This window comes from Seriola dumerili, unplaced genomic scaffold, assembly GCF_002260705.1.
Source record: "Seriola dumerili isolate Sdu_G_001 unplaced genomic scaffold, Sdu_1.0 BDQW01000538.1, whole genome shotgun sequence".
In the NCBI taxonomy this organism is placed as follows: Eukaryota; Metazoa; Chordata; class Actinopteri; order Carangiformes; family Carangidae; genus Seriola; species Seriola dumerili.
Window position 1 is genome coordinate 658412 of NW_019174793.1, and position 71915 is coordinate 730326.

The window sequence follows — 71915 nt, forward strand, 5'->3', positions numbered from 1 at the left end:
TCCCTTGTGAGTTGCCTAAATTTGTGCAACTGCAATTCTCCATTAAATCGTATTTTCCCACCCAGACACACCTGGGAGTTCAGCTGTTGACCCTCTGGTAACAAACCCCGGTCAGGAAGCCATAGGTCACTGTATTTAAACAACATACAGTACAGAGTTGCAAATCACTATAACCTCATGCTGTATATAGTGTACTGTATGTATGTAGTAGATGCTGATAAGAATAGGAGCATTATGCAAGGGAGTTCAGAAAAAAGGTGGCCTGAAATTCTGAACGTCTGTCTCATATATAACGCACAGGGTTTCTCTTCTTCTTTGAATAGATGTGCGCACACACACACACACACACACACACACACACACACACACACACACACACACAAACATACACTACTCTCTTGACCCCATGGCTGTCTGGTTAAAGTGACTTTTTATCTAATAGCCTGAAAAACACATTGACTGACTGAGCATGGCATATTAAATTCCTGCTTCTCCTCAGGGCTATTTACTCTGATAGCTTCTATTTTGGGCTATTTATTCAAGACAACACACAAAAAGTTTGAAAGATCATTGGGAAACAGTGACTAACACTCAATACCTAAAAACATGTGAGTATTTGTTATTTTATCTTTGAGTTTATTTCATCATTTTGTCAAATACAGTAAAAAGAAAAGTGCTACCAGAAAGAAACATTTCATTTGTATCACTGAGTTTGTGGCGTTTCATTCAGTCTCTTAAGAGTGGCTTTGTCTACAGTCATACAGCCACTCTTTGAGCTAAATGCTAACATCAGCATGCTAACAGTGACAACATTAACATGCTGTTACTAAGTGGGTATAATGCCTACCATGTTAACCATCTGAGGTTAGCGTGTTAGCATGCTAATATTTCATATTGAGCTCTAACACAAAATATAGCTGTGGCTGATGGAAATGTCATTAGTTTTTGCAGATATTATGTAGATTATGAAAACTACAGGGCAAATTAAAAAATGTTGTGTTCTTAATCCGTCCAACTGTTGTTGAAACATTTTATTCAAAACAACAAATGTCACACTCATGGTTGTCATGGGGAACTGCAAAAACGTAATGATACATCAAAGAGCCACAAGTGAATGGGGAGAGTGGTCTTGGACACACTCTGCTGTATATATTTCACTGGAGAAGTGAAAAACTTGAACTCCCAGTCCTCGTCTGACATCCATCCATCCATAGAGCCATGGCTAGTTCAAGTTCCTGGGATTCAGCCAGTTGAATATCTGAACATAATTTCATGGCAATCCACCCAATAGTTGGGAGAATTCAGTCTGGACCAAAGAGTTGGACCAACACTGCCATCCCTAGAGCCTTTGCCGTTACAATGCTAAAAAAAAACACCCTTATTTCTTGTTTTTTTCACTCCCACCTCTCCTCACAGAGCACATTTGATGATGTCATATTGTAATTACAGGACAGTTCATGGCCATAACTTGTGTCCTGCCGCCCAACCTGACGTGTCTGGCTTCCCGGGTGCTGACGCTGGACAGAGCCCTCACACTGTGTGGAGCTGACACTGACACATGGTCTCCTGTGAGGAAGACTCCTCAGCATGAGAAAGGGACAGTCCCCACTGCAGGTGAATCAGACATCACAGTGCTTTTCCTTCCAGTAGCACTTAATCTATTCAGCCCTTCAGCTTCTCATCCACCGGCTGGTTGATATGACTTAACCTTGACTTTCGTGTGCGCTGCAGGAGCGTGTAGCTCGCATCATGTATCATACATATGCCATTCATTTGCTTCATTAATCATTTCCACATAATAACATGGCCAGGAAATTCTTCATCTGGCCTAGATACTCATGCAAACCAAGATGGATAAAGAGTCCCCTATGATCTATCCCCACCATCACCATCACCATCTCCGTGCAGGTACACAACCATGAGCGTGTTTGTTCAACATCTCCATAAATAGAAGCCATGCATTATTTCAACCGGCAACACGGCTTAAACGTGTAATCCGTGTGTACTGCCCTTTTGCATGTGCTCCATCAATGTAAAATGATCACTGATAAACAGACATTGTGTTTGTAAAGAACGTGCAAACAAAAGGAGGGAATGGATATAGCAGGAAAGCCTATACGGAGCTGAAAAGGATGTTGAATTCTTGCTTCAAGGATGTAAATGATTGTGTGGCATCCCTCAGGGACGCTGTTATCAGTCTCTGCTGTTGTGGGGGGGAGTTGAATATGAATTTGCACAGACTGCATTCACTTCATTTATCAAGTGTTGGATGGGGGGTTTGGGATTGTTGCATCTTTATTTTCCATATCTGCCCTTACTCTCATTTTAACAGGGCCTCTTAAAGTGGTTTTTTGGGGCTTTTTTGTGCCTTTAATTGACAGGACAGTGAAGATTGACAGAAAACGCAGAAGCAGAGAGCCGGGGGTTGACATGCGGCAAAGCGCCTGGTCAGGTGAGAGTCGAACCAGGGACTCGCTGCTCAGGGTATTTGTAACCACGCAACTTTTTTTCACAAAAACTAGAGGTTTTAAGGCCCATAGTTTTAACAGATGTACCAAACTGAAATCCAATAATTACATTTAAAAGTATAATCCACAGGCTCTCTGTCTGGGCTGTTTGCTTTCATCACCGGCGCCAAGAAGGATCCACCCATTATAAGGACCTTTCGAAATGGAACAACCTGGTCGTGCCGCTGTGATGCAATAATTTTCAAATGAAACCTTTGGAGGATGCGGCCCCTGGGACACAGCTCATGGCGATGTGCTGACACTCCCCCCAAAGAACCTCACTGGCTGGGCTACAACACAGGTACCCACATGGCAGACTCTCTCAAATTACTTTAAATGTGCTTCTATTACAAACACGTACATTGGATAATCAGGTCTATTGTTAATATAGAAATATTGATAAGTGCAGCTGCTTTGAAGGAGATATTTATATTGCACTTGGGCCACCCATGCTACCAAATGGGAGGAGTTTTAAGTACAATGGTTCACGATGCAGAATGTGTAAGTTTGTCTTTATCAGGAAAATCACTGAAGAGGAAAAGTTTCTCCTGAGAAAAAAAAAAAAAAGGATGAACAAGAAAAGGGAGCAACACAACCAAGACTTGCTGTCTTGCTTATTTGTTGTGTCTAATTCTCCTCTTGTCTGACTCGAGGCAAGCTGTTTAATTGTGTAAGCATGAAAGTTGTTGTTTAAATCAATTTTGAGCTTAGATAAGAAGACAGAGTTGTTTCCCCCCCCTTTCTCCTCGCTCAAACTCTCAAATATCAGGATTTCAATCACACATGAATCGACGCCATGTGAGTTGTGTTCAGGCGCTGTGCACCGCAGCATGGAGGGAATCTGCTGAAATGAGGGAGAGGTGAAGGGAGGGGGATGTATGTCAGTGACCTCCCTCTGGCCATGGCCCCCTCGCCGCCTCATTCATCTCTCTGCCTCCTGACTGAGGATTTATCCACCTGATTACCCGGCAGGTATCCCACCGGTCCATCCCTATCCTCGCACTGCTCCGCTCGGCATAAACAGCTTTCGGGTTCAGCCCTTGACCTGGAGCTTAATGCAACATTAGCTGCTTATAATATCAGGCATCATGGAGTTTTGAGCTGGTCATGGCCTAGTGTTGTGCTGTGTACTGTATTTGCCCCTGAGCAAGGAACTTACTCCTTCCCTGTTTAAACTGAGATATGTGAGGGTTACAGTTTTGCTGTCTTCTTCAATGCTCTGGTATCGGTGTGAACACTACTAACAACAAATCCATTTTAATCACAGACATAAGCAGCAGCTTTCAACAAAATCAATTTTAATAAAACAGGCTAAATGCAACATGTTAAACCTGCAGCGGCTGATTCGTTTGGGAGCAGCAGAAACAGAGCAAACACCGGTTTATATATCAAACTTATTCACGTACCAAACAGCTACCGATGGGCATTAGCATTGATTTGAAGTCGTATTCGGGTCCACCTGATGAATGTAAGTCTGTTGAGCTCTACACTATTTGGCTAATGCTGAATGAAGGAGCACCAGCTCGTCCCTACTGTTGTCTAGCAGCCGTAGATAGAGTCGTATGCAGTGGGTTTCTAGAGCTGAAAACAGTGAACAGTGAGAGGAGACAATGAAAACAATGAATAAAAAAGATGCAGTTGGGGGGGGGGGGGCAGAGTAGGCTGATAAATGTCCCTGGGTTCATCACTATGAGTGACCAATTTCACATACAAGTCATATGGTCCACAACTGGAAATGTTAGCTGCTTTGACTATAGCTGGGTTTGGTCCTGCCTTGGCTTTTACTTTGATGAAAGCTGGGAATTGTTTCTGTTTCTTACATGTAACTTATTAAAGACAATAAGTGTAGATTTATTATGTGATTATATACACAGCAAGTCTTCATCGCTCCATCTCATACTTCTCTCAAACGACTGGACCAAACAAAATCTTTTTTCTACATTGTCAAAGAAGCATGAAATGTCCATCAAGTCCCTGCAGGAACAACTCTTGTGGAACAATCCAAGTGGAACAGCTGCACTGTGGGTCCAAAGGTACGATATTATTTCCACATTTTCCTCTCTCACCGACACTTCTCTGGCAAATATGTTCACTCTGGCAATAAGATGCTTGTCACTGTGGAAAATAAATGCAGTAATGAGGTAAATTCTGGACTTTCGGGTGTGAAGTGGGGTCAGAAATCAGGTCATGTAAGGTCAGGAAGCTGTGGACTTGTCGAAACTGTAGTTTTGACTTTGGATTTTTCTCCTCTCTTAGATACAGCTAAGAGAAGGGATCGACAACATCCCAATTACAGAGAATATTTCCTGTCTTGTCAATTTGTGATTTGAGCTACACAGGTGGATTCTTACATAAAGTTTGCGGCGCAGAGAAGCAAGGAGGCGAGCACCGCGCTCTTGCTGACAAGTCGTCCTGCAGACGAAGAGGAGACGAGGCCCCTGGAGGAGGCAGAGCTGAGAGTTAATCATCTTTCTGTATGCAAAGGCCACGGTTCAAAAGGCACTGCGATGATAGGAAGTGGCAAAACCCCATTAACTCCATGACAGAGTCTGCCACAAGTAATATGCTCTCTTCCGCTTTCTCCCCACCCCTCTCTGGGTCTTTCTTTTCTCCCTGGTTCCTATTCTCTGTCGCTCACTCTGGTCCTCTCCCTTTCCTGTCTTTCATCCTTTCTCTGTTTGTCTTTTACTCGGGATGAGTTCCAGTGTCTAATTTTTTCGCACCCTGTCATCTTTTCTCAGGCTGTCTCTTTTTCCCTTCTTATTCACTCCCTTTTTTTTATTTTTCCTTTAGCCTCCCTGTCTTGTCTTTTTTTTGTCCATCACATCACCTATCTCTCCTGGAGTTCCTCTCTCTCTCTCTCTCTCTCTTCTTTCTCATCCTTTTTCATTTATACATCCACTGTCCTGTTCCCGTCTCTCTCCCACCTCTGTTCATGCACACGTAACTGTGAATGACTGTGAATAGCCATGAAGTTATAGTTCAGTTAATGAATTTATGTCATTTACAATAACTCAAATTACACGATTTGTTTGATAACTGGCCATTCTCTAAGCCCCATGCCCCCTTGTCCTTTTTGTCAAACTTTCCAAATGCAGTTTGCAATAGCGTTCGCAGATTTTCCCCATGAAAATTTGCAGTAATTTTCACAAAAGTAAATCACAGTAGTCCTCTCATCCCCAGCTGATGACCATGACTTTTGTCTGGCTAAAATGATGACTTTCACTACAGTATTTTATATTATCTGCAGCTAGCTGGCGTAAGCTAATGCTAACATCAATACTCCATCGCTGTTTTTGAAATCTCTCCCTTGTTCACTCATCTGTCCTCCCCGATCCATACAAGAGCAGCATTGTTCATGTGTTGCAGGGTACAGTCACTTAGCTCTGGTATTATTTATTCGTCTTTATGTTTTTTAGAGTGTCGCAGTGTGATGGCATGTGATCTGTCTACGATGGGAAAAAGGCGAAGCGACCCTGGAGCACTTTGTGTTCACACTGGACAGGTTACATGAACCGCGAACTGACTGTAGGAAATGAAACCTTGACCTTGCGTTCGTATTTTCAAACATATGCTTCAGTTTTACAAGAGAAAGGGTTTTGAAGATGAGGCACTGTATAACCAGTTGTACTGGACTGCACTGTGTTGTTAGCTGTTATGTTCTGCTTGTATAAAGAATGCAGGCAGTGGATAAAATGGCATGTGTTTTAATGAAAGCCGTGTCAGGGCAACCACAGGTTTTTCAAAGCCTGTTTGATGCGATTGCTCTTGATGTCAGATGATACAGTTTCCGCCTGATGGTGCTCGCTCCCTATTACTCCCAGTTTGTGTTCCAGTAGGTTGAATTTTCTCACCAACATAAATACCAAGTTTCACCCCTCTCTTGAGACTTGATGTCAGCGCTAAAGAATTTATTCAAATAAAAAATATTCAACCATTTAATACGCAGAACAGATGATTGATTTAAACTTTGTTGGACAACTTGTGTAGCATAATTTATGGGTCTATGTTTCCCAGAAGAGATTGAGAGTCCAGGCTCAAAGGCAGGGCATGATATGTCAGAAGCACCCAGCAAGACACATACTAATGGCCTAGACTTTCTGCCATTTAGTTCTTGTCATACGCAGCAAGCTTCAAAATGCCACCAACTGTGTGCATATAAATCATCATCAGAGAGAGAGAGAGAAAGAGAGAGAAGAAATATAGTGTGCATTTTTAGCTTGAAATTGTTGTTATAGATAAACAGGGATATACAGCCATACATCAGACTGTCAAAACTTGGTTTTCTGTGATTTGATTGTAATTGTGGTATGAAGAGAGTAATTCATTTTGTAGCCTTTGGCCTCAGGTGTGAACAGACTGCAGGGTCAATATAACACTCACTGAATTAAGTAAAAAAAAAAAAAAGGAGAAAGAAAAAGACAAGTGACAGGAAGAGCAGAAAATTAAGAGAGCCACACTATAAACTGTAACTCAGTTGACTAGCGCTGTTACACACATCATAACATCACATTGCAACACATCCTGAGTGAGAGGGAGGGATGAGGTGTTGTCTCTCAACCTCTCTGTCTCTGAGAGGACAACTCTAACCTTAATCAAGTGTCGCCAACCCACGACTTGACAGTTGTTAGCAGCCGACTCCAAATTTGACAGAAGGAAAAGGAAGATTTAGGGGCCGGGGTGTGAGAGAGCAGACAAGCAAGTGTCTGCCGCAGCGGTGTTGACAAATGAGCTCTGTAACGGGGCAATAGCCTTTCGCTGTCACGAGGGAAAATCACGCGCTGAAAGATGACATCGAAAAACACGGCTGCTCGCTGACTGTCAAATCGCCCTAACTGCCATCTGTCTCCATAAGCAACCAAATTGGGGAAGTGATTGTTCAGGTGCGAGGGAAATTACTTCAGTTACTTCAAAGAGAGAATGTTTTTTCTCATATTTCCATAGAATATCATTTTCTTTTTATGGGACAAGTATAACCAGCTGCTGATAATGATCTGTACTGGTGATATCAGGCTTCTCCCAACCCCAGCATGGATGTGTATCTTTAACTCTCCATGGTGCTGAAAGGAGGGGAGGGATATTTGGTTAAGAGACAGATATATATTTAAGCTAACAAAGGTGCAGCGCTGACAGCCGCACCTGTACTACACAGCACTGAACCCACCAGGAAGAAAAGTGGTGAACTGTTGCCACCCACTGACCGAACGTGGAACTACCACGGGCAGCAGACTGACAGGAATGCAGTGGTAAATGTACCGGTTTCCTGAGCAATGGAGTGTGTGTGTGATAGTTGAAGGCTAAAACTAGAGCATTTATCAGCTGCTATGACCTCTCCTCTGTGAAGTCTCTGCATAAGATTTTGGAACCTGGCTACAGGGATTTTTTCCCATCGAGCAGCAAGAGCATCGGTGAGCCTGGACTACAGTCACATGCTCCAGGTCATCACAAAGGTGTTGTTTGGGGTGTAGGTGCAGATGCACGTCCACTCCAAACTGGGAAATATAAAGAAGAACATTTCTGTACAGATTTAGGCTTTGAACATGAGTGCAGTGTCATTTTGAAACAGGGCAGAATCTTGGACAAAGTGTCGCCAAAAGTACATGAGTAGGATTTCAAAAGTGAGAATTTTTGTGACTTTTATGTTGTTGTAGTACTGGTGTTTTTAGTGAGGTTTCCATGTGTTGTGTGATTATAAAGCAGGTCTAGGTTGTATATTAATACCGTATCAAAGTGCTCAGTCCACAGAGAAATGCACACAGCCTGTATTCAGAAACTGCCTTCAAACGAGCCGTCACGATGTCTGTAATTTCGTGATGTCACAACGAAACAGCTCTAATAGTGGGCTACAATCTGTTACCTGTCGTTGGCCTGGTCATGTGTCACTCAGAAAACAGTCAGCCAATCAGAAGAGAGGCTCAGAGACCGATACAAAGCACCCTGTTGTTACTAGAGCTCCAGAGAGAAGCCTGAGAGAGCAGATGTGAAACTACATCAGATGGCTTTTGGTTCTTAAAAACCACAAATATATCTTCTTATGGATCACCACTTCAAATAAAACATGTTATTAAAGTACGTGATAATACAGTAGCATAAGATGTAACAATATAACACTAACAGGGTCAGTTTTTGTGCATACAGTGTGCTTTTACTTTTCATAGTTTTACTTGTAACAGTCCTTTTATTCCTACTTTTCCACGCTGGATCTCAACACTTTTCTTTACTCCTACCTCTGCACATAATCATTGTTTTACTCAATGAATAAGAGCCTTTTCCCTCTTTTTTTAGTGATAAGTAGATGTAAAATTGACAACTACCCACGTTTTCATTTGACAGACACTAAAAGAAACTGGTGTTCTCAAAGATTTATAATTACACTACAGCAGAATGACTCATAAGATGTTGAAATGTGGCAGCACTGAGCTGTGGGCATGTGCATAGCCTACTCATACACTCAGCCACGTCCTGTCATCTTGACTCCCATCATAGTAGGCTTAGCTTCATCATGGAAAACCCTTTAATCCAAATCAGACCAACAATAAACGATATGTAATAATTAACAGGCTTTAATACAAATAAGATGGAGAAAGGTGACTATTCATTTGCTGATAACGATGTCTACATCGTTCTAAAGGTTGGTTCAATAATGTGACAGGCCTTCATTATCAGTGTGCTCTTGGAAGTCCCTCCCTGCAGGTTAGGTAAATGACATTCGCCTGCTGCACAGTTGGTGATGTGCAGGCTGACCAAACCACGGCTCATGCGGAAAAGCAAGTTTGAACAACCTCTGCATTTCACTTCCTAGTGTAGGGTTTCATTGCCGTTCACACACACACACACACACACACACACACACAACACACACACACACACACACACACACACCACACACACACACTTCCACCCTTGAAAGCTTAATGAAGGGGCCTTGAATTGAGTCTTTTTTCTCTTCAATCGGAAGTAGGCTACACCTTGCCTCAGCTGAGAGCTCATACCTGTGCTCACTTGCCCGTTAACAGGACTCAGGGGGAGGGAAGGGGAGGGGAGGGGGGTTTGAGCTCGAGGAGACACACCTTACTTACCTTTTGTGGCTCTGCGGCGCCCCCCCCCCCCCCCCCGCCCCACACCACCCTCTCTCGCTCGGTCTCTCTTTCTCTCTCTCTCTCCCCGTATCTCTCTCTCTCTGAAAGCGAAGGAATAATCGATCTGAACACAGAAATGTCGGCGAATGAGAGAGCCACGCGAGCGCTGAGGGAGATCCAACAAATCCCTGGAAATGACGCCTGCGCAGACTGCGGCGCACCCGGTAAGATGATTTTTTTTTTTTTTAAGTTTTAATTATATAGCGTAATAAATGTGTAAATCAGACTTTGTAACGTATCTCGACTTGCTGAGATGTGACGTATGGGAGGCGCCGAGCATTTACCCGTGCCAACAGGCCTACGTTAGAGGGGTAAAAGTGGACTAACCATTCGTTAAAACACACGCTCGTGCCCTGCTTTTTTAATCATTGCAGCACAAAAGTAGCCTGCGTCGTGCTTTTAACGTAAAACAGTCACCCATGTTGTGGTGTTTTCTAGCCTTGAGTGTGTGGAAGAAGGTGAGCCAGGAGCTCAGAGGGCGGAGCTTTCCTGGAGCACCTGAAGGTATCAGCACAGCTAAAGTCTTTAGTCTTAGTTCTGAGATGTGGAGGCTGCTGGAGAAGGAAACTTTCAGAGGTCTGCAAGCCTCGACACGCAGAGTGCTGGGGCTGCACACACCCTCATCCCTCACCCTCTGAGCCTTACAGCGGAGGTCTGCACAGGAGGTCCTTCACAGGCCTGCCGCTGCTTCTAAACATTTTTGGGTGTAGGCTACATTTTAGGAGCTCCACTGTCCTACAAAGGTGAATCAGTAACCAGGAAAGAAGTGAATTTGAGACACAAAGGGTTTAAAGCTTCCAGGCTGGATAGAGAGGTTGGAATGCCTCAGTTTTGTCTGATTATTTTACTGATTACTGAAGAAATCTTCACCACAGAACTTATTTAATATGTACTTTTTCATCTTTCCTTTAAATTTGAAGTAGTTTTTGCCTAAGAAACTAAATTAATCAGCAATTGACAGTCCATATATAGACGACTTGTTTCTCTGTAATATTTACATTCAATTCAATCTGAGGAATAAACAGTTATGTGATGTTAAAGTAGCCCAACCACACTGAATCATGGGAATTTCATGAAAGCCCAAAACTGAGATCACAATCACTGCTACTCTGCTAATGTAGGCTAGTTACCTTTTGGCTGTTTTAGTTTAGCTGGGTATCCTTCTTTATCATGTCATGATTTAGCTGTTGCTGCTATCTATCTATCTATCTATCTATCTATCTATCTATCTATCTATCTATCTATCTATCTATCTATCTATCTATCTATCAAGAGCGCAGAGTGACAGTAACTTCCCAAAGATTAGTACTAAACGACTGCAGTTGCCTTGTTTTTAGCTTGGTTTTGTAGTTAATACAGACTTTACCTAGAGTTTAGATGTTACTGAAGGAAAGTAAAAACAAAACAAAACAAAATTTGCAGCTCCTGTGATTGGGATATTGCACTTGGCCGTATTGTGATTTCAGTAATATTTCAAATAATTCGCAATCAAATCAGGAAATCCCTGAAGCCAGGCCCTGGGGTAACATGAAGCTGTAGTTTCGCAATGTAACAAAGATAAAAATCACTGCCGGGCTCTTGCGCTTCAGCTTTTGAATTGTGATTCATCCAAGGAAGGTTTACACCTGTGACACTGTGCACAAATCTTATAGTACCTGTGTCCACTGAGGGCCGGTGTTTGTTTCCTTGTGGCCAGTTTTACTTCAGCTCGCATTGTGAAACACTGACATAGCAAAACACATCGTATTCTGATCTGTTGTGTGCCATTAGAAAATTAAAGAATGACCTGCTCTCCCTGCTCGGACGTCTGTGATCTGTGGTGATAAGAGCAAGGCAGGCTCTCTCTCTTTCTATGTCTCACACACACACACACACACACACACACACGACTCTGTTTACTGGCAAACAGCAGTGTGTGTGTTAGAAAGATAAGACAGGTGAGGTCAAGGCAAAGGAAACATTTCTCTTACATTAAGGGCTCAAAGAGGGGAAATAAAAGGCAGATAAATGAACCTTGAAGGTTTCAGGCTGCATAATTAATTGTGTGACAGTGATCGGGCCGATGTTCTGAAATCTGAAGCAGGTTCGTGAGCACAAGGTTCCCGTCAGATTCAGACTTGACTGGGGAAAGTGAAAAGCAGTTACTTTTTTAGGTCCCCCAAGCAAAGCGCTTTTTTTTTTAGCTCTGCATATGTATCATCCATTTTTCTTTTCAAAAAGGTTGTGTATTCCCAGAGGAATTGTTCCTAGTCCTGGAGTGATTCTTTGTCTATTTCCGGAAAATGAATTACCCACAATTCTGATGATCAAATAATCAGTATTAAAGCAAAAACATCCTCTTGATCCAGTTTCTCAAATGTGAGGATTTGCTGCCTTTTTTTCTCCCGCTCACTTCGCTGATTAAATCTGTTTGAATTTTTGCTCGGACAAAACTGGCAAATTGAAGACGTCACCTCAGGGTTTCTGCAATGAAATTGGTTTGCAAAGACGGTGCGCTTTGTAAGCCTAATATGATATTTCATAAAGAATAAAGAAACTTCTTCTGACTCATCATTTCATGTCATGGAATGGTCTGATGGTCTCAGGACTTCTGATGCTCATTTTCCACCATTTCTTTGACTAGATTCTTAATCAGTGAATCAAAACTTAATTAATAGACGAATCAGTCTTTCTCCCAGGTATTTACAGCTTGTTTTATTAAGAACTCCCAGCCCATCTATCTTTCGATCCTCAGCTCCTCTCCCTCTTTACTCACAACGCCATATCTCGTCCTATCCATCACGTCTTCTCTCCGTCCTCCTCTCTGCAGATCCTGGGTGGGGCTCCTGCTCCCTGGGGGTGTTCATCTGTCTGGCCTGCTCGGGGATCCACCGCAACATCCCCGACATCAGCAAGGTCAAGTCCCTGAGTCTGTCCCGCTGGGAGGACCACGAGATGCAGGTGAGAACAGGTTATTCTCACTGTATGAAGTTGAGGTTATAATTTGAAAAGTTGATTGATTGATAAACAGTTTTTTTTCTCCTGATGACCATTAAATCTGTTTGAATTTAGACTCGGACAAAACTAGAAAATTGGGTTTCTGCAATGAAATTTGCAAAGAGCTTTTTAAGCCTAATATTATATTTCATAAAGAACGTAGAAACTTCTTCTGACTCATCATATCATGTCATGAAATGATTTTATAATCTCAGTACTTCTGATCTGAATCTCCCACTATTTTATAAAGTAAATGATTAGTCAGTGAATGAAAAGTCTTCAGTCACCTCCTGAATGCTAAAACCTCTGTGTGGAGACTTGTGCTGATCACAGTTACAGAACATGTTTTTCGTTCTGCTTTTCTTTTTCTTTCTTTTTTTTTTTTCTCGTCTCCACTCGCGGTTGACTGATCACACGTCAGCGAGAGCCACCAGATGATTTCTCTGATTAGAGCTGCGGTTTTGCTTATCAGCGAAGAAAACCAGTGCACACTGAGTTCCCAGAACTCAAGCCTCGTAGTCCTGCATCGGCTCCTGCGACCCTCTCCTTCCCTCTTCCGTTTGTTTGGCTGAAATAACGTTGAGCGATCGTCTCCTGAATGGCGACCCCTTAGATTTCGACGCCTCATTCCTCTGACCGTAAATACACTGCGACAGGTTTAATGCAGCCACTTGATGTTGATGTGAATTTAAAAAAAAAAAAAGTGCTGTCACTTTGAAAAGAGGGAGTTTGCATAACTCTCCATAGCTACACATGATTTTTTTTTCTCTGTCTCATGACAGCATGAATAATGACCGGAATGATCCCGACACTAAAAAATAACACTTACTTGTCCAATATTAATAGATTCTAGCAGCAGGTGTTTTCATATCTGTTCTCATCCATCACACTGTGTAGTTTCAGGCAGACGGATTATTCCTCTCAGCAGAGAGAAACACAGATTAGTGTTTTATATTTTTGTGAAATTTCAAGTGTTTGCCTTTAGTCTTTGTTGACAGTTGGAAAGGCAGATTAACAGCCTGGAGTAAAGACTTGCACACATGGAGCACATGGACCGACAGTCTTTCCCTCTGTTATAGCTGATTGATCCAGGTCCTTTCTCTTACTTTACAACACAGTGTCGCTTGAGGAAACATGCTGTAGTATGCACAGCGTGTATATTTATAATGCTGATGCATGAACAGACCGAAGAAACTTTAAATACCCGAATAACTTGTTTCTATAGCTTTTAGTTTATGTACAGTGTCGAGGTTAATACACAAAGTTGAAATGTTTATTATATGACGTTACTCATAAAGTATTTGGTACATGACATTTGGTACAGTCTGTTGTTGATGACCAACCTTAGTTACAGCACTGATTATAGAAGAGTACACTATGAACAAATTTACCTATTTGGAATTTGTAAAAAATGAAACGGCATCATGAGAGATAAATCTTTTCCAGTTTTTTTTTATTTTAAAGCTTTCATGGGGAAATAAATTATTATTTCAAATGTTAGGACATCACTTTTTTTATTAAGTACATTTCCCAGTGATTCCCAGAAACTGAATGATAAATGGTGTCAGTACCTTGCACATCGTTATCTTAAGATATTTGTTGCATTTATCATCTCAGCTCTGTGATTTATTAGCTTCCTGCAACGTCAATAAAGATTTTTATTTCAGTTGAGTGTATTCTCCCGTTGAGCACATAACAAATTGCATTGATAAAACTGTCTGGTAATGTGCCACGGTGTTATTCATCCTTGAATAATCTCTTGCTATTTCATGTGTGTGTGTGTGCGCGCGCATGTGTGTGTGTGTGTGTGTACCTTGTTAGTTCATGGCAGAGAATGGTAATGAGCTGATGAAGAGTAAATATGAGGCCGCTGTTCCAGTCTACTACTACAAACCAACCCACAAAGACTGTCAGTGAGTAACCATGGCAACACACACACACACACACACACACACACACACACACACACACACACACACACACACACACACACACACCGTATATTTTGTAAAATGTACAATTCATACATTTCCTGTTTTGAACACATTTAAATGTTGGTGTACCTGTGTATCAGGTGTGTTTGCATGCAGCTGTCGTTAACTAACGTGAACATGCAAGAACCAGTTTACCAGCCCAACTCTCAGTTCCAACTGCAGTTAAGTAAAGCAGGTGAATTGGGAAGGAGAAGCGGAGGATTTCTCTAGTTAGTACAAGTTGAATCTACGGAAGCCCTGAAAGGCAAGAGAAAAAAAATTAAACAACCCTCACTTCCCTCTCAGGGCTTGTTTTCACTGATGAAAAAAAACAACGAAAACTTATTTTTTCAGAGATTCAGAAAAAAAACCAAAAAAAAAACAGAATTTTTTTATTTATTTAAAATTTAGAAAAATGGCTCTGGGGCAAAAAAAAAAAAAAAAAATTCACTTGCCTCTCAGAGCTTCTGTAGAGCCTGATCAATAACAACATAATAATTTCAGTGGGGAGCTGGATTTGTAATGACAGAGCTGATATTTCTGTTTTTAAGATGTGTTTGAAATATAATTCCTGCCATGCTGCAGGACTGAAGGCCTTGTTCTGAGGCCCAGGGCCTTTTACAAACCAGTAAGCTCCCCTCGTACTTCCCTTTGAAATGCTTCAGTGTGAATTACAGACGTATCCTCGGAGCTCTACAGGAGCACCTTCTGGCTGTGAGTCACATGTTCTTCAGTTCGTCTCTATTTGAGGATTTTCTGCTTTTTCTAAAAGGTAGAGTTGCTCAGGCTCGGTCAGGTTGTGCAGGGACTGTGGGTAAAAAAAAAGTTGCTTCATCAAGCTAGTCCACAGATTATAAAGGGGATTCAAGCCTGAGTTTTGACTCTGATATTCAATTTTTTTTTTGATTGTGGTTCTGAAGCGCGCCCAGTAACAGACACTGATGGAAAAACTGACAATCTTGATTATCAGCTGTTGTCATCGTCATGGTTTCTGTCGGTCTTATAGCGGTGAGTGTTGACTGTTGGACTAAATTGACTGAAGTTACATCTCAGTCAGATCTCCAGATCAATGTCGCTATTGATGTTGATTTATCATTTAATCAATAAAATGCCAAATGTTTTATCTGAACGACGGTCGAGAATTTGACAGTGATGTGAAACAGAGACAATTTGAGAAGCTGAGTGAAAGTTAACTGCTTATCAAAACTTTTGTCTGTTCATTTCTTAAAAGTAAGTTTTCTCAACACTAAATTCAACTTGAATCTTAGTATTTACCTTGAATTAAAACTGTAAAATTACAAAATACACCTTGAAGTGCACGGGCCTGAAAGAACCGAGTAGCTACATTTCAACTGCGGACATTATCCAAAGCAGTTTTTCCTCTTCAATAATAATAGACAGGTTGCAGAGAATGTTAATTCACCTCATCATCTTTATTAGCAATGATAAGAGGAGGTGTGATGGAGCATTTTATTTGCATCAGTGAATTTCTTGTATCAATTTGTTACAGTTAACGCAGCACAGAAATATGATAATAAAGTGAATGAGGTAAGAGTGTGTGTGAGTGTGTGAGTGTGTGTGTGTGTCTGTTTGGTACATCATGAGCTTAATTTCACCTTTAGTTGGAGGATTTTAATGTTCCTGATAAAGAACATTGCCTCGTTTCCCGCCTGAACATTATCAGTCTGTTGACTTTCTCCACCTGCGTAGTTTTGTTTCTGGTCTCCAGCAAATGTTGTTGATTCTCTCCGTCTTCTTCTGTGTTTTTAAACCGCAGCTCAGTCTGGTCTCTGCAATTACATGGAATTGATTGTGACGTTTTACAGCGAAAAGCGTTGTTGACAAAAGCTGTTGTTGAGTGACGTTTTAAAGGCACGGAACGTGATTTTCATATTTAATTCTCAAGGTTTTCTTCTGTTGTTACTTTGTTTTATGATTAAGTGACTAATTCCTTTCGGCATCAGGTATGTGAACGAGTGTGAGTGTTTGCAGCTTGTGAAAGCATGATTCTTTGACACATTACTTCAGCACGCCACGTTAGCATGCTAACTAGCATGCTAACTAGCATGCCAACCCTAACCCTTATGAACAAAGTTTAACCTGCGTATCTTATGTAACGGCGGCCAGCTGCCTAGCTGCTACTTTAAGGGTTTGGTACAGACGTGTGTTTCCGCCCACGTAGTTGTTGAATGTGGATTGACAACACTTTTGTTCAGTGTGGTCACAATGTGTTAGCTGATTGGTTCACAATCCGTCCTCAGTGCATCCTTGGTGCATGTACACCTGTACTTTCATGAGGTCAAGAACTATCTGATTGCACAACTCATTTTAAAGTGAGGTGTGAATGGGGTCGTAGTGAGTCTATGAGACACTCGTAGACACACTGACTATGAGACACTATGCCTGTCTCATAGTGAGTGACTGGCTTCATCGGGCAGCTTCCAGACAGGAATGTTAGGAATTGTTTAAATGCTAACCAGTAAGCAGGGAATTTTTTGGAAAGGAGCAGACCTTATCAGGTGACTGGATAAAATGAAGCGCACACACACACACACACACACACACACACACACACATATAATGCAGTAAGTTTCCACAGCCAAGTTATACCCACCGCTTGATGAGGTCTTTGCTGGGCTGAAAAAGTGAGTGTGTGTTGAATGGAAGGAGCAGCAGCAGCAGCTCGCCACTATATCTGTAAAAATTTGCCTGAGGGCAGCTTGAATCTACACGCCCTACTTTTTCACGCACACACACACACACACACACACACACACACACACACATATTTGTAAACGTGTGTAGATCCCTCTTTGATCATTAGAGGAAGATGGGAGTGAGAGAGAGAGAGAAGAAACACACTCTCCCTTGTCCTTCTTGGTTCAGTGTATAAAAGGAGCTGAATCAGCTGGATTCAGCCTGATCCATTAGATTCTCAGAGGCCACTGTCTTTAGACATTTTTGAGAGTAAACCAGTGTGGTGTAAGAATCCGATTGGGATCAGACACACAAGGATGAGCGAGTGAATTGTACACAGATTTTTCTTGACACTGTGTTTTGTCCTTGAGCCAGGTTTGCTTTTAAAATGAGGTCAGAGTTTCAACTGAACTTGTTTTCTGATGTGGTTTCACTGACACTGATTTGTGACATCACAAAGTTACAGAAGTCCTGGCGGCTGGTTTTAAGGCTCAGTGTCTGAATACAGGTTGTGTGCATTCCTCTGTGGACTGAGCACTTTGATACTTTCACAGTATTAATATAGAACCTAGACCTGATCTATAATCAAAAAAGACTTGTAAATCTCACTTTATAATGTGGGAACTTTAAGTTGCTGGGTTGCTTTGTTCCTTTGTTTTTATTTTATACTCTTTTAAAATGTGTAAAATGGTTTACTTTTATTGAAATAGAATAAAATGTGAGCAAATTAACTAACAAATCTACTCGAGCAGAATAGTTTCCAGTCTTGGTTTGTGCTTTAATGCATCACAGCTCAGGCTCTGTGTCATCTACCACACAAGTCTGTTAGTCATCCTTCATCTGGTAGCTTTTTACAAGCCGGCTCCGGTGACGTGTCTTCTGTTTGTGTGTTTTCAGGGTGTTGAGGGAGCAGTGGATAAGAGCAAAGTACGAGAGGAAAGAGTTCTCTGAACCGGGGAAGAATTTTACATATGAGGAAGGTAGGTTTGCACACACACACACACACACACACACACACACACACACACACAATTGCATGCACAGGATCACACTCATGCTAATAAATGACCTTTGCCGGTCTCCTGCAGGAACTAGAGATGGCGTTTTGATGAAGAGAGGGCGGGACAACGGGCAGTTCCTGAGCAGGCGATTCGTCCTCTCGGAGAGGGAGGGGACTCTGAAGTATTTCACCAAATATGACGTAAGCTGCAGCTTTTAATGAGACCTGCAGTGGCCACATGAAGCACAAACACACACATACATGCACACACACTACCTACACACACACCCACACATAACCATGCCCGCAGGACACCAGTAACCTACTGTAATTAGACAGTGTCCTAGTTAATGTAGTTTGAAGGTAGTTGCTCACTTCCAGAACCCACACACCCAGGCAACCACATCACAAATACCTTAATTAAAAAGCACTTAAAAGACATAAAATAGACTGCAGACAACACCCCCACATTATGCACTGCAGTATTTTTTACACACATAAACACAGTTAACTTAATAAATAAAATCACACACACCGAACAGAAAAGACAACAAAATGAAGTGGCGAATGCTGCCTCCTCTGAGTGTGAGCGTGCTCAGACAAGCTTAACCAGCAGTCTGTCCTCGCTGTCAGTGTGGCTGATTCACTAAGCCGTACACCACCCAAACCAATTAGGGGCTGGAAGCACTGGGAACACTTTGTTTGTCACAGTAAACCAGCTCAGGAGAAGTGGGAATAATATATTTAAAAAAAAAGAAAAAAAAAAAAGACCAGAGAAAGTACAGCTACTCTGGTTTTTACTCCGTCTGCGATGTGAGTGTGTTGGTGAGTATTTTTCCTGTTTTCTCTGTGAAAATATTTCACTATATAGCTTCTTATTCTCCTGGTCACTGTGCTATAGTAAATAATAAAACAAAAAAAAACCATCCTCATACAGTCACAGCGATGATAAAAGTCAAAGTGTGGCTGGCTGCCACTCAGGTGAGTTGGTCGGCTTCTCACAATGACGGAAAAGTGTAAAATCTGATCCTGTAAAAAAAAAAAAAGAAAAAAGAAGCATATATGTGTCCATGTCTTTCTGTTCAAGTCAACAGATGAAGATACACACAGACAGATCCTGGTCCCATTGGTGCCCATTTAAATTCAAGTCAGGACAGAGTAAAGCACAGCAATCCTCAAACAGGTTTTCTGGGATTAGTGTGTGTTTTATCAGTGATGCAGGCTGATGTGTGGATAATAGTCATAGATCATATTTTCATGGTTAGAAAAAGCACGAAATAAAGCCCCGGGCCTTGATACCAGACGATTCTATTCTCAAACTTAACATGGTTTTAACACGTTCTCTAATTTTATGAGAATTGCTTATTAACATGATTTTGAACTGATGACATGTTTCAGAAGTCCTCTAAAGAAAATGAGGCAGCACTTCCGGTTGGGGTCTCAGAGACCCCAGCTGGTAAACATGGTAAATACAATAGATTTTTATATGCTCTATATCTCTTGACAGAAGTTCTCGTGTCGCCCCACTCAACCTAAAGCCCAAATCATTTTCTGGATGGCTTGAACAGGAAGTTAGATCTCTGTAGGGACTAACAGTGACATTATGTACATTTTTGTCTGAATGATTTTTTTGCTAATGAAAGTGATATATACAATGAGGAAGTAAAGCCAATATCAACAAAGCTCTGAGGTTAAAAAGTTTGCAGGATTATATCTAAAACAACAAGATTAAAAGATGCATCATGGAACATGAATCTATACATTTTCTAAAAAATCTCTTCTTTAGTCACAGAAGTAGTTTGCTGTCACAGATTTTCAACTCATTTGATTCTGACAGTGAAATTAAAGTGTACACTTTTTCAAAAATTTCATTCCACTTTTATTTTTCTACCAACCATGGGTCATCATTGTTGATTGAAAAAAACCTGTTTACTTTTGATTTGCTTCTTAAAGCCTCACCTTAAGCAAACAGCATGAATTTGACATTTCCTCATCCCCAAATGACAGATTTACAGTCACCAGTCTTGGATTAAATCCAAAATGTTATTGACCCCTGCATCTCACACCAACACCTCCTCCCTCCCTCCTGCAGGCTAAGGAGCCCAAAGCAGTGATCAAGGTGGACACCATCAACGCAACCTTCCAGCCAGAGAAGATAGGAAACCCCAACGGCCTGCAGATCACCTACCTCAAAGACTACAGCACCCGCAACGTCTTCATCTACCATGAAAACGGCAAGGTCCGTCTGAAATCTTTTGTGTTGTGATCAGTGTGTGAGAGGAAAATGAGAAAGAAATACAGAGAATGAGTGCTTCTCCACTCTTACGGTAAAATCCAAAATAATGTTGATAAAAGAACTGAACTGTTGTTGGCAGCCGCATGTGATATCTGTCACCTGTCACATAAAGGGACTTGTTTATGTCGTTGTGGGCGAGTCTCCAAACCTTTTAAAACCATTTGTACTAATTTTACTGGCTGATGGAATCCATTAGCACCTGACATTCAAGCTCCACATCCATCATCCTGTGTCATTCATAAACACTCATTGAAAATATATGGAATAGGTCAGTGTTTGTCGTCAGGTTGAGAAGTTGTCTGTGAGCTGAATGCGAAAACAGCATCATCAGCTATCACGGAGTAACTTCTGCTTCTACTGAAGTTAGCATTGCTAACCAGCTAGCCCCGGCCCGTCTCGTCACGCTCTGATAGCGACCGACTGTGCGACTCCAATCTGCCCCCGAAGACGTAGCGCTGCTCAGAGGGTGAATTATAACCTCTTGTCTTGTAAACAAAACGATGACTGAAGCTCTTTAAGCAACAATCAACAAGAAACCATGTTTGGCAACTTACAGACAGCAAATACAAACTCAAAAATATAAAAAATTCATGTGCATGGGTTGCCTAAATTTTCAAATGCTCATCTAAACGTAGCCCAAGTAGACATCAATATGAACTAGAGGTTAGGTCACACTCTATAGGAATATTTGGCAATTTTGGTTTCACTCATGGATTAAATTAGAAATAGATAGAACATGTTAAAATATACCTGAAAACCAGGTGTTGCTCTGTGGTCAGCCACATGTATGTTGATTGCATATAAGCATTAAATACATTGTTTTGTAGTGACCCATGAATGAAGTATGCAAATGAAATCACGTTTTCAAGCCTCAACACGGAGGCTCTGTGGAAAACAAACACACATAAAATTGATCTGAATAATCAGAAACAGGAAAAAAAAAAAAACCTAAAGGAAATGCAGAAACTTTACTGATCTGAACTACAAATAGAATAAGGAAGATTATTCCCACCTTGATCACCACCCTTTGCATGGGGGCTGTGTATCTATGACATAATTTTCCACCTTGTTATCTCGTATGGCTGAAAAGCTTTCAGAAGCAAGTACAGGTCTGTGTAACCAAAATAATCATGGTTGTAGTATTTGTGATGTGATGTCTTTGTCAGAGCGCTGTCACATTTAGAGACTGGTATCATCTTCTCTTTAACTCGCGGAGGACCCTCCTCACTCTCTGTGTCTGTACCTCTCTCTCTTCATTAGGAGGTCGTTGACTGGTTTAACTCAATCCGTGCAGTTCAGCTTCACTATCTAAAGGTGGCCTTTCCCGGGGCGACAGATGCTGAGGTGAGCACTCACACTCACACACACATAACGTCGATGATTGCTGAGATTAAAATTATATTTAGCCATTTATATATTGATTTTTTTTTTTGGTGTTAGTGAGGCGTTCAAATTGAGATGGATGGAACTCCATTAGTGTAGTTGTACCTACTGAACACATTCGCTAGCTCTCTCTCTCTCTCTCTGAACAGCCCTGAAAACCCTTTGTGTCCTCGTGCTGTTCTTAATCCATTTTTGTTTTGCTTGTTCCTTTTAGCTGGTGCCCAAACTTACCCGGAACTTTCTGAAGGAAGGATACATGGAAAAGACAGGTCCCAGGGTAAAGTGACACACACACAGATCAGACTGTGAACATTCATTTTCACTTGCATATGTTTACTCCTCTTCTCCTTCTTTCTCTGCATCTCCTCATGTGTTTAAGAATGACCAGACCTCCCCTGGAAGGACTAATCACAGCAAATGTTGTCAATTAAGTCAAATTAAAACAATATTTACATGGGGGGAAAATAGCAGAGGGAGCTCTGTAATTTGAAGTAATTATCAAGAGCAGCATGGATATGGAAAATCTCAAATGTTTAATTTATTAATTCACCCATTTTTATAGTAAAACTTCCATCTCAAATTACCAGCTACAATTTTGGTAAAGTCTATTTATGAACTGACTTATTTCAAGTAATAATTTAATAATTTAGCTTCACAGTGTGATCACTATCCCAATACAGTCCAGCCCAAATAATCACGATATACGATATTATCGTGGCGGGTAAAACTATAATTATATTATTGTGTGTGTATTCAGTTGTCTTTTTTTTAATAATGCATAATTATATTATTATGTTTCAGGTGTTGATTTTTAAAGAATATATGATTAGATTGTTGTATTTTATGTTTCAGGTAAGTGATGCTGCCACTAAACAGCAGTTCAAAGTTTTATTAGTCACATGCTACAATGTACAGTAAGCAAAGCAGTGAAATAAGGTTCGGAGTTGGCAGCAGAACAGACTGTGCAAAACTGTGAAAAAAAAAATCTCTGTTATGAAAAAAATCGCCTATGACGGGAAATATCGCAATATTCAATCCAAGCCTTTGATTGAGTGCATCTCAGTGTTGTGGATCATCTGGTGGTGCTATTATACTGTATAAACTGTATGATTATGCATATATTTTAAAAAAGTCACAACAGAAATCTATTGTCTGTCTAATGTTCAGTAATGCATTAATAGATTAGCTATCAACAAAAGAAAAAAATGGATAAATCCCACCTGTCATATTCTCTACTCTGGCATAAAAAAAAAAAAATCAAAACCTGGTTGAAATCTAAATTCAGATTCAAACTACATTTCCATTTAACAAATCTCCCTCTGTGATCCCATCTCCCACTCTCCCCGCTGTAATTGAATGGTAGCTGGGCTGAGAGGGTAACCAGCCCAGCTGTCAGCGCGGCTGCTTTCCACCGCTGCCTGACAGGCTGACTGACAGCTGAGAGGGCCTACCTGCCTGCCTCAGCACCCGTCTGTCTGTCAGTCTGTCTGAGAGGGAAGGTTTCCAGCTGAGGATCGACTTAATCCTCAGGTGTCAAACCCCTCAAACGCACTCAAAAAGCACAGACATATGTTGGGATTAAGGAGCCTCGCAAAGAGGTATTGTACATACGCATACAGTAATGCACAGTTGGACTGACGCTTATGTATGCGGTTGTTTTCTCACATAGGATTCAGACTCACCGCACCGACGCAGGCAACACAAAGCAAACCTGATCCTCAGTGACACAACCGGTTCGGCATTCAGACACACACAGACGCAGACTCTCTGTTTAATCTCCGTCTATCAGGTTGAGAGATGAAAGGACTCGCTCACCTGCTGCATCGGGGCCGATTTGCTAAATGGATGCCATAATTCATTTCCTTCGCACGCGCGAGACATATTTATGGAAGGAGTCACTCGCGGTTTGAGAAGGAAACAGTCAGTTGTTCAGGCTCACGCCACAACGAGAATATCAAACACTTTTACGAGGATGATTTGGCAGCAGTCGGGGGACCTGAGCGTCCTCATTATTTGAAGCTGAAAAGAAATCAAGCAGCTCGTGCATTTCAATAAACTCTCCAATGGCGCTACACTTTACTTTCCTTGGTGTGGATTTGAAACAACGATGCACTGATATAAACTTTCTTCCGTGACAAGTCACAAGACGACAAGCCTTTTTGAATTCAATATCAAAGTGTTATGAAAGTGGTGGAATATACACTCAGACAGGGATAAACCATGCAAACAAGGAAGTATGATTTTAAATCACCTTTTGTTTTTAAGCCTGAGATCAGGTTCAATGCACTTTCATGGTCAAGTTACAATTACAACAGAACACTATACAAGCGATTCATACAAATACAATTGAATTCAAAGTTTTACTTTCTGTCTATAGGTCACTAAATGGTCTAACTCTAACACTTCAATTTTATTAGATATGTATTACCTGTTTTACAATCTGTTTTCATACTATCTTTACTTCTATTTGTTATGCTTCTTTTTTATTTCCGTCTAGAACATTGAATAACCTCTCTGTTTGATGAAGTGCTGTACGAATAAATCCGCCTTGCTTTGCCAAAGGAAAATATTCCCGACTAAGTGGTTGAATAAGGCTACAAATAGAATCAGGGTTAGGGTTAGATGGAAAACTTAAGAGCAGGGGACGAGTGATTTGTTTCTATTTTTCAGTACTTTATCATTGCTGGTGATAGAAAAATGACTGACTTTTAGAATTGAAATGGTTGATTAATTGCTCTAGTCAAAGTCATTTTTTAAGAAAAAAAAAATTAAACATTTGCTGGTTCCAGCTTCTCAAATGTGAGTCATTGCTGCCTTATGTAACTGTAAAATGAAAATATATTGGGTTTTAGATGGATGGTCAGACTAAAACAAAAAAGTAATTTGAATATGTCATTTTGGGCTGTGGGAACTTTTTGGGCATTATTTTGAGATTTTACAAACTGAATGATGACTTGAAAAGATAATTGATGATTAATAGTGGTAACCTGAGTCACAGTGTCACTCAGTGCGACAGCAGAGTATAAGTCATTTAATTCAAAATTATTTTAAATTATATATTAAATTATTATATTATTAAATATTATATCAATTTATTTAATTTAAAACCAGGTGGACATCACCTTTGTATAGTGTCTTTATACAGTTTCTCTCTCTCTCTCTGACGTTCTCTGTCTCTATCGTCCATTTGTAGCAAACGGAAGGCTTCAAGAAACGCTGGTTCACTCTGGACCAGAGGCGACTCATGTACTTCAAAGATCCACTGGTATGTCACACACACACACACACACACACACACACACACACACACACACACACACACACACACACACACACAAAGACACACTGGAAAGACTTTAGTCTCAGCATCACTTTATATTTTAGACCCTTTACTATGGTTCAGGTTCTTGATCACACACTACCAGTAAAAGTGCTCTGATGGTATTCTTGTGCTGTAAAAAGATATAAATGAACAGGAGTTCTTTTTCCATCAAGTAAATTAGATTAAGTAGACGATGTGGAGGATATGAAGCCATGACTCAGTGGGGGGAGAGAGTGAGATAAGGTACTTTCATTCCCAACGTAACGTCATTATACATACAGTATGGCCTTCCTTGCCATGAATCCGCAGTATGGACTTCCTCGGAGTAAAGCGATGTGCTAACCCTCAAGCTACGCTGTACGCTCCTACAGGCGACGCGACGTTATGTGCAAACCTCTGCCTAATTTGTCTGATATCAGTGTTTGAAATGTAGAGATGTTGTGAAAGTGAAACTCTGACTCACAAAATGATTAGAGGGGAGTTTATATTGCAGTGGTTATCACAGAGATTTAAGACAGAAAGCCTGAAGAGTGGGCGGCTCAGATTGCCCAAGTCTTGGCTAAATACACATCAGATAGCCAAGGCAGATTAGCTCCGCATTGTTGCTGATGTAATAGTTCAATGGAGAGGTGCAATAATTATAGGTGCTAAGTGACTGAAATGTCCGACTTGCCCCGAGAGTGTCAGACAAGAAAAACTGGTAGATGAAAGCAAGAGGAAGTCTAGTGAAGTGGAGTGTGGCCTGGGAATATGAGGAGGAAGCTCAAAGCAAGTGTAATCGGATCATTTGGATAATAACTAAATTATGCACGTTAGATGTTGTATACAATGGTTCTCTGTATGTAAGTGCAATGCGTTCGCGTTTTTTGCAGCAGGTTCTGTTTTAGCAAGCCGCTTGAAGCACTTTTTTTTTTAATCTAACCTCTCACTTCCTCTGTGAAGGGCAGCTGACAAAAAAAAATTTTACACGAGTAAAAGCTTGTAAAACCCTGTAAATGCCCAGAATCGTGAGAATCTGATTTGCTCACAAGCTGTCGAGAATGTTAGCATTAGCAGTGGAGCTAATTAATACGTGAGTTTTATTGTTAAGAAGACTGTAAGAGCCTCTCTCTGTGAGACTGTATAAGCTAACATGCTCGCAGCTGCTAGCAGGTTTATTTATTTATTTGCAAAATAATTTTTGCATCAAGTTTACCATGTTCATAATTGTGTTTGAGAGTGTTAGCATGCTAATATTTGCTAATAGGCACTAAACTCAAATTATAGCTGAGGCTGATGGGAATGTCATAAATTTTGCAGGTATTTAGTCATAAACCAAATTTAAATTTCGACCTGAAGATGGCGCCGGATGAATAGTGACGTGGTCTCCACAGTGATTGATTCATACAGAGGGGAACACATGTCTGTTGAGTGAATGATTAGTCAACATTAATCTGTAAATATTTTGACAATTTATTAATCTTTTAAAACATTTGCCTCATTTCATTTCAGCCTGTGAGGATTTGCTGCTTTTCTTATTATCAATAATCAGTAAAATACATTTGGGATTTGGAGCACTTCAGACAAACAAGCAATTTGAAGATTTTCACTTTGGGAAATTGTGATGGTCATTTTCACTGTACTATAACACGGATTGATTGAATGATGAATCAAGAAATAATTAGCAGATTATTTATGAATATATATATATGTGAAAAAAAACACTGACACTTTTTGTCACAGTGTCCTGAATTCATTTACTCTTAACATTACTGAGGCGGCTGACACCTCAACAGTCTGGCCTAGCTGTTGTTTAATCATCATGGTGTCATTATTGTGTGCCAGTTGTATCTTAAACAAAAGACCCACTGTGCCAACAAACGCACAGTACCACGATGGGGAGTCTGCGCTCTACAGTTAACCTCCCTCTCTTTCACTCCCCGTCTGTCTGAAGGACGCCTTCGCCAAAGGTGAAGTCTTCCTGGGGAACAGGGACCACGGTTACAACGTCTTCCTCGGCTTGCCCGCTGGCACCCACTGCAACGGCGCCTGGCAACACGGTATCACCATAGAAACACCCGAGCGCCTCTTCCTGTTTACTTGCGAGATGGAGAGCGACCAGCAGGATTGGGTGAAACACTTCAGCGACATCATGAGTGCTCCGATGTCCCCCCAGGAGTACACGAGTGAGAATTCAGAACTTTTAACTAGTCGTTAAATATTTATTAGCTATTAGCCTTTATAATGAGCTGCTGATTACTTCCTTTTGTAAGTGTCTGTTGTTTTTAAAGCTTCACATCAAATAGCTGCTCTGCTCCACAGGGGCACCACAGAATAAATAATAAACCACAAAAATGAATTAGCACGCACAAGTAAAAAAGAAAAAAAAGAAGAGAAACTTAATTAGGTATGTTAACATTTGTTTGTTAAGTAAACTCCCTATGCATCTTCTAACAGTTGCCTATTCTTTCCATGTAAATACACAGCAATCCATTACTGGCCACCGAGTGGGGCAGCTATGGGTTAACTACCTCTGTGGTAGTTAAGGGAGGGTGGGATTTTGTTTGCAGCCTTACAACTTACATTACTGTTACTCACTGGTAGTTGGAAATCTTATTTAGGCCTTCGTCTTAAATCACTCCCTCGCTCACTCATACACTGCGTCCTATATAAGAAACTCTCAGTAGTTTACTCTATAGTGAGCAGTAGATAGAGAGGAATGTAAGAGAAGGCAGTCAAGGTAGTGTCGCCATCAGTGTGTGATGCACATCAAAACACCCATTCCCTTTGTTTTCTTACGTACATTTGGTATATTGACACACATTAATGCTCAATTTATCACATTTTCTCCCTGGATTGACATCTTCATCAACATCTTAGCTACTGTACTACTACTATGCCTGTCAGTACCGTGCGTCCGATGGTTGCTGCCTGTCCGTCCTGTGTGTAACAGAGGGACGGACAGAAGCGGTTGAGGAAAGAAGAGTCAAAAAAGAGAGGAACAGCTAAGCAGAGAAAAACAAGCCCTTGAAATCTTTGTACACGGCAAAAGACGGTTGCAGATTTTTTTATGTAGAATGCACTTGATCAATCGTTTGATCTATCGGATGTTAGACAGCAGGGAAAGATAACCTCCTTTATTTCCCAGAGAAAAAAAATGACTAAAGATAATCAAGCTAAAATGATATAAAACATGTCTCATTTCCAAAAAAGGATGCAGCGGGGGAATGGTTGTCTTGCTAACATGCTCACAATGACATGACATGCTAATGCTTAGCAGGCAATGTTTACTGTGTTCTTGCTAGCATGCTAACATTTGCAAATTAGCACTACGAACAGCTGAGGCTGATGGGAATGTCATTACGGATACTTCTAGAGTATTGGAAAAATTAAAATGTTGACCTGATGACACTTGAATTGTTGGTCATACAAAATGTTTTGTCTGGATTAAAGGGCGTATTTTTTTTTCTAACTTTGGACTTTCATGTGTTTTCAAGTGGAGGCCATGTTCAAGCACAGGCACTGACGGACCAGAGGCCTACAGGAACCATCCGCTCTCCTCTCAGTCCATCACCACAGGATCTGACTCTGGAAACCACATCAGTTCTTGACTCCTTTAGTACTTCTGGGAAAATTGGACTGTATTCACTTACACATTGGTCACACTGGTGGTTGTTGCTGGTAAACAAGAGGACCAAGGCAATATTCACTGGTAAATTAAAAATATACATGACCAGAAGAAACATTGATATGTTAATGTAAAGCAGGTAATCATTTTCATTTGATTTTGTTTTGGTGACAGCTTTTGGGGGCCAAGAGATCACTTGCCAATCAAACAGTCTGGGCAGTATTATAACACGTCTCACTTGGGTTTTATGTAGCTCATGTTTGAATTTACTGGTTGGCACGCTTGGTCTGTTTCTACACGGTGCCTGTTGCCCATGCTAATCAACTATGGCAACATAAAAACACAACTTCCTGTTTGCCAGTGGATTGATTTTTTTTTTTTTTTTTAAACCATGATTAGGAAATGTGTTTTGAAATTTATAGGATTGTTAGATATTTAATACGAGATTTAAGAAAAAGGTGTTAAGCTGAGAAGTTATACGGTCTTCTTGTATCAAGTATTTTATGTAAGTGTGATATGATGATTGGGTAATACTATTAAGATGCGAGAGTCGAACAGGTCAGACAGGCACTGAAAGCCCTTGACCTTTTTTTTTTTTTCTTAAACTTCATAACTACTCTAATGACCCAAAACATTTACAATCTGCATTTTGAAAGCTGTTATCACGCTGCATGTTCTGCTTCACTTCAAAAAAGTCTTCCAGCTGAAGGAAAATCTCCAGACACACTAGAGTTCAGTTTACATCATGATTTTAACATGACTTTTAAGTGTTTTCTTCATTGAATAGGAAGATAATGATGTATGTAGTATTTGAGACATGAGCAGCTGTTGAAGCTACAGCTGTTGAGGACATGGTGAAACAATGCCCCCAGGTGGTAAGTAATACACAAGTCTTTGTTGAAACAATTAAGAATTCCACTAATAAGTTATTTTCCCCTTGTTTTTATAGATATCAAACAACCGATTGATACATTTTAGTGATATTTTCATTTTTTGTTTTTTTTTTTCTTTTCTATTTTTCAGTTAAACAGATTCTCACGTTTGGTGACATACGTTATCTTAAAGGCATTTCTTTGCTTTTACCGAGGCTGACTGACATAGCATATGAAATTATTGATGATGAGTAATAAAAAATATTTCTCCTGAATGTTGGGTCTGCACATATTTATCTGTTAATGTCGTAGCATTACATCAAATCAAATATCAGACTGAAGGTGAGTTAAGAGAAAAATATTAAATGTATGAAGGTGGTTTGTTTTTAAGAGTTTAACCTCTAAAATGAATAAATATTTTCCTTTGTTTTTTTTTTAAAAAAAAGCAATAATCCCACAGTGGTTGTGCACCTGTGTAACATTTGTTTGTGTAGCTGTGAACAGTCGCCCCTGTCAATGATTTCTGGGTGTCTAAAACTACACCTTGGTGCTCAGAGACAGCAGGTTGAGGCCCGAGAGGAATACCTCATGAATCGGTAGACCCATGCTAGTTTATCACCCTGGTGAGAAGGAGGAAGGACAGTAGAGAGAGAAGAGAAGAGGGAAGAGGCGGGAGAGGAGCGTGACCAGAAAAACCTCCAACGAACACAGACACAACAGTGTATTATCTAAAAGTGGGAGATAAATGTGGGCTGAAGATTCAAGGAGAAGCTAAAGTTCATCTGTGTTCAAAGTGGATCCATAGACGGATAAGGAGGCGCTGCTGGGAAGCATCATGGATGATCTGTATAAAAAAAAAAAAAGAAAAAGATGTGCCTGCACTCAGGTGGTAATGTAGAAGAAAGAAGACAAGATGGATTTTGACTGAGCACATTACAGCTGTTGGTTCACTCATAATTTGTAGAGTCAAGACAAGAAGCTTTGCTGCTCAGGACACCGTGCTGACGAAGAAAGGGTCACGTTAAAAGATGGACATTATAAATGTTTCATCCCCCAGTGAGACTCTCTGGAGAAAGTCAGTGAAATCCTCTCAAGCACATCTTTGCACCGCAGGAGCTAATTATCAGAGATTTTGAACAGTTTGTCCAGTTGAAAGGCAGTGACCTCACTCACTGTGCCACCCTGCTGCTGCTCCCAAACGACCTTTGTCAGACCTACTTCAGCCCGAAGAAAATTCCAGCACTCTGTGACTGAGAACATCCCTCATGTCCGAGGCTTCCCCATGGCTTAAATCTTCGCTGGAGGCTTTAACGCTGTGTCGATTTTTCAAGAGAAGTATGGGAGGACATGGACGACCTTATTTTTTTTTGCTGCAAGCCACAGGCAGCTCTGTAGTCGGTGAAGCTGCTGGCCATGTCAGTGTTGTGTCTGTGGATTAATCGGTTGTTGTTTTCTCTGGGATTTATCTTGAACAACTGGTTCTAACAAATCTCAAAGAGTTTTTTTCTCTAACTCTTCACCTCACAGCGTGAAATGCTCGTGCAGACCTTAAACCTTTTCCGATTTCAGGAGCCAAATGTTAAAGAACTCTGTATGAATTAGCTCTTGAACATTAGAACCTGACCTCTGACCTGCAATGAACTGCACTCCTAATGCCACCGTCACTCCAGAGCTGGGACTTGTCGCGAGCCCAGGGGCCGGAGATGGAGGGTCCCAGGAAAGCGGTGGCAGTGCCGGAGGCAGCGGAGGACTGTGGGTGACGTCCCTGCTCGGTGCCACACTGATGATCATGTGTGTCATGGGTGTGGCAGGCAACACATACACACTCATCATCACACGCTCGGCTGCTCTGCGCCGAACCGGCTCCATGTACGTTTACATCGTCAACTTGGCTCTGGCTGACCTGCTCTACCTCTCCACCATCCCCTTCGTGGTCTGCACCTACCTGGCCCATGACTGGCTGTTTGGTGAGGCCGGCTGTCGCATCCTGCTGAGTCTAGATCTCCTCACCATGCATGCCAGTGTCTTCATTTTGGTTGCCATGAGCCTGGAGCGCTATCGCGCTGTAGCTAGGCCCTTCAGCGCGCACAGGTCCTCGTCCCGCAAACGACGCCTAGCGGCGGGGATTATCTGGGTGTTAGCTGTCGTGCTGACGCTTCCCATGATGGTGATGATCCGACTCAGGGAGGGAAAACCCACTGCGGCAGGTTTGGTTAAGAGGATCTGTTTCCCTACCTGGACCCCTGAGGCCTTCAAGGCTTATATCACCGTCCTGTTTTTTACAAGTGTTTTAGCACCTGGGTTGGTAATCGTTGGGCTGTATGTTGGGTTAGCCAGGCGCTACTGGGCAGCGCAGGTTAGCTTGGGAGGTAGCAGCCGCTCTGTCCGAAGGAGAGGACTCAAACAAAGAGTCGTATCAATGATCTTTAGCATCGTGGTGGCTTACTGGGCCTGTTTCCTACCTTTTTGGGGATGGCAGCTTGCCAAACTGTTCTCTCCAGAGTCTCTCAAGGCTTTGTCCGCAGCTGCTCATAACTATGTGAATTTCTTTGTCACGTGTCTGACCTACGGGAACAGCTGCATCAATCCATTTCTTTACACTCTTCTGACCCGGAACTATAAAGATTACTTGTCCCAGAAAGGTCAGTCCGTGGGGTCAAGCAGGGCTGATCCTGGATCAGCCGTGACCACGCCACTGCAGGACCTTTAGTGGAAGAATGAATAAGCATAAACACTCAAGCGAAAAAAATGTTATTCACCCACCAGCCTGACAGAGGACATTTCTGTTCCAGCAATTTTCTACAAAACTGAAAAATGTCATATTTCTGAGACACTTGTACTCTGTAGTAGCACTTTTCTACAACCTTCAGCACAGCAGGTGGATGTTTGCTAACATGAGAGTCTGACTACAAGCCTTCTGGTTGGATGGCAAACGGCACAAATGACACAGTATTTCTGTTCTCTGTTATATAATCTAACACACATCCCCACATGCCTGTCTGACAATCTCTAATTGCTGACACTGATGATATAATTCATACAAATTAGCTGGGGATCTTGGGATTCAAATGCGAGTCATTTTTCAAACTAAAAAAGGTTTGAATTCAAAACACGATTTTCAAAAGTTCTGAGAATATTTTGGAAGAAATACTGATCAGAACAATCACAGCAATCAATTACTTTGCAATTACTGTTAAAAATTCAAATCTTTCTAATTGAAATGAAATGTAAACTGTAAAATTGTTTTCCTTTACTTCCCTGTTTGCCATCCATCTCATAAACACACACACACATGCAAAGTATATTTCATCTCCTTCCAGGGAATGTGGTTGCATCGTGCCACATTCCTCGGCCCACGACCACGGTGCTTTTGAGTCCTCCTGTAAATTGTCTCTGTAAGAGTGTGCTTCATATCATCTCTGTCGTATATTCTCCCTCCTTTTGCATTAACCTGTTTTATCTGTTTCACACATTCACATTACAGGCAATTCTTATTGTGTTTCTAATTTGTGTTTTTGTCTTTACATTACATTTTTTTATGTGGCAAATGTCTAATACCAGTTTTGAACTAACTTGCATTTAAAAATTAAAAAGTACCGCAAACATTTTTATGCAGAATAATGCAAATACAATAGAGGGAAATTAACCTATGACCATCGTACAGTTTCAGTAATATGATTTAATTCTCTTAAAGGTATGTCGACATCTCTTTATAGATTCTTTCAAACATGCAGTCATTTCTTTGCTTTATGTTCCATTTGCACTGAAGTAACATTTGAAATAACAGTGGTCTAAGACGTCTTTCTCTGAACTATGGAAGTCCTGAAAGGCAAGGGATTTTTTTTTATTTTTATTTTTTCCAAGGATAATTGTTTTCTTTCATCTTTTCATTTATTTTTTTCATAATTTTTTTCATCTGTGAAAACAAGTCTGGTTTCTTGGAGTGGAAAAATGATCCTGACACAAAAAAAGAAATACAGATAGTACCTTTTTTATATATATTTCTAATATATGATTGTGTGTCTTTGTTGCATGAATGTTGCATGAATTTAAAAGAAAATACATCAATTGTAAATTAAGATTTATGTACCATAATTGGAGATTATGTTGTATGGTTGTATGGTGTGTGTCAGAGAGTCAGAGACAGAGATGGCACTCTTTCCTTTTTTTTCACAGCATTTATTAACAAACCCAGTGACTGAAGAGATGTCAAGCAGACACAGTCTGGTGAGATGTGCTGTGGCTCCCTCTGTAGGCCATTTCCTCTTATTACAATATCCATGTTGATGTACATTTCTAGGGTTATATTTCTATAAGCCTCAACAGGAGAAAAGATGACTAATCAGGCCTCGCCTCAGTAATTTAAAACAGGCTATTTCAGCAACAAACAGCAGGTGGACAGACCAAGAGTCAAAGGTGAAGTCGATGGTCGGCGTCTACTTGATCTTGATGCCGATGATCCTTGCATCACCGCTGACGTCAAAGTACTTGTACTTGACGTCCCCCAGACGATTGGGGAAATTCATCATGGAGTCATCAGGGAGCTTGATGTAAAACTGCTCATTGTTGAAGTTGATGTAAAACTGATGAATGAAAGGGGGAGAGAGAGAGACAAAACACACAATTTATCTTCCAGTGTCAGTGTTAGAGTCAGTTACTCTGGCATTATTGCTCAACTAAACGATAAGATAACCGGTATTTGAAAAGAACGACTGAAACAGCATTTTGAGCAGAATCATCAAAGTGAGACTATTTATCTCTTTCTGAAGTGATTAACTTTTATGAGCCTATAAACCCCTTCTTGATTGTATAGCTCAGCGTCTGTTGACCTAACTGTTACAGCACAGATACCAAGCCCACTAATAACCTCCCTGTGGCTACAGACAATTTGAAACTTGAGCATGAGCCAAATGACTGTGACAAATACAGCAAAAAAAAAGAAAAAAGAAATCTTTCAAATACAGAAGGTCTTAGTGTGAACTATAATCACCTAAAAGCAGCAGCTTTAAGCCTTTGTTGTCTAAACAACCATAAGAATGCAACTTCATTCTTTCTTCTATTTTAGGTGCTGCAGAATGTGATGAAGATCTTTAGAGACATGTAAGAAATTTACTTTGTGCTATAAGATTCATCAGTTGCACAATTTTGTTTGCCAGGTTAATCTTTGAACTCACCTTTGAAATATTAAGACACGTTGATGATTGTGTGTACTTTCATTTGAATCAAGCGAATATGGCTTTAAATTGAGACCGTGTAACTTCTGAGACAATAAATAACATATTCTGACATTTGAAATTCAGGAAAGTTCAAAATACTCTGAGATTTTGCTGATACAGCCTTTCATGATCTTGCATGAGCAGTAGCTTATGGTGGCTAATGTTAGCAAAATGTAGCTCTGTAACTAGCATTACTGAGTCAGTTCATTGACTTGATGACTCCTACACTACCAATATCTTGCGCTGTACTGTACTGTACTGTACTTACATCCTTCACACTGAACCTTGTATCTGTGTTATTGACTAAATGGTTCTGTTGTCTCAGACTACAGGATTTTGAGATTGCAGATAACTTAACATATACCCTAATACTCTACCAACACACCTTGCATTCCTCCCCAGGTGAAAAGGGGAGGATTCCTTCGCATTGCTCGTCACCCCAGCATCCCCCAGACAAGGAGTTGCAGACAATGGTGTTGTTGCTGAAACGAGGGTTGAAGTGCATTGCGATGTTTTCAGAGTCATGACCGATGTTGATGGCAAAGCTGGAATGAAGGCAGGGACATAGAGGTCAAAAGAGCGCATGAAACGGGAAGAAGTGGATGATATATTAACCTATCGTACACAACATCAACTTCCTCTTGATTAAATGTCATTGAATCCACATCTGAAAACGGAGCTGCATGAACCAGAGATGATGGCTGATCATTTTCAGAAAGTCTGTCAGCACTTGACAAATTGATATCTCAAGAGGACAACTTACGTATTGCAGTCATCCTTGGGCTTGATGCGGATCTTGAGCTCATGCCCCTCCTTGAATGTCATGTCCTTGACTTTCTGTAAAGGGAAACGACAAAGAGGAACATGGGAAGTGACTTGGATGGATGGATGGTTGGATGGATGGACGAGTCTTAACTGAAATGACTGAAAATCCAATGATGAAACAAGTCGATTTACAGCTTTTATACAAAAACAATTGTAAAGGAAAAAGCCACCAAGATCACTACCACCTGGGAAGAGAGAAGGCTAAATGGCTAAACTGTTGACTCCTCTGTTCCTCATGTTCATGTGTCTGTTGGAAGTTTCTCCCTGTTAAAAACAAATTTTTTTTCTCTCCACTGTCGCCAAGTGTTTGCTTATTGTGGGAACTGATGGGTTTCTTTCTATAACATAGTCATTAAAGTAAAGTGTCTGTTTTGTTTGTGAAGTTAGAGTGCAAAGAGGAAGGGGTTACCTTTTAGAACAATAATCTTGTTTGTCATGTCCTGTTTTGAAAAAGCTTTTGCTTTAATTTAACTATTTAGAGACAAATCTAAATGACTGTTTGCACAGTGTACTCTGGAGGGAGAATTGATAATCCTAGGTGTTTTTTATCTTCGCTGTTGATGATCAACCAGGGTAGAACAGTGTACAGAGTACTGAAACAGGAAGGTGCTTTATTTGCTCAGACATGTGGTCGTCATGCAGAGACAGTAAAACCATAAAGAGGCACCCAATGCTGGGACCTTCTATGATACATCGGCAGACACTAGATAGGTACCATTGCCACACCTCTCTACATAACTGCATCACCTGATGGTTACACATCAACATCCTGGCCCCAGTAAACCTGAACCACACCCAAAGATACCTCAGTCTTTACCACCCACTATATATTCTTTGAACTCATGTCTTGTCCCCTATCTCACATCAGTTCAAACATAAGTTTATCATTGACTAAACAGGGCAAGGTGCTGGAGAATAACTAAGTGAAGTTACACCTGATTCATCCCTGTGGTGATTTGAGTTATCCTAACTATGGAGAAGGATAACTAAGAGAAGTGTGCATCACCCGAACACAATGCCCGTGTTCTTGTCCCAGGCCACTGCCAGAGTATTATACCTAACAATAAATGCATGTCTCACAGGGATCGAAGAGGCTAAAGAAAACTGTGATTTGACTGAGGCAAACACTTCTTTAGATTTTAGTTAGTTACTTAATAAAGATACGAGTAAAGCCTTTCCTGGGTTTAGATACGTGAATATTTTAGATTCCTTGCTCCTCATTGGTTACAGTGCTTACACCTTTATCAAATCACATGACGGTGAGAAGGATCAAGGGATCTGTGACCCCTGAACTAATGTTAGTGTTTGACAAAATACACAAATTACATCTACAGAAAAAAACTATATCCAATAAAAAACAAAAAAAGATGTTAAAACCTTTCCTGTCTTTTCTATGGATTTAAAATTAAGCCATCAACATCTTTACAATACAGAGTGAATCAGTGTTAATGACTCTGCAAATCACAAACCTCTTTAAAACATATCTCTTTGACCTTATTACCATCCAAATCTGAAATGTGTGAATGTGTTTGAATATTTTAAGTGCAATCAGACTGCTAAAGTCTTTGACAGCAAGAATGCACTATATCTCCTGTGTGTGTATTTATAATGACATTAAACATTAAAGTTAAGTCATAAGCATTTTCTATATAAGGATAGGAATAACAAGATAATGAATGCAGATATTTGTCCATGTGGAGGATGAAGAAATGTCCTATGAATGAAGCTCTTTCATGCCACTTACCATCTTGGCTGTTGTTAGTGGGTTTCGCCGCGAGTGACAAAGCTCTGCAGGCAGGTGAGTGGTTTATATAACACTGGTGATATCAGGGGCAGGAAGCCGTCAACAGGGAGGGAGTTGTAAAAAAATGACTATTCACATGTGACGACATTTGATCCTCAGTGAAGCCACCGGGTCGCTCTTCTGTTTCATATTACAGGATGTTTGCCACAACATCAGGTGGAAATTCAACTTCAGGAGAATAAATAAAAACAGTCCATGCATTGTAAACATAATAACACATATTCACATGTTTGGCTTGACAGACTTAATACTTTTTTTTTATTAAATAGAAATCAAACTGTACTCAGAACAAACTTATAAACTTACTTAAAGACAGTTACTCCATAAACAACACAATACGCACTGACTGTTAAATACCAGTAGAGGTAGAGTATATTCCATTAAAATATCAATGAAATGTAATGCAGGAATTGCATTACTTTTATTGATTGGACCCCTCACATTAAGAGCTATTGATGCAAATGATGAACTAATACAGCATATGACCATATTTTAGAAGTAGGCTTTAGACTTGTTTGCAAATAAGAAATGTGAATTCTTAATAAAGGGTTGATTGTCTTAAATGCGCAGTCATTGATTATAATAGTCTTCCATCCTCAAAGCATCTGGTGCAGAAAAATAACAGGCTAAAATTAGAAATGTTAAGGTCATTATAGAAGCCTACAGGGGACTCTATTCAAATGATCATGTAAACTTGAAAATGAAAATGTAATTTTTCACGTATGTATGTGTTCTAGGATTTTACTGGACTGAGCAAAGCAGGAGAAGCAATCAGCAGCTTCCATTTGAAACTATTTGATCTTGTGCTTGCCTATATACTGTGCAAAGGTTTTAGGTACTAAAAGTAAAATGTGGGTGCTTTGAAAATAAATGCAATGAATAGTTTTTATTTGTCAGTTAACTTCATACAAAGTACAGTAAACAGAAAAAGCCAGATGCGTCCCTTATGATATTGCGTAATTCTTTTTTTTTTCAAGCAAATGCTAGTTTCCAAGTTATTTAATATTATTATGTCATAATGTGTGTGTGTGTGTGTGTTTGTGTGTGTGTGTGTTCGTGTGTGTGTGTCTGAAAGTAGGTCATGGCTTCACGGTTTCACCCGAGCAAAAACACCGACGTATGTTCCACGTCGGAAGTGGGAGTGACTTTCAGTAGGGTAGCCAATCCTCTGTCTCCTTTTGAAGATGGGCGTGTCATACATTCAGTGCCAACAAACCGAAGCTAACTCGAATAAACAACCAAGTTAGCTTGTCAGCTAGCCACCAACGTCTGGTATGGCTTCATTTCATAAGAGATTTTATTATCTAATTCGGCTTCAATAACCATTCAGTTCTCCAGAAGTTCAAAAATGTAGTTGACATGTTACAGCTATGGCGATTTATTTAAATATTTTTTCAGTTTTAGGGTGTTAACATATTATAACAGCAAGTTCGATATATTGTTAGCATTAGCTAACTGCCTGTGATAATCAACCTAACTTTCTGTCTTTGCCAACGGCTAAAGCGGGTTGAGCCAAGCAAGGGAGACAAGTTAGTTTGTTTATTAATTTTTTCTGCGTTTGCATTATTTCTATCTGTAGAAATGGCGTCGGTAACGACGACAGAACCAGCGATATGCCCGGCTGCAATACCAGCCGCAGCAGAGTCCATAGTGCCCGCTTGTATGTTTGCACCTGACCGGGGATGTGCTGACGATCCAACCGGCGTAGAGGGCTTTGAAGACGGCGAGGCTACAAACGGCGAGTCCGCGGAGCATTTAGACTTAAGCAGTAAGGTGGGCCTCACTGTAAATTGCACCTAGTACTGTTAGGTTTTAAAATGTTGCAACCACGCAGCTTTTTGTTTTGATTCGGTGAACGAATGCTGTGTCGTTACATTACAGAGTCCCCGTTGCATGTAAATTGCACACAGCACATTTTTTGCTGGCTGTGCAAAACTCCAGAAAGTGACACGTATGTTGCACTGCGTATGTGACTGCATGCAGCTGGCAGATTACCCAGCCATTATGTATATCTACTGTACGTCCAAACCTTAAAGTAATTTATATACTGGGAAAATAAGTACCCTAAGACATTTGAATGTTTTGCCTAACCAAACTGTATTGGCTGATTTGCAGAGCACATTGCCTTAAAGCAAAAACTTTGACTTCAGATTACTTGTTGGAGTTGTGACTTCAAGACACTCACAAAGACTTGTTTGACTCAGTGTTTGCTCTCATTTTGACCTTTCCAAGTTTTTCTCTGTTGTCTCTTTCCCTGTCTCTCACTTTTCAGCTGGTCCTAGTGAGTCCAACAGGGGAACAGTATGATTCATTACTACGACGTTTGAGGGAGCAGATAGATGAGGGCTGTGGAGAGACAATCTATGTGGTTGGAATGGGCTCAGGTAAGGACAACTAACTTTCCAGGAACCTAAGGATGAAGCATACACCTGTTAAGAGTGGAAGGATATGTGAAGTCCTGTTCTGCAAGATATTAGCTGTATGTCTGGAGCAATCAACTAACAAATTGTCTGCATCTAGTTGTTGTTATATTATGTTTTGTACCGAGAGAATGAAGGGGAAAGTGGGCAAAGTCTCCATTTAATAATTGCTTTGATTGAACAACATGTAAAAGATGTAACATGTAAATCTTTAATAATCATAAAAACTTATACAATAATTTGTGAAGTAGTGTTAAAATTATTTTAAAAATCTATTCATCAACTCCTTTTTCTCCATGATGAAAACAAGATGTGAATGTGTCAAAATGTATATCAACAAAGAAAAACTTGGAATGTAACGTGGAATGTTATTTGGAAATAAATATAAATCACTTACCGAAATCTCTTAAAAAAAAAAAGATGTGATGAAAATTTACTGCGGTGTACAGTTTTTGGCTATAGTTTGCTTAAATAATTGAACAAAGCGATAAGTAAAGACTAAAGTTACGTGAACTTTTGATATCAGCTATAAACTTGCCAAAGAGAGCACTATTGACAAGTTAAAGAATTGTTTGCACCTGGAAAAAACTGATCTTATTGAATAATGAGGGAGATTGGTTTATTTTAGATGTGGTGTAGAGATAATGCTGTAACACTGAGAGGACAGAAGTCTGTAACTGAATCATCTGTGCTCAGACATACCCCAGGCCAAGAAAATTATCTTTTCATTCACGTGGTGTATGTGGTGAACAGATCCTATAGATGGCACCAAAGGCTTTTTATGTTTTCCCAGACATGCTGTTTTTTTAATTTACAATGGGGCCTCAAAATTAAAAGCAAGGGTAAACCAAGACAAAATGTACCATCATGCTGTCTATTTTCCACTCACAGCTGACCTTAGGAGATATGAATAGCGTAGCTTTGCTGCTCAAAAAGACCATTGTATTTGCACATTGACCATTTTCAAGCAGTGAGAGATATTGTTTCACATTTGTTTAAGTATTTGGTGGAAGCAGTTAATCAGTGTATTTAGGCAAAAGCCGGGCCACCAGTGTGCAGTCGCAGAGCCATCACTTCTGTCAGCTGTGGCCCAGCATGTCCTCCCAGGCAGCTGACCCCCATTTGTCTGCTATTTAGTTTTCATTCTGAAATTCCCTTCCCCACACACAGATGCGGGAGCTTTTGTTGACAGCCAGGGTTATTTTCTGCCTGCTACAGCAACATGTCTGACCCATGTGGTCTTTTGGGGGAAGGGTCAAAGTGCATGTGTGAAAGGGTGTCATTTTTCCCTGCTCAGCACAGGGACTGTCACTTGTTCACCAGTTCATGGATGTCTGTTTTGTGACTGGACAAGCAGCCAGCTGACTGGTATACTGGCCTGACTGGTAGTTTTTGTTTCCAAGTCTTCTAACCCTAAACCATGTGGCCAGGCGAGCAGCAGAGAGCTGAATTTCATTTTTCATTTTCCCTGAAAAAGACACCGGATGTTTTGATTTCTCTGCAAATTAGTATTTACATAAGAAAGATATATCTTTATGTAGTAACCTATGGCATCCTATGCTGTTCTTGGATTGCATCTGAAGCAGACTGGTTATAGTGTAGTCATTTTGGGAGGTACTGTGGTTACAGTAAATTAAGTTTTCTCATCTTAACAGCACACCCACTTTGTCTCTCCCATAAACCACCTGTTTATTTATTCTTTCTTCCACAAAGTCTCCCTTCAGTGTTTTATTTATACTCCTGGTCACCACCCTGTCATATAGCAAGCCGCTCCCAGGGTGAGGCTTTACATTAACCCTGACATTTTGCAGACAAAGAATATGTTTATTGTTCATCAGGTGCTCAAGATAAAAACACACATCCAATAGCAAATGTGTAATTTTACATTACTTCTTGCTCTTTTTGACTTACCCCCTCACACCTCTCTCTTTAGATGGAGGGGACTATGGCCTGGATGAGAAGGACATGGAGGCATCGGTAGCCACGGTGCGGTCGCTGTGTGAACAGATTGAGGCTGACCTAATCCTGCTAAGGGAGAGGACAGACACTGGCGGAAAAATTCGGGACTACCTCATCAGACGGCGGGTGGGAGAACAGGATTTCCTGGAAGTTAGGTAAAACCAAAAGAATAGGAGTCAGCAATTAAAGCACTATAGGAGCTCTGGGTAAGGAAAGTAAACAAGTAATAGTTACCCCTACCTCATCAGCTATTAAAGTGCTCATGTGCAAAACTCTTGAATCCTAAGTGACCTAAGTCTTTTCTTCAATCCTGTGTTATCAGCAGAAGCCGATCTCCCATCTATTTTTGATCCAATTGTAGTATATTAATATCCATTACATAACCAATACAGCGCAGCTTGTGTGACAGACATGTTCTGTGGTATCATTTAAAAAGCACATTTGATATCACGGACATGTTCATATGAAATTCAGGCATAAATATGTAATATTTGTAATCTTTCTGCAACTGAACTTTTTTGTTTAGTTCCTTGAAAGTGACACATTTACATATATATTACGCATTTCAAAATAGGTATATATATATATATATATATATATATACGTATGCTATATGTATATATAGCATACGTATATACGTATGTATATATGCGATACAAATGAAAACAAATCATGGGTATAGATAAAAATAGGCTGATGGATTTTCCATTCCCCTGTGAATGTGACAGATTATGATTTATTACAGCTCAACTCCTTATTGCACCTGACTTTGCTGCTGGCAATGTTTATTCTGTTTTGACATGTCTTTTCCGTCTATGTGTGTCGTGTCTTATGTGGGTTTCATTCATGTTGATATGGAATTGGATTTGAGAGATGATAGTTATTCTCTGAAGTTTAATTGAACTTTTAATCATTCTGCAAAGTTTGCACTGAGCATCTCCAGCAATGCTGCTCAATGATAAAATAACAAAAATATGAGAATCATTGGTAGAACAGAATAACACACTATATACAAGATACAGGCTCAGTTAAAGCAGTCACAGGCAAGATATGCACGTGTTTACTTCGCTGCACTATTGCATATTGTATCTACATGTAATTCTCTATACTTGCCCCTGTATTTCTCACTTTCCCTCCTCTCCTTCACCTTGTCTCCAGAGTGGCTGTTGTAGGGAATGTGGATGCTGGGAAGAGCACCTTGTTGGGGGTTTTGACCCATGGTGAGCTGGACAATGGCAGAGGCTTCGCTCGCCAGAAGCTCTTCAGACACAAACATGAAATGGAGAGCGGCAGAACCAGCAGTGTGGGCAATGATATCCTCGGCTTCGATCAGGAGGGACAGGTGAGCTTCTACCGATCTGCAAAGACATGACTTTTGCAGCGTTAAAGTGGACTGAGCACAGATCAAAACTTTGCTTACAACTGTCCATCATAAGCCCCCTCTCTACCTGGATGCTTGTGGTGTGACACGGGAAGAGCAGGTTTCTTTAAGATGACAATCTTGCTTGACAGCAAACCTCCATGCTAATGTGTTATGTCGAAATCATCTCTAAATTTTCCTTCAAATATGTAAAAAAAAAAATCACTTGTGCTTATCTGCAAATAAAAGTGCAGTTATGAATTTCTCTTCATGTGCCAACTTTGACTGAAAAGAAGGGAATCTGTTCTCTTTCTCAGTTTTTTGTGCACTCTCTCTCACATACTCAATAAATCATATTCTGTTCCCTCTGTTCCTTTAGGTGGTGAACAAGCCAGACAGCCACGGTGGCGGCCTGGACTGGACCAAGATCTGTGAGAAATCCTCAAAGGTCATCACCTTCATTGACCTGGCCGGCCACGAGAAGTACCTCAAGACCACCGTCTTCGGCATGACCGGACACCTGCCTGATTTCTGCATGCTCATGGTGAGAGAAGGGAGAGGGAAAGGGAAGCACGTGTGGTTGTGTTTCTTAGATTGATGATTATTTATCTGGAAAAATTCAAATATTTGCTACTAAACTAGCAAAATCCTACACCATTTTTAAAATTTCTGTTCATATTTAATTTTCATTGCCTAGTTCACCATCCCGTCTCTTTGTTCCTCTTCTCTCCTCTCAGGTCGGCAGCAACGCTGGCATCGTTGGCATGACCAAAGAGCACCTGGGCCTGGCACTGGCTTTAAATGTACCAGTGTTTGTAGTGGTTACTAAGATAGACATGTGTCCAGCCAACATCCTGCAAGGTAAAGAGACAGGCCGCTGTATTCCCTCTTGAAATCCTAGACCTGTTGGTGTTAGATACCAACTACAGAGCTGCACAACTTTAGTAACTAGCTTCACAACTCCACACACCATCCAACAAAGTAAGATAAGTTATCGATGGATTTCCCATATGTTCAGACTGCAAACACATTGAGAAGTCAGTTATCAGCAAGAACAACGTCTTACATGCTAAATTCAGTATAATTTACATTCCCACGGCAACAATTACATCAATACTATAACAGCCATGCCATACTTATCGTTCTGTTGTTAAAAAACGCTTGTAGACACTAATTTCTTTTATACACTACTTGGCTTTACTTTAATTATGTTAAGTCAGTGCGTATAAAATCCAACACTTACTCACCATAAAAGCCTCTCAGGGAAAGAGAGGAATTTGCACCCCCAAAACTGCTGGAGGGTTGTAATGTGAAACAAAAAGAGGAAGAGTTGAGTTAGCATAAATAGCAAACCACTGCAAGAGCAAATTCACAACCTGCAAATGGGAGCAGTTTAGAAAACAAGGAGTCCTGGAGTTACTTTTTCCACAAGTAGCACTTGTGGTTCTAAGTTGTGTGTTGTGTTCTCAGATGCTGTGACAGCCGATGTTTTTTTTTTTTTTGAGAATTACTCATGCATTGGATATCTGTGTGTTTATTTGCAGAGACACTAAAATTATTACAGAGGTTATTAAAGTCACCGGGCTGCAGGAAAATCCCAGTGTTGGTCCAGAACAAGGATGATGTCATCGTCACAGCCTCCAACTTCAGCTCAGAGAGGTAAGAGCAAACTACAGGGAGACGGACGGGCGGTAAGACTGGACCACACTGTCAGGAAAGAGAGAGAATCAAGCTGGGGATGTGCAAAGAGAAATAAAGTGGATCAGCAAGTGAACTGGAGAGGGGAGGAGCGACCAAAGAGTACATTCCCTTGTTTCTTACGATACGATTCTCTGGTAATATGCTTCCCCTTCTTTGTTTGGAGTATGAATTGTACAGTTGGTCAATTCTTACACATTGCCCCTTTTAAAAGTAATATTGATCACAATCTTCTATGCTTTTCACTGGTATTTTGAAAATGGCTGCTGCACACAGCAAAACAGGTACATGCAGTAGCTGCATTGTTAATGTTATCAGACCACTTCAATGCTGCTGTTTTGAAAGGGGTGTTTTGGTTTTAGAAATTGAATTGATTTGATAATATTTTAAGATTTAAAGCCACAAATAATTTGGAGTAAATATTGAATCTTGTTGGAGAGATTCTTGTTATCGCAGCCTCAGTTTGTGTTCTAGGTAGTAAGACAGATGCATTTCTTCTTTCTTCCATCTTTGATTTAGTCAAGATGTCTTAAATCTCAAACTTTAGTAAATATTCAAGTGCTAGTCCTTGAAGGGACTGCCATCACATGAAGGTCAGATGATAGGGTTGACTACGCAACACCACTCCTGAAACTAATAGAGCTTAAACAGAACAGAGTGTAATTTTTAAATGTCACATTCCCTCTGTTGTTCTCTGACATTTTCTCTCTCTGCAGGATGTGTCCAATTTTCCAGATCTCAAATGTGACGGGGGAGAACATGGACCTGTTGAAGATGTTCTTGAACCTCCTGTCTTCTCGGACCACCTTTAGCAACGATGAGCCTGCAGAGTTCCAGATAGATGACACGTACTCAGTACCGGTATGAAATCAAACATACACTCTCTCAGTCACTCTTTTCTCTTCAGGGTTCCACTCTTTTCTTTTCAACACATGAAAGTGGTCGCCAACAGGGGCAGAGCAAACAGAAGGGTTGACAGTGGTCAATCCCATGCGGAGACACAACAGCAGAGTGAGAGCTTTTGCTGTTGCGGGTTACGACCGATTGAAAAACCAATGTGTCTCTCAGCAGCAGTGTGTCATGGGAAAATGTCTTCGACTGAAGCGCTGAACTGAATCTGTGCGCTCGCTGTCAAACACCTAACCTGTGAATGTGAATGGGACTGCGGTGACATTACACTGACAGTATTTGTACGCAGAGGAAGGTTGTCACTGCTTTTAACAGCAGAGCAGAAGGTAAACACAAGCACATCATGTGCACTGCAAAAACACATTCACAGCATTAAAAGCTTAAATATTTTCTTCTTTAATTGCTAGCTGAGTGAAAGCAGTGGAAGTTGACATGGTTGTGGAAAAAATAGAGTGCACAGAGTTGTACTTTCTGAGGATGAAAAGAGGATTGTGGCTGAACATTCATGATAAAGTGTGACGTTTCATTGCTTCAGCTATTGTCATTTACCCTCTTAAGTAGAAAATCCTCAAGTAAAAGACATCATTTGTTGGAAAGTAATCTCTTGTGGCTTCATATTAATGAAGACTGTCTCTAAAGATGAAAACAGCACAAAGACAAGAAGAGCGACAGATCCTAACTTGACCTCTTGTTGGTCTTCTCTCGGTAGGGTGTGGGCACAGTAGTTTCAGGGACTACGTTACGCGGATTGATACGGCTCAACGACACGCTGCTCTTAGGCCCGGACCCGCTTGGCACCTTTATCCCCATTGCTGTAAAATCCATCCACCGTAAAAGGATGCCTGTCAGAGAGGTTCGCGGTGGACAGACGGCATCTTTTGCCCTCAAAAAGGTATGTGGGAGAATTTTCCGTCATAGAACATTTAATGCTTTTACCTGCTGCAAATTCAGCACGTAGACAACTTCAAACAAAGTAAAGTTTTAAATAAAACCTCTGAAAAAGATAATTATTCTGAAACTTTTGGATTTAATATGCATATGAATTAGTTTCCTAACTTTATAATCAGTTTTGTAATGCATGTAAATCCCAACGTGTGGGTGCAGGTACTCTTCTGTCTCTAATTTTTGACTTCACCACTCCTCCAACTTTGTTTGTCTTTTTTTTTTTTCCTGCTGTTATTTTCTGTACTTTCTTTCCCTCTTCTCAGATCAAACGTTCATCTATAAGGAAAGGAATGGTGATGGTTTCCCCAAAGCTGATGCCACAGGCCACCTGGGAGTTTGAGGCTGAGATTTTGGTGCTTCATCACCCAACTACGATATCCCCGAGATACCAGGCCATGGGTTAGTGATAACACCGTCGCATCCCTTTAACGTCGATATGCACCAGATTATGCAGCCTTTGTATGTCTTGTCTTGGGTGCAGCTACAGTTGGATTTATGAGGTCTTGCTTTATGAAAAGTGTATGGTCAACCAGAAACATTCCTACCAAGAGTAAATGAGCCTCTCTCTCATCATACTAGTCCACTGTGGCAGCATCAGGCAGACAGCCACCATCCTGACAATGAACAAAGACTGTCTGAGGACAGGGGACAAGGCCTCAGTTCACTTCCGCTTCATTAAGACCCCCGAGTACCTGCACTGTGACCAGAAGCTGGTGTTCAGGGAAGGACGCACCAAAGCTGTGGGCACCATCACCAAGGTACCGGAGCTTTAAATTAGGAAGCTACATCACATCTTCCTAATTTACTTTTACGTAAATTTACTTTACATTAAAGACATTTGATTCGCTGTTAAATTCAAAAACAATGAATGAGGCGGATTTACTAACAATTTCTGTGCTTATGTCTTCAGCTTCTCCATTCAGTGAACACTCAGGCAGCTAAGGCCCAGCAGTCCAAGACACAGGCCAATAAGAAGACTTCTAAAGACGGCACAGCAGCCAATGAGGAGGCTGGATCAACAGCACGACCGCCCAGTCCTAACACAGCGCAGCTACCAGTGAGTAAATCCATGTCCAGTGAACCTTTATAATGTCTGATCGTACAAGTGAGGCCTGAAATATGAACATTTTGTGGTGCGAACACGCTTTATGTAGCCAGTATTATTAGTAGAAGTATGTAATGAATAATGCTAAGTCAAATTCATGGGCAGAGTTGGCCTTATGATCATGATACAAGACTCAGGATAGTATTGCTGAGTCCTAAAAAGTATTTTTGGGATATTTTTAGAGTTGAGTTGCATTTTTTTCTTGTCATACGGGAAACTTTCCTCATTTAATATATCATATTTAATAACATCTTGAAATGAAAAGGAACGGTTATATTCAAAACAGTTTTGTACGATGCCTGGATCCTTTTTTTTTTTTTTTTTTTTTTTTTTTTGTGCAACAAACTGTGAAGGAGAATGTTAAAGTCGCCTTTTATAACTGGTACTTGCCTCCTTTTTCTCGCTCTTTTGACTTTGTCTTTAAATACGCCAGTTAATTTTTCTTCCACTGTCTCCTCTCTTGCCCTTTCTCTTCCATTCCTCAATTATACGATTTTTTTTTTCTTCCTCCTATGTTAACTGTTTTTATTCCAAATCTTCCATATATCTCCTTACCCTGTCCATAATATCCTGCTTTCATCTCTCGATACGGTGACACACTTTCCCCCCTTTTTATTTTTTTCCTTTATTTACCTCTTCATTCGCCGTCTTATCATCATCCCTCCCCTCTGCTTTTTCTGCCCTTTACTCCTTTGCTGTCCTTCCCTCCCTCTCTCCCTGTCTTGGCATGCTGCATCAGACAGTGGCAGAGGAGGAGGAAGCTCTATGTAAAGATGGCAACAAAGAAAACAAGGTAAAGAGGATTCTACAGACTCTGGCAGTCATGATGGTCCTTGTCCTTGACTTGCAAAGTTTGTTGTTGGTTTTCTACACTTTCTAAACCTCACAAACCAAAGCTTTCTGAGCATGCGTACTTCTTTTCTGTACAGTCTTACTTTATATTTACAGGTTTCACCCGGAAGCTTCTCAGTACGTCTGCGGTGTTTTTCTGCTGGCCACTGAGCAGCTTCACCTTTTAGCAGGGAAGTAGTGCTGAGCTGGAGCAATGCGCTTTTTGTTTTTTTGTTTTTTTTTATTTAGAAATAATTCTCTCTTAAAGAGAGAAATTAATTAACTGTGCACATTTCTTCCAGTCTGTCAATGTTTAGAGTTCTATCTGGTTATATCAATTTCAAGTGACTTTTTAAAAGGTTTACAGAACTGCAATGAGTTACAATTTGACTTTTCATACATATTTCCAGTTACTGCTTGAAAACAACTAATGCAGTTTCATTTTTCATGCCTCTGCGCTGGTAACAGCCAGGGCCGGGGGCGTCATGTTTTTGGGTTGTCCGGCTGTACGTCTGTACGTCTGTACATACATCTGTCCCATTCTTGTGAAAGTGATATCTCAGTAACGCTTTGAGGGAATTAGATTATGTTGGGCAAAGGTCAAAGTTCAAGTTCACGACAACCTCACATCCATTACATCTTAAAGATGAACTGATGAAATACAACACGATGATCTCACAAAACACAACTCATGAATTAATACACTAATTATGACACAATTTAACTCAAGTGTCTCATAGGATAAACTGATGAAGTGATGACATTTTGATATCCAAAAGGTAAAAGGTCAACCTCACTGTGACGTCATAATGTTCTGGCAATTATTCAATGCTGTAACTCAGGAACAGAGATCGTGACCATATTTCCTGCAACCTGACATACAACCACGAGGTGGTAATTCTGCCTCCTCATATTGTAGAGGAAGTGGCCCTCCCCACCTGAAATGAAAACCACACCTGCTAATATCACAAGTTTTTACACTTTAATTAACTCTAACAATAACCTGCAGGAAAAAGCTGTATATATATTTAATGAGGCAATAGTAGGACATTTACTATTTACACCAAAAATTTCCTGGGGAACCCCTGACCTTCTCCTTATTCATTTTATTCCTTCCCCTTGGAGAAACTTTGTCTTTACCCTCTTAACCTCTTTGGTTAAAGACACGGGTGAGGAATGCATCTGAACATCTGAAACTGCTGTGAACCGAGCGGTTTTTACCTGCTGTCTGCTGTTTCTTTATTTATAAGCTGATTTCATGTAACAGCTGGCTCACTGTGATGTTCCTGTCTGACTGCAGCTCAAGTCAGGAGGCGGAGGGCGCAGGAGAGGGGGTCAGAGACATCGAGGGAAAGGCCTGAACGCCGCAACAATCTCTACAGCGTTGCCTGCGGGAGCAGCGGGCACAGCGTAAAAGCACAACCTTTCATTTCTCCTCGGCCCTTGTCATCTCTTTACAGGGAGGAAAAGTGACTGCATGGCCCTCTGATGGTTGTGTGTACAGACTGACTGCACATGTTTCTTTAATATAAAATGATTATTCAGCAATTTTGAATCATAAGAGTGAATTATTTTCCAGATTAAGTCAATTTAAAGCTTTATTGGATTATGTACCCACAGGCTGCTGAGGATGGTATTGAGTTTTTTTTTTTTCTTTTTTTTAGTTTGAGTTTTATTGCAGGTAACTGCAATTTGTAGGTGACATTATAAAATTTTCTAATACGGAAGTTTTGGGGGTGTTTTTCTCAGCCAGCAGAGGCATCAGTCACTTTCCCTGCCCTGACGTTTTCCAAACTTCAATCTACTTTTTTTTTTTTCTTGCCACCCCTCTTCTCTTCCTCATTCTGCATCCTCCTGTGTTCAACTCTACCTAACGTTCATTCATGCACACTAGGGCCTGAGTCCACATACAGTCACATCAGTCATTTGAGGAGGTAGATTGTGTTCACCAGCTGAAAAACAGCAATTTTCTTTTTAAAAAGTTCCTTGTCATTGAGACTGGCAGTTTGAATTCACATTGGGAATTGATTGAAATGAAAGGGAACCGATGCCAAACTTGAAGGGGTTACAAGTGTCTCACATCAGCTAAATGATGGATCAGACGTAGCTGATATGCTAATTTACCCTACTGCCGCTCTGGGTGGTAGCTAAGGTTGTTCTTGGGAAATCCCCTGCTGAGGGTCTTTTTGACTTTGTAACAGCGATGACGTTGGATAAAATTTTGTGGCCAGTTAACAGAAAAGTTCTTTTCTGTCCCTGGGGTTGGAGCCACTAATGCACTATCATCACCTGCCATGAAGCATCTCCTCGCAGATGAAGAGAAAACTGTCTCTCATCCATTTGATAATCCTGCTATAGAAAGGTGATTTTATACATTTTATATTAAACCCTTTTTCTAACCCTTTTACTAGATCCATGCAGATCTCATGCTGCCAATAGAAAAAGAGGCTGAATTGTCCTTCCTATTTTCTCAAGTACAGTCTCGCGTCAAAGTGGCTTTGTCGTGTGGTAACATGGTGTAAGTCCTTGGGAAATCACCTCCTTCGTTTGCTGGGAAATAACACTCAGTTCCTAGTTTATAATGTACAGCTAGCTAAAACTAAAGCAGTCTAATACAACAGTGCTGCAATAAGTCCTTCTTTCAGGAAGGTTGCAATGTTCAGTTTCTGTTGAAATTCTTTTACAGAGGTGTTGACTCAACTGTATGGTCTTTATGGAGGCTGTAGTTTGAAGTGCTGCTGAATAGTATGATGTTTTATTGACAGGTGTTTATATAATTTTGTCCACCCCATTTATATCAATGAGAGTGACAGAAAAACCTCTCTGTATAACGCAATTCTGCTCAACAGCGCCACAAGTTACAACCTCCAAAATGATCATACGGCTGAATCATCACCTCTCAAAGACGGTTTCAACACAAACTGAACATTATAACCTTCACGAAGGGAGGATTTACTGCAGGATTGTTGCTGCATTGGTTTTAGCTGGGTGTTCCTAATAAACTGGCAACTGAGTGTATTTTCAGCCAAGCCGGCACAAGCACAACTTTCTTCCACTTTGATGCAGGCTGACCGAAAATCCATAAGCGGATGCTCTCGTGCACAAAAAATGAGTCATCCAGTATTTTCTTTACTTCAATACAAAGGTCAAGTAAGAACAACGCACACAAAAAAAAGATTCTACCGTGACTTGAATCTGAACATTATGTCTGTGTACTCCATATGAATGAGTGGCTTGCAATTCATATTCTAAACTTCTGGGGGTCAAACACAAATATGTGTCAGACACAGGAAGTCAGTTTGTTTCATGTGATAAGACCTAAAATCATTTTTGGCACATAGTGTTTTGGCATCTCTGTATGATTCAGTATTGACTCTATAGTAGTCATCCAGATAAACCATGAGACAGGGACTGTATGGTGTTTTTGTTGAGGGTGTTAACAGCAGCCAACAGTGCACAAGTTAAAAATGCAAGTTGTCTCAAATTGTGCCTAATAAGCTAACATCGCTAACCACTCATCAGACTGAACTAAACACTGAGTCGCGATTTTTGGCCGCTTACAGCTGCTTTCCACTGGTCAAGTATCCTCTTCCCACTTTAGAGTTTTATATCGGGAAGGTTACTAAAAGTGTTATTGGTTGCTACAGTTTAAGGGGCTTTTTTCTTGTTCAGGGGCTTTTCACTCTCCCCTTTCATATACATACTATGATTTCATCCTGGGCAGTCTGGTCTGAGAGTCTTTGGGAGCTCTTTAATTACCCATTTTCTGATGATCACCACCTCACTGAACTGCCTGAATATTTCCCCTTTTTACCTTTGGACCCTCTTTCTTACTGATAGTGCATGGATTTATTTTTGAAGGGACACATTTTGTGTGTATGTATGTACAGAAATACAATTTGTGCAGAAGAACTAAGGATAAACAAGATGCCATTTAAATTAAGTGGTGCCAGTTTGTGTTGTAAATCCTTTTAAAATAAAGATGTTATAGAAAACTGACATGTGCATAATACTTTTTACTTTGAAGGTATTCAGGTGATGCTGTGATGATAGTAATGAGTGGAGCAGATTACATAATTACTTTGGACATTTATAGGCCATCATTATGCATTTAGTTCAAATAGACTAGTATTTCTTTCCATTAGACGGTGTCAAATACAGCAATCAGAAATGTGTAGTAGTAATCCATTGATATTTATGGGTCCAAGATGTTTGCATAATAAGTTAATCTGATAAATTTGGTTTCTTTATATTGTAAATGCCACTTTACACAAGATTTCTCATCATGTGGTAAAGACCTAGTGTGCTACTTTCATCTATTCTGCTGTGTTGAAAAGCATCCGTGTTGAAAGAGTGAGTGTCATCCTTTCCACATAAATAAAAAAAACCACAACTCTAAAATCCATATTGATAAACTATGAATCTAAGTCAGCCATTAATAAGGTTGTGAAAAGCCCCATTGGCATCATCCCTTTACAATTATAAAAGGTCACAGTTCTCTCAACATCAATAACCATTAATAACAACCCTTGACAAAGAAAAACAAATTAAGGGATAGAGGTAAGTCCAGGAAGAAGATCAACACAAAAGAATCCGTCATTTGTCAAAAATACAAACAAAAAAGTAGCTAAAACACTTGTGTACTATGATGTATTAAACAATGCGACCCTAAATCGGTTAGGTTTGAGAGAAAAAACAGATTCATTTACAACAAATGTGTAAATGTGTGTAAAACGACATGTTCTTGTTAAAGCTTTGCCTCACATTGGAGCATATTGGTCGACAGTTGGGCGGATAATCACCAAGAGGAAGCTGTGGAGTCAGTGTTGAAATTGCTTTTACAAAAACACTCACACAAACACCTTTTCTCATGGCTTTGGGACACTTCGCATGGCAGCCTGCTATTGATGCAAAGGGCTTTCAATCAAATTTGTTCAATAGTTCAGAAAGAGTCAGCCTTCCAGCCATAATTATTTTCAAACACCTAAGGCCTTAATATGGTAGTCTGTAACAACTGATTGCTTTGGTGGCATTTCAATCAAAGTCTCCCTCTGTGATCCTGTCAACTCATTTTCACAGGAGTTGTTCATCCAGATAACATAAAAATGGAAATGGGAATGGTATTTGCAGCAGAGCTTGGGATCGGTGGATGACTTGATGAATGTAGAGGTGGGGCATGTCAAGGCTGCACTCAAACAGTTTACTGCAACCTCTTGCACCACGCCTTTTTGTTTATTCCCGTTCACGCTTTGTGTTTTCATCCTGACTGCTTTTTCAACCTCGTCTCCCATGATGGAATCAAACACCAACAAGAGTTACTTACCATGTCTCCCTCAGATTTTTATTGCCTTACACACTATTAGAGTGTCAGGGCCTCATCACCGAATCTCTGCGAGCGACTGGACCGGATCACTGTCAAAATATGCAGAGTCATCAGACCAACTCGAGCATGATGTGAAGGGGTTCATAATTATTTCGTTACTGGAGATTCTGAAAGGGCAAGGATGTATTCAGTGTTGCAACCCAGCCTCACACACACACACACACACACACACACACACCTCGCCAGGCTCAGACTGAGCCGTCAGCAACTATGATTAGTCTATATTGCTCTCTATTTTACATTTAATTTTATATAGTTAATGCTCCAATTCATGACAAACAGTAAGTGCCATGGAAGAATAACACTTGAGTTATCTGTAATAAATACAACAAGCAGCTGATAACGATTAGCCATGCTATGAGTAACAATACACTGACAGTAGAACTACGATCATAGAATCTTTTAAAGATATGGAAGATTTTTCATGGCGACAGGAAAGTGTAGGATTTTTTTCTTCTGTACTTCATATCATAATTAATCAGAATTACAACAGCATATAAATGACTCCTTCAGTGTGAAACTGGTCCTAACAACACTTTGAAATGCAGTAATTGAAAAAGCGTTGAAACAATGGTTATACTAGTGTTTGAAAAACAATCTATTTAATTTAAATTAGCCTGGTTCTAACTAACTGTAAGGATTGAGCTAGCCTCCGTGATGTCACCCATAGGTTTCTGAAGAGCGGTTTTGAAGCTGACAGTGGGCTGCTCCACAGTCGCCATCTTGTCAGAGCCTGACTCTGTCTAACTCCCAGCTATCCCAAAATGGGCAAAGCTGAGATGCCAGGTACATGCCATTTAGTGGCAAGCATATGCTCACCCACCTGTCACTCGGTAGCCACACCCTCAGTTATGCATGATTCTGCTGTAAAGTTGGGCATTTTAACATGGGAGACTATGGGGATTGTGGCCATTCTTTGGATGAGGCCCCTGAATTTAGACACAGCTTATTTCTTAGCACAGTGCCTTACTGCAGTCTGTGCTAGCTGCTTGGCAAACTCACTGTGAAAACGAAGAACACTGCACATGATTTCTGTTTAACAAAGAGCGCTTGGAGATAGCTGCATTGCCTGCCCGATTCCTATTTCAAACTTTACTTTACTTTCTTAGTTATTGCAGCTTGCTGAATAATGAAACACCATGTCATTATAATTGAAAGTGCTAATTAACGTGCTAAAGTGCTTACTGAAGCAGTGTCCTGTCTCTCAGTTAAGTACCATTCACCCTTCACCTGTTGCTTCTAGTTGATCTCCTTTAATGTACTCAGCAATCTGGCAAAACACAGACATTTATGTGATGTAGAGTAGCCAGCAATGCTAAGGTTTATCTATAACTAAATGCACACAGACACAATGCTTGTGCATCTGTGCACATTCAGGTGTAGAGGAACCTATTGTCACCCACACTCCATTTACTAGCCCAGTAGAACGGTTTCAGCCGAACACTTGAGCCAAGGCACTGTACGTTTATCTCTGACTACAACATGGTGGCCTCTGGAGGCGTCTGGCCCTGAGACAAAAAAGAAAAAGAAAAAAAAAGTTCACACCATTATTAATGAAAACGCCAATAAGTTGGCAGACAGCATAGCCTGCAGAGAGAGGATAGTGGAGAAGTAGCATTCACTCCTTGCCAGAAGATAAACTTGAGATTCTTACAAATCTCTCCATGGGATGTAATTGTTTTGTAAAAAATAGTCACCTTTCCAGCCACAGTTACAGCTCAGTATGGAAGGAAGAAAAGAGTCAGCTTTTTGCTGTCAACAGACATTCAAACCTGAACTTTTTTTTATGACTGAATCATAATAAAAAGGTTTAGCTCTTTTTGGCTGTAGTTGAACCCGACAGATCAAATATGTTTGTAGATGCATATCAGCCATCCTTACTGTTACTTGTGTACTGTAAACTGATGTCAGTCTTCTGGTAGCAGGATAAATCCCTTTTAATGTATGAAACCCAAAACCAAATTTGAATTCCTGTGTAAATTGATCAGTCCCTTTTACTGGTGTAATTTGTGGTGCATAATTAGTAAAAGCCCCCCTAAAACAAAGAGCCTTAAGCGTAATCCAGCACAGCCTGGAGACCAAGTATGACTAAATACCAACGTCATCCCAAGTGGCTTCATTGTGCCAGAAAGCCGGGTGTTAAATGTTTTTACAGACCGAAACTGAACATACAAGAGGCTCTATAAGAGAATTTAGGGTTTCATTTCCCATGAGTATAGTCAAAAGCAATGTTTTGTTGATGTAGAACAGGTTTCGGCATGTACAGTAACTAGTTGTCAGAGCCACGGGATACACATGTACAATCTAAAATAGCGTAATGTCTTTTTGAGTTCTTTGTTTCTTTATGATGTGGAATACCATCCTCCTATACTATAATTCAAAGCATAGAGTTTATAGTAATGTAATAGCTGTCTCATTGGTGGACTGTACAGTCTTCGAGCCCCCTTCAATACTGAACAAACACTGGTGTCATCTCAGTAACAACAGATAACAGTGCTATGGAACAGCACAGCAATATGCAGTCATCATCATCATCATCATCATCATCATCATCATCAAATGAACCAGCAGTTGGCAACAGAAATAAGATTTATCTTATAAACCGTAAGTGGCTGCAGATATTGCCACTCTCTTGTGAGGCTGTCCATCAAAGAAATGCCATCTGTGTCTGTTGATAGTAATCGCTTGTTTGAAGCAGAATCTGCTTCAGCATCTGTGTCTTGCAGTTGAACTTAATATCTGTGTTGTTGCTGCAGGAACATGACATTGTGGAAGATAAAACTTTTTTAGAAAATATTTTATTGATTTTCTGAACTTTTTAACTCATACGAGAGAGTAATATGATCGCATCTTGTTCAATTTTTTTTAAAAGTTTAAAGCACTTCAACCACTGGAGCAATCAGGTGATTTATTCATAGAGTTTTTTTGCAGTGCTGAGACATTCTGACTATGAGATGACGTCCGTAATTACCATTTAAATACAGTATATTGTCACCCATAACAGTTAGCCCTGTACACAAAAGGTAAGATCTGCACATCTGATCTCATTGGCATCAGTGAGACCATATGTGAGAGAGGTTATTTACCTTAAGTCATTTATAGAACAGAGGGAATATTTTTGAAAATTGCAGTAACATCAAGATGAGACCTCACCTTAATGTAAATAAAGAGAAGGCTGCAAAACAGTTTAGGCTGTCGATTGACTTCCTGTCACTGCAGCGTACAGTAAATCCACAACATCATTTTGTCACTCCCCATTCCCCGCGGTGCTAAGTTTGGTGCCTCTTAGTGGGGAGTGACAAGGTCAGAATCTAGACGCAATGTCATCTCTGTACACATTCTACATGCATTAAGATTTTATTCAGCTCTAGCTGACTGAACTGATGCTTTTATACTTGAATCCAATCAAATAAGAGTAGAAATCTAACAGGAACATTTAATGAAGCAGTAATATGCCTCAAAACAAAAACATGCAATACCATAAATCAGCTTTGTTCCATTGACTAGGGAGTTTTATGTGTAAACCCCATGTGTGTAACATAACTATCTCTTTGGCCTAGGACAAAATGAAATTCCTCAACACTCTAACCAGGAAATTCTGCATCTACATTTGTTCACAGTTTTATAAAGTATGTATACTGTACATTTTTAAACGGTGGTATCCCATATAATAACACTTGTATTACATAAAGAGATTGAAATAATTAATTAATGAAGACACTTTGAAATTTCAGACAGAGACACTACAGTTAATAATAAAAACCCCATCATACCACATCACTGAATAAGGACAGACACTAGAAGAGACATTTGGTTTTCTAATTTACTCAACATTAAATGTCAGTAATTGTGATAAGTTAATAGAAAATGAAGTCTATTAAATTGCTCCGAGCACATGACTAAAAGAGCTTTTCAGTTTTATTTTGACATGTTCATGTTCTGGAAAAGAATGGCCAGCTCCTTTAATTAAGCAAGGCAGCTTGTGTTTTTGTGCTCAACTGGTGGCTTTTTGTACAAGAATGAATCCAGTCAGTTGGAAACCAACTGGCACTCCTCACTCCCAGCCTGAATACTCATCCTTTCTTTTTGCATTACGTTTTTAAGCCCAGAGTAGAAGAATAGAAGATTCTGTAGCATTTAAAGTTCCAAACGACATTTACAAAATACGTTTGTGTAAACTTAGTTTCAGTCCAGTGAAACATCCAGTTGCATTTTATGCAGAGTTCATTAATGACAAAAAATACTAATGGAAGCTCAAATTGAAATGTACAGTTTATGTTTCACACAGCCTCTCGATTTAATAACTCCAGTGGTTCCCAACCGTTTCCAACTCATGGCCCACTTGAAGATCTCAAAAATGTTGGCTGCCCACATCCAACCCTGTAACAATACAGAGCCGAATAATTTGTTCTCAGAGCACTTTTTGTTTTCATGATAATGATTGAACAGTCACTAACCAGCTATTCACTTCGATACCCCAGTTTTTGCCATGGATGTTATGTTATAGTGCACAGTCAGCCTAAGATAGCAAACAAGTGTACAATGTATGTAATAAATGTAATTGGCTTATCACAGTGAAAAGAAAACAACAATGAATGGAGTTTTTTAAACCATTATAATATTGTTATTGTTATTTTGTTTTAAAACATTTAAAAAAAAAAATACAATTTATATTTTATTTTATGCAGGTTGGGAACCACTGAATTACTCTGTAGCATGATAAGATGTACATTCAAACCTTATTATGTATTTACTCACATGTACCCAAGAGCTTGCACCTGGTGGCCATTAAATGAGCTTCTTAAAGTTAGGCTGTAATGGGCACTGACTGAGAAAACCCCTGAATTCTCTGCGGATATACAAAGTAAATGGTGCTGTGATGGCATCTAATTAGCTAATTACCTCTCTAAAGTGTGCTTCAATGGTGATTTCCTTCTATTGAGTGAAGATCAAGTCTTTGATTGATTGATTGATTGATTGACTGATATATTGATGTCTCATTATCAGACTTAGTATAGTGATTGTTGCTGCTTGTAGTTCCTTCACAGATCCATCCTGTGGCCCAAAAGCAGATCGTCTAGTTCAAAGAAGTGTCAAAATGCCAGCAAGAGTCACACCCAAACCATGTTTCAAAATGCCCCTTTCAAAAACATAAGGATACCTTCCTTTCTATTACATCATAATCTATGCATGTTACTGGATTATGACACTCATTTTATTACCTAAATGTTGTAAAAACAGTCTGCACAAACATTTGGAGTTACACCTTTAGTCTTGAGGCAGGTACAGCCCGTTATTTCCTCTCTAGGACGGTGTCATTGTCACGGCATTTGACAGCACGACCTCTAATGTCACTCCTGCTCAGCCTTCACCGTTAAAATTCAGTGGGTGGTCTCATCCCAGACCGTCTTCCTTCATCCAATATTCATGTTCGGTTGTGCTTCCGTGGTCATTCCCAATGGACTGATGAATCACCATTTCTTTTTTTCTTTTTTAACCTGTTCTCTGTATTCCTGCTTTTATATCTAGCTCTTCTTTTTGGTAATGTGTTGTCTAGTGCCTGCTTTCCTGCTTTTTACATTCATTTTCGATTATTTTTGAGCCTCTTCTCCGTGTGTTGACCCAACACAACTTTCTAAAGAGGGGTATGCAGTGGCTAGTGTCTTCACATTCAGATATTCATCTTTAAATGTTCATATTACCATATGTATCAAATATGTAACCATATGCATTTATATTCCCACAGAGAAAGCATTTGTTTTTGATACATTCAGCAGAACCACTCAGCTTGGTATTGATCGGCAATGTGTGCTTTGTGTCGTCATAATGAAAGCCACCCGTGGTCTTTAGCAGAAAGCCTTGGGATACGAGACCACAGCTGTAAAGGACCTGCCACTTTATGTTCATGCTACAGTACTTTAGCATGCAGGCGCAGACTTGAGTGAGTAACTTCATCTTTAACCAGCCAGAAATATCAGTATGTGACTGCATGCATGTTATACTTGTGATACTAAGAAAAAATATGTTTTTTCAACCATAAGTGTATTCTTAGATATGCAAATACACAATCCTTCATCTAAATTACAGCAATCTACATTTTTTGCTACTAGGCTAGCTAGCAAATAGCTAATGCTTTCATGCCATGTGAAAAATGGGGAAAACATCCAGTTGCTGCAGCTGTATAGTGTTAATGCAATACTCCAAGGTGGTTAAGCCCACTTCCAGCCCTGTAGCAGCAGAAATGTAGCCTATTTTTATTGTGGTATGTATTTATAGCGGTTTGCTGAATTCACACAATGTTGGCAGAATGGGAAGAACAAGAAAACAACTTATTCCAAAGTAGTTAGCCAAGCGCTAACCTTTCAGTCACACCAGGTAAACAGCCTAAATTAGCTACTTTTGGTGTGTTATGTATTTGTATCAGTTTGTTACCAAGTGAAACAGAAACAAACAAACAGTGTAGCCTATAGCTCAAAATTTGAGACATTGAAATTCCTGATATCTCTGACTCAGAATTACCAACATGAATAATTTCTCGGCTGCTTGTAATTATGGTTTAATTAAATGACTTAAACGAAGCATTGTAGTTCTAGTTTGTGGACACCTTAGTCAAGAATTGCTCATATCCTAGTGGACTGATAGGAACATGTTTTGTTTAGATCAGATTTTTTTTAATTAGTAGAATGTCAGATTGCCTACTAGCATAGCTTATGAGAGCTAGGTCCCACGTCACCCTTTGTGTTTTTCAGCGGGCTTCAGTCCTCTTATAATTAGTCACTTGACTCCATATATCAAGGTTTAATTCAGCCAATGGAAGGATTTCAGGCTCCTAACAAACTGCTTGCAGTAAGTGTTTGTATGACAAACATGACAATCTGCCACTGAAGAGCTACAGGGACCAACTGTGGTATACTGTATGGAGAGGGAGAACAGACAGACTGATGGACAGATGGAGAGAAAAAGGCTGGCAGCTAAACAGGCAGAGGGAATAGTCTATTGATTCAAAACATGGGTGGGTGAAGAGAGAGACAATGAATGGAGAAAGAGGGGAAAAAAGGACATTATCTCACTGTAAAAAAAAAAAAAAAAGGGAAAAAGACAATATGTTTGCAGATATGAGATCAGATATTAATCCACGGTTAAAAAAATAAGGTGAGAAGACATTCTGGAAAACATTTTAGATGATCAATATCGGATTCATCTCAGCTTAGCTACTGCACTTTCAGGAAGGTGATTTTATTGGCTGTAAATGTTCCATTTGATGTCTCCACAGATGTGGTGCTGCAAGTCAGCACAAGTTTTCCCAGTGGGATAGAACTACAACAACAATTTATCCCTGCTGCCCAAAAAGCCTTATTATTCCTATACTTCTCCATTATTGAAGACACATCTGTGACAGCTGCTGACTATCTCCAACTGCAAACAGGGTTAATCATTACTATCTGTATACTAAATTCTCCTTCTGTGTTCTGTCACGCTTGAACTTTGACCTCCTCTACGTTCCGTACTTAAGCACATAAAGTATAGTGTAGTTAATATGGTGAAACATCTATCTCGATGTTCCCAGACCTCACCAGATAGGAATATGACAGATAGGAATACTTAATTTCCCTTTGAATTACAGCCATATCATTATCATGGTTCTTTGCATGTTAGCTTCTTATTTTACCCCTGAAAATCAAGCGAAAGAAAAATGTTGAAACCCTGTTTATTCCTGAGTTTATTACAGATACAAAGTTTCATGGATCTTTGTTGGGCATCCGTCCTTGAAAATCAATAAAATCCAGTTTCCGTGATTCTGCGAACGTGTTGGCATCAGTGACGATCCAAAGTAAGAGTTCTCTACTTTGTTCTTGAAAAAAAAAAACTTTTTTCAAATGTGTTTTATGTCAGATAATTGTGATAAGACGTCAGGGATTATGGTTTTCAGTCCCTCAGAACTATTTCCTTTAATGTTAAGCTGGTGCGTTGCATCAGTCAGTGAGGCTAAATTTGCTGATTTGGGAGGAATGGTCGATGACGGGGGATAAAGGCTGGTGAAATGAGCTGCTCAGCACAAAAGCCAGATAGAGTCACATTCACACAGTCAAGGACAGACACTTGGTTCTTTAACAAGGAAGGATTTCACAACCGTTTATTCACTTAAGCTCTCAATTTAAGCAGCTTTATTGTTAAATTGAGTGACCCAGACTTAGAGAGCCGCTAACCGGAGATGAATTTTCATCAGTTTGGGTTTTTCACTTGGCGTCCCATTATTGTGAAATACTGCTTTAGCAGCTTTTCTACCCTCAGATGAATTAAATTCTGAAGGAAAATTTTAAGTTTTGCCACAAAATATCATCAGCCTCTAAACAAACCCAAACTTTCCTCAAACCTACAAAAGCATCCAGGGAGAAAGTCTTCTCTTTTTGCCTTTGCAGAAGTATGGACTTTCGTGAAAGTTAAATCAGGACGACTCTCCAGTTTGTGCAGGTTGAAATGAGCAGATATATTCATACAGCACATATAATGAATTTGCCTTTATTTCTGTACCTTAATCTACTCTGTAAGACACTTTATGACAGCCTATTCATAAGCCTGAAAGACATGGCTTGGCAGATTTTAAATAATTCATGCTGCTTGGAGCTCTTGGCTTGACTGGTTGACACTTAACACACCAATCCTTGTCATTGTCCTTATGAAAGCTGCTGTGCAGGGTTTATGTCGGCTGTGTATTAAAGCTACAGCTGTAGTCCAGGGTCTGTGTCCCAGATTCCTAAAATATCAGTCCTCAGTCTTGGTATTGATGAGTTCACTGGCTGATCAGCGGGGTTTGCAAGAGCTTGTAAAAAGTCAAATAAATATTCCTTCACATGGGGCAACACATATTCCTTCATTTGCAACCATTAAGAAAAACTCCCAGCATCTTAAATGATGTTCAGACATTTTTTTAATTCAAAGACATTCAATAAATTTAAAGACATTTAATCAATCCAAAGACATTCGGGATTAATTAGTCAGGAGCTGCAGAAGTAAACACGATAAGATAAAACCATGGGGTGATTCAGAACTGGTAGACCACAAAATAACCCTGTTATTAAATACAGATTTATTTCTCAGCACTTTTGGCTTTCATTTACAACAGTGCAACTGAAGTGCATCCAGCACAGAGTGGCAAGAAAAAGTATATGTAGCCCCTGTGACAAAATAAAGGTATTAAAATATATTCATTTTTTCTGAAGATGGGAAGAATCCTGAAAACAAAAGAAAGTGAAAGTAAAGTTTGTTTTCATTAAGAGACTAATCTGAGTGAGAAATCGAGGCATTTCACTCGTAAACTAAGAATATAAAATATAATGTGGGATATCATAGTGTTAAGGCCGCTACTGATGGTAAAATAAAAGTTAAGTGTCGCGAGAGTACACCTACGGAATTCGTGTTTTTCTTGTTTCGTTGTTTGACTGGGTTAGACAGGTGGTCGGTCGGTGTCACCTGCGGTGATTGGCAGGGGGCGCAGAAGCAGAGGTCAGAGGGGGAAGGCAGGATACAGCAGAGGACCGCGCGCCGGAGCGGGAAAGGACCGACGGAGAGTTTCACTGCTGCCTGGTTCTCTCCATGGGCGTCCGCCGAGGAGAAGCTTCTCCAGCTGAACTGTGAGTCTCACCTGTTTTGCCTTTTCTTTGTTGGGGGGAGAGGACTTGGGCCTGCAACAGTGTTTTTTATTTTTTATTTTTTTATTTCTTCCAACTTATTGTGTGCGTGCGTGCGTGCGTGCGTGAGTGAGTGAGTGGTTAAAGTGTTGCTGGTATATTCGTTGATTAGTATTTAGGTGATATAGGGTTTGTTAAGGACATTTAAAGGTGAAGAGCTACTTCAGGTATTTTGTACTACATTTTTTTCAAAAGTTAATTAACAGTGGTTTATTTGGCTCAGTAATCTTCTTGTTTATTCATGTAAATATGATTTTGGGCACTGTTTATTTAGGCTGCTTGTTTGTTTGTTTTTAAGTCTAACTTGTGTTATTTGGGGACTATATTTTTTGTGTGTAATTGCAAGTTTAAAAAGTCAGTTAATCAAAATACAATAAGCTTATAGGCCCAAGTGGGGCTCGACAGTTTTTTGGTTATTATAGAGTGCACTCAATACAGGTAAACCTCCTGGGTAGCTAGCTTAATACAAAACAAACTCAAAACCACCCCATCAGTTAACTTACAGCATCTGAGACTTACCGGAGAGCGGTAGGGTGCCTCATATATTGGAATGACCTAGTTTTCTGCATTGATTGGTCATAAAATGTGATCTGATCATCACCAAAGTACCAAATGTAGACAAACTCAGTGTCCCTGGGCTAATATGAAGTGAACCCTTGGATTTAATAACTGGTCAACCCACCTTTGGCACCAATAACTTTAAACAAGCTCTTCTATTAGCAGCAGAACAGACCTGCACAATGTTCAGGGGGAATTTTTGGACCATTCTTCCTAGAGAGCTGCTTCAGCTCAGACATATTCTCAGGATGTCTGGTGTGAGCAGCTCTCCTCAGGTCATTCCACAGCATCTCTGGATTAAGGTCTGTGCTTTTGACAGGGCCACTCCAGAAGTTGGATTTTTCTATGTGTGAAGTCTTTCTGTAGTATATTTACTTGATAGGGTCATTGTGCTGCATCACTCAGCTTGTACTGAGCTCCTGCAGGTGGACAGCCAGCCTGACATTATCCTGTAAGACACCTCGATAAACTTGGGAGTTCGTTTTCTCCCTCGATGATGTGGGGCTGTCCAGACCCAGAGGCAACAAAGCACCAAATCATGATGCTCCCTCCACCCTGCTTCACCTTTGGGATGATGTTTTCATGTTGGTTTGCAGCCGCCTCGTCCATGGTGTCCATGGCAGGACACCAGGCTCTGTGATTTTCTGTATGGTTGACTCATGAACAGAGATGTTAACCAGCTCCAATGATTCCTTTAAGCCTTTAGCTGTTAGCTCTGAGGTTATTTGTTACGTTACTGATCGTTCACCTTAGCCGGGCGTCCACTTCTAGGGAGAGCAGCCACAGAACTAAATCATCTCCATTTACAGACAGTGAAGAAGATCTTATCTCTATGATATGACTGTGGCCCTTTCAGCTTCATGCTCATCGACGATTCTTGATCTTTCATTGACTGGACTCCATGTTTGATAACTCCTGACTGCAATTAGCTTTTATTAGCACCATTAGGCATTAGTCCACATACTTTTTCCAGCCTGATGTTTTCAATATGGACAAGAACAATCATTTGTGTTTTATTAGTTAAAATAGATTGTGTTTGTTCATAATTGTAACTGATCTGACTTAATTTCAGGACAAATTTATACACAAATGGAGGTGAATGCAAAGGGTTCACTTACCTTTTTCTTGCCACTTGATTTCTTCTAATATAACATTTTATAAAGACATTTAATTTGGTGTCAAACCTCATTTGTTCTTGTTCTTTTCTGCGTTAACAAGTGCAGCTCTAAGCTCACACGTGATCTCTTGATGTGTAAAACTAAACTGTCTTCTCCTGAGTGGATGAAGTTGATTTTGTGTCAGTCGGGTCTCAGTTGACCACCAGGTGTCATTGTTGTGTAAGGATGTATTCAAATGCAGCTGCATGAGAATTAAGCCGGTCACAGGCCATTAGTGTTGTGGAGTGTGTGCCGGTGTGTTTGAGCTTGAAGGCACCGGTCTGGCATGTTTCCATGGGACAGTGTTGTCTCCAGTAAAGCTGATACTGTAAAGGCAGCTATTGAATATATAATTTTGCAAATGTGTTTGTGTGTGTATGTATGAGTGCTTTATCCAGAGCAGTTGGCAGAGTAAAAAAGAGAGAGTCACAGATAAAAGAGAAAGCAAGAGAGAAAGGGAAGTTGTCTGTTGTATTTATGGCGCTTCATTAGGTGAGGGCAGCTCCTGGTTTTGGCCCTGTTTCTCCCTGATTCAGCTATTGTCGTCTCTGCCGACTGCTCTCTCTCTCACACACACACACACACACACACACACACACACACACCATCCTGCTATCTGTCTCCTCTCATCCAGCTCTACGGGAGCATCTAGAGACAGGGAGGGCCGAGAAGGAGCGAGACACACCAGCCAAGATATGACTCTGCATCCATCTCTCAGTATGTCTGAGCCAAAGTCTGAATGTTTTTACTTTTTTACTTCTTGTTTTGTCTCTACTTTCTCCAAGATGTCAGGTGCGCTGTTTGTTTCTCCAATATTTTATGTTTCATCTTCCAGGACCACTGCACCTCGAAATGTTCCCCCTTAGCGTCAGCTGAATCCACTGAGTTTTAAAATCTTATATAAAAAAAATAAAAAATGATGACAAATCATAGTGAAGATGCTGAATATCCTGTTTTCAATTGCAATTCAACATGTGAAAGAGTAAGTTTAGTGATGTATAGTTATGCTGGTGGCATTGCTGTAGAGATGAAAATGTTGGCCTGTTGGTCGGTCAACCACTCAGGTCCAGACTGAAATATCTCAACCGTTTGCTATGAAATTTTGTTCAGACGCTCATGGTTCCCAGAGGATAAACCTGACTGACTTTGCTCTACAGCGGCACCGTAGACATTTTTGTTTTCATGCTTCCGTGCCGTTGGCAGCCGAAGCAGGAGGATCATCCGTCCCTCCCATCCTTGTGAATACGACTTCTCAGGAAGGTTTTGAGGGAAATTTCCCAAAAATGTAGTCCACTGTACAGCGCCAGTAAGGAAAGTCAAACATTTAGCGGCTAAAAACCAAGATATTTGAGTTAATTGTTCACTAAAATGTTGCCTCTAACAACTTTGTAAAGGGAAATATGTTAAGAGTCCATGTTGTTTCTGACTGTATCCCCAAGCAGCCAAACAAATGAAACTCAATTGGCATTTTGTTAAATTCCAGATCTGCTATTGTGTTCATGACGTTGTCAGGCAGCACGGACGCTGTGGCAGCTGTTTCTGTTAATGCTTTTCAAGATGGACAAAGAAATATATTAATTTAAGAGTTGTCAACGCAGTCTTAATCCTGACTCAATTCACTTTTGTTTTTGTGGCCATTTTTCATGGATGTAGCCATGTAGCTCCCGGTCCTACCTACAAAGCTGTGAATGTTTCTCCAGCAGGTCAGTTAGGTCAGTTATCTGCTTTAAGGTTAAAAATGTAATGAATTTGCAAGTTGATTAAACGTGTTCTCACGTTTGATCCATCCATGTGTAGAGAGTTATAGACACAAAATCACACACGGAGCAAATTATACAATTTTTTTGTTTCCTCTTTTTCTCCTGCAAAACCACCCTCATAATTACTGTCATTGTAATTATCATTATCCCCTCCTTGTATTCATTGTTTTTTTTTTTTCTCCCGACTTCATTTATCCACCACTGTCCCTCCATACCCATTGTCAATCTTTTCCAACTCTCTCTCTTCAGTCCTCATTTTCTTGCTCAAGCCGTGAGAGCTGTGTCTAAACCTATAAAAAAGTTTGTAAAATAGAAATAATTGTTCCCAAACTTAATTTCTTTAAACGTTTTCTACTTCATTCTACCATGGTTTCATTCAGTTAGTGCACAATAATCTGCATCAGTGCAAATACAAATTAGCCAGAGCAGATATTTTAAAGTAATCTACAGTAGCATGACGCAGTTAATAATTCAGCTGTTTTCTTTTAGATGAAAATGTGGGTGGAGAAGCAGCAGGCTTCCATACGACGCGTGTCTCAATTCCGATTTTTCTTAATCCTTGTGGTGATGCAGACCTGATGTTTGTAATCAGTGGGAACAGCAAAAATCTGCAGAGTCTCATTAGTTCAGTCATGACCGGGGACTCTGTGGATATATCTTCCAAAATGAATTCCTGTGGCTTGTGTTGTTAGTATTCAAATCTGATTTCGCCTGCATTAAAAGACATTAGGCAGCTCTAACTTCTTGGTCTAATTTTGCTGCTCACTGTGGTTTCACTGAGATGGCTCATATGATGGCCTGAAATGTGCTCACTCTATTGCAGATATGTACATTCAACTCATTATATTATTTGCTCTGTTTGGTTGCCGTGGAAGCAATAACTTAAACACTATTATGCTGCACCTCAGAGGTTGACGCTGGAACACCAGCTAATGGAATTAAAAGGGCTTTGCACGTTCCCTGCGCCAAACCGTGTGCCGTCTCCTCTGCAGATCTGTGTGTGCACTGTCCACAGCTATTAACATGTATACTCACGCTGCCCTCCCGTGTTACCTGGCTGCTGGTCTGGTTTTGAGGCAGGCGGAAGAGATTGACTCATTGGTCTGTAGTTCCCCTGAGCCAATCGCAAGCAGAGAGCGGCAGGCTGAGAAGCATGTAGCCTCACATATTCATCATTTTAAAGTGCAAAGTAAGTTCAATAATGTTCTCTACTTTTGTTTAACATGACCAAATATAACAATACTTAATTGGGTTTTGGAGGAGAATAAGAGAGCAGACAGAATTTATTGTATAATGATAAAAATAGTTCACTGACTCCTGTTGGTCACAGCTGTTGCTTTGTTTTGATCTCTGCCTTAGACTTAATGTTATTCAAGTCCAGTGCAGGACAGAGGGCCAGGCCTAGACCTCTGCATTGTCAGAAGAGACCTCATTACAGGTGTGTGTGTGTGTGTGTGTGTGTGTGTGTGTGTGTGTGTGTGTGCGTGCATGCATCGCTTGTAGATATATTCAGTGTCATCTAAAGGACAGCTGCTGTTGATGACCAACAGGTTAGAGAACTGCGGTTCACGGCAAGTTTACCAAGAAATTCAGTTCATGTCGCGTCCTGCAAAGATTTCAGTATATAAATAACATTTCTGCAAAACATTATAAATCATCAGTGGGTATAGCCTTATAGGTTGATTGTGATGAAAGAGATCCTGAACCTTATGCTACTTCCTCACTACTATGTTTTAGTTTTAAAACTCACCTCTTTGCATTGTTTACGTCTGCCCTCCACTCTACCTCGGAGATTTTCGAATGCCTAAAACAGAGACTTTTGGTGACGCTGCTGGTCCTGCTTTAGTTTTAAAACTCCAGGGTTGTTTTGTAGTCTGGACGGGCAAAAATCTAAACCTTTAGCAACAATGACGTAGACGCCCACGTTTGCTCCCTGAGTTGTCTTATCGCCTCGACTACCAGTGGTGAAAGCAACACGTATCACAAAATACAAGCGTCACTCACCTAGTTGTCTTTGCTAGCAGCTGATGTGCAGTTAAATTCTACGTTTCAATGCTACAGCTGCTGTTCCTCATTCGTAGCATTTTTGGTAACTGCTCAACTGCAGAGTAGACAATCAGCTTCCTGTTTACATCAGCACGTGCATGCCCAGTGTCCGTGAATGGTCATGTGATACGCCTTTTCACTTGTGATAGTATGGAAAGGAGATCATTTCTGATACGGAGCTGGATGGAGATGGAGTAGCAAGCAAACTACCGTTTAGTTATATAGCACTTTGTATAGACACTACATCACAATGTGCTTCACAATCAAACGAATAAAATCAAATGAAAGAATTAAAGTCAAAATACATCAAATAAAAGCAAAAGCGACAACACCAGATAAAATATACAGCAGTAAAAACAGATATAGGACACTGGTTGAAAGCATAAAATACCACATGCTACCTAAAAGCCTGTCTGAACAGATGGGTTTTTAGTTGCACAGAGTCCAAGGATCTCAGACTTAGTGGAAGAATATTCCAGAGCTTAGGAGCTGTTGTCTGGAAGGCACAATCACCCTGGGTCTTAAAGTGTGTTTGTGGTACGCTTAGAAGACCCAGGGTAGACGACATAAGAGTGCAGCTTGTGATGTGTGTGTGTGTGTGTGTGTGTGTGTGTGGTCTTTTAGAGTAGTGTGGACATAGCCTTAGTATGCAGATTGACTGCATCTTTGGTGCAGGTGAGGACTGATAAGAGCTGTAAATGAGTGGTAGCAGTGGAAAGTTAAATAAGATATTTGTTACATTTAATGAACCACTCAAAAGACTAAACACTTCATCAATCAGTTGTGACCGCCTAAACTGCTATGTATCATCAGCACAGCAGTTATTATATAGGTATTGTATCAGTCTAAATATGAATGAGTGGATAAAAGCTCTGAGTAAATTGCACATGCATTCCTCTCTGTGACGTGTGGAAACTGCTGACTGGGACAAGCTCTTCAGGAGTCATTAATAATCACACTAATATGCACGCTCGACTCTGCTGACAATAGTGAATGCCTGCTGCTGTTTGTTTCTGCTTGGATGTCGATTAATAAATGAAGCTCACTTTGGAGGCATGATTGTGAGGCGTGCACTGTTTGTAGCCCAAAACTGCTGCGTCACTGCCTGTTAGCCAGAGTTTCACACCTTAAATATCCGGACCACGATGAGTCAGGTTTGTTTATGTGGCCGGATTTAGGGGCCAGTGTGTGAAAATCACTAGTTTCAAGCCTTGATCACATGGTTGGATTGTGAGACACTGTGGCTGACCCCCCCCCCCCCCCCCCCCCCCCTCCGACTCTTACCTCCCATAATGCAACACCGAGCATAAACATCCTTCTGAGGGGACAAACACCCAAAGTGTATTTCCACATATTTTTTCAATTTACACAACTGAATACACTGATTATGTGTGGGGCAATAAGTGCCGCCATAGCATTTTTGCTACACAGCAGTCTAGCACTGTGCAGCTGATGTGCTGCTTTCATCATGAGGTGGGTGTAAGAAAGGGTGTTAGATGGCCCTTGGGCCTGAGTCTGGCAGGCCTATCTGGTTATCCATTCATGCCTGATAGTGTTGAGAGATGCTTTCCATTCTTGTCAACAACTATTGTAAATAATCTCAATTTTTAATAAGCCAACATGGACATAAAGTCCTTTTTAAAGGTCTCAAAAAAAAAAAAAACTATGGAAATTTGAACATCTACTACTGAATAACAAATGGGCATATCTATCTACTGAGGAAGATCCTGTCATACTGTCAGAACTGTCAAAAAACAACAACTTTGTGGAACTTATGGTGAGATTGTTTTGTCAGCTGCGGTTTTCAAGGTCATGCACAAACTTTTCAATCTATTTTAAAGCTACCCTTAAGGTATAATATGCAGGATTTTTCCTGACAGACAGTTTATAGACTTAGACAAAAAATAATCCCGCTCAATCATCACTTATGACCCACTGGAAGTGTGTGGCAGTTTATCTGCTGAGACCCTGCCCTCTGCCTGTATGTGCTTATTTTGCTGTGTTTGGGATGTTTCTGGGTGTCAGCCTTTGGGCAGCCCCCAGCCAGTTTCTGTGTGCAGTGTGTGAGGGCAGGACTCTATAAATGAGTAGCGACTGGGTTACATCGCCGTCTCCGCCTCTCTCCTCTGCCCTCTGTGTCATAGATGTGTAAAGAGCTGTCTGCAGGCAAGAGCTGCAAGTCTGTGTGTCTATTTGAAATCTGGAAATGGGGTGCCCTTAAATTTATAGACAATACTTTGCATGTTCACGGTCAGCAAGTTACTTACACGTTGAGGAAAAGAAAGTCAAGCTTGAGTCAAGCTGGAGCCCTTTAGCCGCTCGTCTGGCTCTCCATCTTGGTAAATCCAGACCAGTATTGGCTCTGTGGTCAGACTGGGAAAGAAATTCAGCCTTATCCGCTGAGACCAGACTGCACAAATGACACTGATGGAGACAGTGTAGACCCTGACAGAGCTGGTGGTCCATGGCCAGTCCGCC

At 40.4% G+C, this 71915-nt stretch overlaps 4 protein-coding genes across 6 annotated transcripts; 3 read left to right on the forward strand and 1 right to left on the reverse strand.

The window, feature by feature from the left end:
• The first annotated feature begins 9722 nt into the window (after positions 1–9722).
• Positions 9723–29508, forward strand: LOC111235865 (arf-GAP with dual PH domain-containing protein 1-like). The gene is made up of 11 exons (XM_022764434.1): positions 9723–9810; positions 12456–12586; positions 14444–14535; positions 18190–18272; positions 18381–18493; positions 20385–20531; positions 21849–21932; positions 22186–22248; positions 25165–25236; positions 27227–27458; positions 28770–29508. Exons 1-11 carry the CDS (start codon positions 9723–9725, stop codon positions 28796–28798), a joined length of 1134 nt encoding a protein of 377 aa, XP_022620155.1. The 3' UTR covers positions 28799–29508.
• Positions 29509–31408: 1900 nt separating this feature from the next.
• LOC111235869 (urotensin-2 receptor-like) lies at positions 31409–32482 on the forward strand. The gene has a single exon (XM_022764439.1). It carries the CDS (start codon positions 31409–31411, stop codon positions 32480–32482), a length of 1074 nt encoding a protein of 357 aa, XP_022620160.1.
• A 1449-nt stretch (positions 32483–33931) lies between these two features.
• Positions 33932–37618, reverse strand: LOC111235896 (galectin-2-like). Its single transcript, XM_022764474.1, has 4 exons — positions 37558–37618; positions 35752–35825; positions 35374–35533; positions 33932–34355 (listed from the first exon to the last, which is right to left on the reverse strand). The coding sequence occupies exons 1-4, from the start codon at positions 37558–37560 to the stop codon at positions 34209–34211; spliced, it is 384 nt and encodes a 127-aa protein (XP_022620195.1). The 5' UTR covers positions 37561–37618; the 3' UTR covers positions 33932–34208.
• A 1241-nt stretch (positions 37619–38859) lies between these two features.
• LOC111235892 (GTP-binding protein 1-like) lies at positions 38860–52840 on the forward strand. Of its 3 annotated transcripts, XM_022764466.1 has the most exons (15): positions 38860–38889; positions 39197–39390; positions 39890–40001; positions 41971–42151; positions 43155–43338; positions 43736–43900; positions 44094–44217; positions 44901–45015; positions 45771–45915; positions 46673–46855; positions 47172–47307; positions 47488–47666; positions 47819–47965; positions 48753–48806; positions 50145–52840. In XM_022764466.1, exons 2-15 carry the CDS (start codon positions 39199–39201, stop codon positions 50256–50258), a joined length of 2031 nt encoding a protein of 676 aa, XP_022620187.1. In that variant the 5' UTR covers positions 38860–38889; positions 39197–39198; the 3' UTR covers positions 50259–52840. The 3 variants fall into 3 exon arrangements, with proteins under 3 accessions (XP_022620187.1, XP_022620188.1, XP_022620189.1); XM_022764467.1 differs by lacking the exon at positions 48753–48806; XM_022764468.1 differs by lacking the exon at positions 38860–38889 and having other exon boundaries at positions 39306–39385.
• The last annotated feature ends 19075 nt before the right edge of the window (positions 52841–71915 follow it).

Excerpts from the sequence above, each read along its gene's own strand:
- LOC111235892 (XM_022764466.1), top strand. The coding sequence starts at position 39,199 with ATGGCGTCGGTAACGACGACAGAACCAGCGATATGCCCGGCTGCAATA. Across the intron at positions 39,391-39,889 it reads ATTTAGACTTAAGCAGTAAG|CTGGTCCTAGTGAGTCCAAC; the intron begins GTGGGCCTCACT and ends CTCACTTTTCAG. Across the intron at positions 43,339-43,735 it reads GCTTCGATCAGGAGGGACAG|GTGGTGAACAAGCCAGACAG; the intron begins GTGAGCTTCTAC and ends CTGTTCCTTTAG.
- LOC111235869 (XM_022764439.1), top strand. The coding sequence starts at position 31,409 with ATGAACTGCACTCCTAATGCCACCGTCACTCCAGAGCTGGGACTTGTC.
- LOC111235896 (XM_022764474.1), bottom strand. Across the intron at positions 35,534-35,751 it reads CCCAAGGATGACTGCAATAC|CTTTGCCATCAACATCGGTC; the intron begins GTAAGTTGTCCT and ends CCTTCATTCCAG. Across the intron at positions 34,356-35,373 it reads CACCTGGGGAGGAATGCAAG|TTTTACATCAACTTCAACAA; the intron begins GTGTGTTGGTAG and ends TTCATTCATCAG.
- LOC111235865 (XM_022764434.1), top strand. The coding sequence starts at position 9,723 with ATGTCGGCGAATGAGAGAGCCACGCGAGCGCTGAGGGAGATCCAACAA. Across the intron at positions 21,933-22,185 it reads CCGGGGCGACAGATGCTGAG|CTGGTGCCCAAACTTACCCG; the intron begins GTGAGCACTCAC and ends TGTTCCTTTTAG. Across the intron at positions 27,459-28,769 it reads GTCCCCCCAGGAGTACACGA|TGGAGGCCATGTTCAAGCAC; the intron begins GTGAGAATTCAG and ends TGTGTTTTCAAG.